Source organism: Vigna unguiculata, chromosome 7, assembly GCF_037176805.1.
Source record: "Vigna unguiculata cultivar grain cowpea cultivar isolate G323 ecotype 2 chromosome 7, ASM3717680v1, whole genome shotgun sequence".
In the NCBI taxonomy this organism is placed as follows: Eukaryota; Viridiplantae; Streptophyta; class Magnoliopsida; order Fabales; family Fabaceae; genus Vigna; species Vigna unguiculata.
Window position 1 is genome coordinate 14,919,132 of NC_140798.1, and position 72,089 is coordinate 14,991,220.

The 72,089-nt window shown below is 36.7% G+C and overlaps 2 protein-coding genes, 1 long non-coding RNA gene and 1 pseudogene across 4 annotated transcripts; 2 read left to right on the forward strand and 2 right to left on the reverse strand.

Moving 5' to 3' along the window:
* Positions 1 to 9,278: 9,278 nt before the first annotated feature.
* LOC114191205 (uncharacterized) lies at positions 9,279 to 9,761 on the reverse strand. Its single transcript, XM_028080384.1, has one exon. The coding sequence runs from the start codon at positions 9,759 to 9,761 to the stop codon at positions 9,279 to 9,281; it is 483 nt and encodes a 160-aa protein (XP_027936185.1).
* Positions 9,762 to 19,968: 10,207 nt separating this feature from the next.
* Positions 19,969 to 21,586, reverse strand: LOC146884655 (uncharacterized). Its single transcript, XR_014996680.1, has 2 exons — positions 21,361 to 21,586; positions 19,969 to 20,900 (listed from the first exon to the last, which is right to left on the reverse strand). It is a non-coding gene; the product is annotated as an uncharacterized LOC146884655 (long non-coding RNA).
* Positions 21,587 to 37,695: 16,109 nt separating this feature from the next.
* Positions 37,696 to 48,818, forward strand: LOC114191941 (protein PHOSPHATE STARVATION RESPONSE 1-like). Of its 2 annotated transcripts, none has more exons than XM_085676109.1 (8): positions 37,696 to 37,751; positions 37,858 to 38,503; positions 38,602 to 38,809; positions 38,910 to 38,986; positions 39,070 to 39,109; positions 45,165 to 45,222; positions 45,742 to 45,811; positions 48,208 to 48,818. In XM_085676109.1, exons 1-8 carry the CDS (start codon positions 37,711 to 37,713, stop codon positions 48,550 to 48,552), a joined length of 1,485 nt encoding a protein of 494 aa, XP_085532235.1. In that variant the 5' UTR covers positions 37,696 to 37,710; the 3' UTR covers positions 48,553 to 48,818. The 2 variants fall into 2 exon arrangements, with proteins under 2 accessions (XP_085532235.1, XP_085532236.1); XM_085676110.1 differs by having other exon boundaries at positions 38,614 to 38,809.
* LOC146884656 (uncharacterized) lies at positions 40,449 to 45,136 on the forward strand (annotated as a pseudogene).
* Positions 48,819 to 72,089: the final 23,271 nt, after the last annotated feature.

Genomic DNA, 72,089 nt, shown 5'->3' on the forward strand with positions numbered 1-72,089 from the left:
ATTCTTAGAGCTTTTGACTTGTGTTTGAAGCTTAGAGAAAGTGGTTTGTGGTAGGCTGGGTTGTGCTACCACTGATGTTTGATCTTTCTCAAGCTTTGTGTGTGTGATTGGTGGTTTTCCAGATCTGCAAGAGGGTTCTTGCTGTGCTGGTGTGATTCTTATGTGATTCAAGAGTCTTGTTTGTGGTTTTTGCATATTTTGAAAGTGTAAGGATGGATACTTTGTAAATCTTTTGAAATAGTGCAAAGTCAAGCTCAAGTTGCCTTAACAAACTGGATGTAGCTCAGATTTGAGTGAACTAGTATAAAAATCTCGTGATCTTATCTCTTCTCTAACCTTTCTCTCTTGCATATTCATTTAAAGTTTAAAGAACTTGTGTTTCAATCATCTTTTTCGTGTGCTTGCATGTTTTCATGACATTTGCAGCATTGAGCATGTTTGCATAATCATTTAGAACCTGTCTTGATCATTCTTGTACATTGTTCCTGGTTTAAAACTCGAATATGCATTTCTGCATTTTCCCGGTATTTTAGCCGACTATTTTTCTGTTTCAATCGGTTGATTATACCAGAATAGAATCTATTTAGTAAAATCAATCAATTAACTCTATTTTTGACCGATTGAAAGTATATTGTCCAGTAGCTTTTGCATCCTAACTTGGTGATCCAATTGATTCAATTAAAGGTGGTTTTTAGCTTTCAAAGATAGGCTAAATTTTTAACTAGCCAATTCAACCTCCTCTTCTTAGCATTTTAACCATTTCAAAACTAACAAGATTGAGTTCTAGTGGGGAACTCTCACTGGTTCGGTAAGCCAACGAGGTTAAAAACCTAATCTAGGGTTAGGGTTGAGCTGAGACGAAAGGGGATAACATCACTCTCATTCATCAAAAGCTAGCTTCGTACATACAAGGGCTTGCCTATATATAAGGTAGGCAACCTTGAAAGTTTAAACCGAAGAGAAGAAGGAACTAACGGTAGGATTGCCGTGTATAATGAACCCTAAGAGAAAACGGGTGAGTGGAAGGAACCCTAGCAGAGAAGTTAAACCCTAACGGCTAGGTGTGTGTTCCTCGTGTGGCAAACACTAGCTAAAGGTGGAAGGAACGCGTGAAGCAGCAAACCCTAGTAGAGTCGTAAGAAGGAACGAGGATTGGCAACGCGTGGGAAGAAAAAGGTTTGGCTATGTGTGAGGAAGGAGGCAACCCTAGCTAGCGACTATGACTGAGAATGGTTGACAACGCTCCATGATATGATGAATATTGGTGTCCCGATTTGTGATGCCTAACTTTGAATTCAATGGGCTGTTGTTACAGGCCCAATATGTTGGCAAAAAGAATGCTGATGGTTGTTTGCTTTTATTTCAATTGTGACCCTCGTGTGAATGAACTAAAGATGTATGAAAGCAAAGAATGTTAATTCAAATCAAGCCCAATGACAACTCGTGCAAAGGAAGAAATTTGATGTCATGAAATGGCTGAAGGCGTGGGCTGCATAGAAAGAACCCAATTAGGATGTAGGAAACATAAAAAAAAATAATGGCCTAAAAGATTTTACGACCCAAAACAATTATTTATTTAAAAACATAGAAATTAAAGCGGGCCAGGCCATTGGCCAAGCTGAAAAGCCCCTTAGGGTGATGTTCATCACTTTTCAATTGTTACCCTTTTTTTCCTTTCTTCTCTAATTTCCCTTCTTTTAGTGTTTCTATGTTGAAAGTGTCGTCTGGGTACACCATATTAGTGCATGCAATGATCCACATATATGGTATTCTTGAAAATTCAGTTTTATGGATTAATATTGTGGGTTGAAAGAAAGGTAACATTTTTTTATTCTTTATAGTTGACTATTTATGCTTTAATATGTTGTTTCAATTTTTAGGCTTTTCATTCTTCTTAAACTTATGGTTTTTCGGAGCTTTTTTATTAATAGATGAGGAGTTTTTATGGTGCAGGATTGAATGCAGAAATTTTTTATTTGGTATTCAATGGTTTTTGACTCTGATTAAGCAAAAGTACTTTTTTTAATCTTTTATGTTTTACATTTATTTTGTGGTTTAATTTGTTGTTTCATAATATTTATACTACTAAAACTGGAATTGGAAGTAATTCAAGTTCTCATTTTAGCCAACATTTCAGGTTCCTTATCCTCCACTTATCCAACATTCCAGGTTCTATCACATTATGAGCTACAATTTTCATGTTTTTTTTTGAATCCGAAGTTGTTGGGGGTAAGTAGGTATGTAGAATAAATATAAGTAGCTAGACATATTGTGAGAGTGATTCATCCCATCTCCGTTTATTGTTGCTACGATCTTTCACTTTTTCATCATCTAAGATCTAATGTTTTCTGAGTACTTTAACATTGACCAAATTTTGATTTTTTTGATAATGAATTTTAAGCAAAGACCCTTTCTATTTGTTGTTTTACTTAACTTTATTACTTTCACGTGGACTTATAGAAATATTGAACTTCATTTCTTTATTATATTTGATTTGGATCATTATAAAATTATAGTTTTCATTCTTTGCTTTTCTAGAATTTGGATTTTTAATTTTCATTGTTGGCAGGCTTTCAACTTTGCTTTTCTCAAGTAGATACCAACCTCCTCTTCCGGTTGATCAAGTAAAACCTTTAAATGAATATGAAAAAGAAAGAGGTGAATTGATTAGATTTTTCTTTTACTATTTTCAAGATTGAATGTTGACTGATATTGATCTGATGTAGAAGCCTTACCAAGGATGCAAGGAAGAAGGCATGGTCATGGAAGGGGTCGGAGTAGAGGTATTGCTAAGTTGTTTGTTTCACTAATTAACTGTAAATATTCGAAATTAAAAAATTCAAGTTGAAAACACTTACACGAGTTTTCTTAAATTACCATTTTTTTTTGTTATGGTATTCTAGCTATTAATTTTAGTCAAGAAATAAATATGGTATGGTGAATAAAAAGAGGCACTTCTATTGTTGTTTCTATTCCCATTAGCTATTATGAGCAATAGAAGCAAGTGACGGTGGTGACAGAGAAAGTAGAAAGAATATGGGAAGATTCTTTGTGATTGGAGCTTAAGGGCAGGTCTTATACAGCTTGAGGGCTTGCCAAAGTTTATATATGATGAGGAAAAGGCTTTAGATGTGACATTTTGTCTTTGAAATCTAAAGATAAGTGTTTAATCTGCTTATTTTCACAATTTAATGGTTCATATATGAATAATTTTATGTATTGCTTTTATTTTCATGGTTTTCATAAGTTATCCTATGACTTTATTTTTGTCTTGAGAGCAACGGATAAAAAATGTGCAATTTGTGCTCTTAAAGTAATTTATGTGCATATTTCAGTTTTGTATCTATCATGTTAATGATGAGATGCTGCAAAAACTTTGTCAAGTGAGTTATTGAATGTGGTATCTTCTATAGTGGAAGCACATGGAAGTGATGGACCCTTGCAAGAATAAATGAATGCAGATGAGTGGGTTATGCTATTTATGGACATCTAATGAAATGAAATGGATCAGGCAAGGATGAAAACGTTCATCTATTGCTGCTGATGTTTGTATAATAGACTAAGAACTCTCATAAGCAAGGCTAGCTATGAAAATATTGCTAAGAAGGTTTGTTTCTTTTCTTTCATATGAAAAATTCAGTCAAAATGATTTTCATTTAAATTAAACTTATTATGATATAAATGATGAAGTTGTTCTTTTTTATTTATTTTGTCAGTGGATCCTGAACTAAGGCATTACGCCCCTGCCCCTTGTGTACCACTAATTCTCATCGAAACCAAGTTATACTAACACAAAAAGTGCCTATAACGTCACCTACTTAAAGTCTTCTAAAGGGAACATAGACGTAAAAAATGACCGGTGGCATTTTTGTAAATAAAATTTCAATTTTCACGTCTATCCATGCAAGCCCCGAAGTTCCTTAATGTTTGTTCTCCATGTGCCCGACGTCACGCCATCTTGACGTTTGTTGGTTACGCACCCAACGTCACGGAATGTCGGTTACCCAACTAATCCGACGTAACTCGACGTCAAGTATTTATAGACCCGATGTCCCCCCTTTTATAGGGCACAACAGCGACGCGAAACGTCATTGTCTCTCTTCTCCGCATTCTGTCGGCCATTGCGACCTCCACAGGTGAGTTTTTCGCCAGAAATCTTGTTGGGTTTTGATTTGTGCACTGATTTAAACATTTTGAACCAATTGGATTTCGTTTTGGTCTCCATTTCACATAAATGTAGGGTTTTCTTCCCCATTGTACCGTGAATTCTTTTCACCGTCCTCCTTCATCTGCATCCTTGTTTTTGCTACAAGAGGTTAATTTCTAATTTTTCTCTAGTTCATGAATGTGTTTATTTTGTATATTTTTTTCGGTGCTTTTTTTTTATTACGAAAATTATGATTTTTTATATGTTCGGAATAAAATTTTTATTTATTATAAGATGGGTTGCATGTTAAAATGATTTTAATTATTTTGTTGATTTTTTTGGCTTTTTTTTATTTGAAATTTTATGATAGTTGATAAATTTGGAATAAAATTTATATTTATTATTAGATTTGTTGCATGTTAAAATAATTGTAATTTTGTTTTTATTTTTTAATATTATTATTGCATTGTTATTTTATATGTGAAGATTTATTATAATTTTAGGTCACAATTTTGAGCGAACCTTAGTTCCCGTTCGAGATCTAGTACAAATAATTAAATTTTTAATCGTTTGTATTAGATCTTGAATTGTCCGATTGGACAGTTTGAAAAAATTATTTTTCATAATTGCCTATAACGTGCATATTGAGGTTTATGCATAAATTTGATAAAATTTCGATTGAGGCAATTTGTGTTGTTCTTTGGATGCATACTTGATTGTGATCATGATTGATCTCTTTCATTTCGTGTTCTTCAGAAACCATTGCGAAATGCTGTCAAAATTTTGTCAAATTTATGATTTTTGACTTCTTTGTATACGTATTAGGAAATTATGAAAAATAATTTTTTAGAGTGGGTAGGGCCTTACCTTGTGAGAATTAAAAATTTAAGATTGATGAAGTCTTTTACGAAAATAGTATGGATCGAAGCTGGATGAATGAGCGTCGCATTAGTGAAAAGTATGAAAAGGGGTTTTCGGACTTTTTGCAATATGCTCAAGAACACACAATATTTGTTAATGGGACATATTTTTGTCCTTATGTTCGTTGTCTTAATCAAATACGTCACGACTTGGGCACAATTTGTGATCATCTTTTCATCTTCGGTATAATGAGAAGTTATACACTTTGGACTTGGCATGGAGAAGTATTAGACAAGCCTATGACGTCGCGAGGAAGAAATTATGTAGACCAATGGATGGGTGATCATTTAGAAGACATGGTACGTGATGTTGGGGAAGAAAACTTTGAAAAAGCTCATTTATTTAATTCTCTTAAGTCTGATTCAGAGGAAGATTTGTACCCTAGATGCGCTAACTTTACACGATTGTTGACAACTTTGAAATTATTCAGTTTAAAAGTAAGGAATGGATGGACCGACAAAAGTTTCACAAAATTGTTGGAGTTGCTAAAGGGGATGCTTCGAGAAAATAATACGTTACCTATCCGTAATTACGAGGCAAAGAAAATTTTATGTCCAATGGGTTTAGAATATCAAAAGATACATGCATGCCCCAATGATTGTGTTCTATACAAAGACGAGTTTGCTTCACTGAAGGTGTGTCCAACACGTGGTTTATTGTAGTTTATATAGAAAATTGATGAAAGTGGTGATCAAGACAAAGATGGTCCACTTGCTAAAGTGATGTGGTATCTGCCTATAATACCTAGATTCAAATGACCCTGACACGCACGCAATCACCATACTATGGACTCCTCGCCCAATAGTAACTGACGGGAACATATCAGTTCCTTGCCCATCGTGCGCCCGACACATGTAATCACCATACTAAGGACTCCTTGCCCATTAGTAGCCGACGGGAACTCAACCAGTTCCATGCCCATCATGTGTCCAACCATCAAGCACATCCCAAACCCCTATTGGACTTAGTCCTTCAAGCCCAAACACCATACCACATGCATATACTTCCTATACTTAGGAAAAAGTGGCCAAATCACACACACAAGCACACACAAACATGAACATTCGCATAAACTCGCTTAAGCCAGGGACTCTCGCCCAAGCTAAGCCCTCAGTCTCACTTAGGCTAGCTCACCTCGCCTGAGCGACCTTAAAACAATAGCATCATCACGTCATCTCGCTTAGGCGAGATCCCCTCGCCTAGGCGAGATCATCTCTCACCCAAACACCTAATTCTATCTCGTCTGGGCTACAATGCAGCAAAACATCACACTTGACCACGACATCTCGCTTAGGCAAGGTCGTCTCACCGGAGCGAGACCTTGGTGCGCTCAAACCCACAAAACTCCTCGCCTGGACGAGATTTCATGCTCAGAACACAAAGGTCACCTCGCGACCTCGCTTAGGCAAGTGTCTCTCGCTTGAGCGAGAGACCAAGTCGCTTAAGTACCAAAACAGTCGCTTGGGCGAGATGCTCGACCCCTAAACCAGTAATGAAACCCTACAACTCTCGCTTAGGCGAGAGTGACCCGCTTGGGCGAGAATTGCAGTATCCCTCTTCTGGTCTTGCGCGAGAACAAACCACAACCATACCAAAATCCAATTTAGGCAATTTTCAAGCATTCTACCCCATCCAGCCATCACAGTAACATGGTTCAGACAGGTTTGCATCAATCAAACTAAAGGTTTGGCCAAAAACCACAACAACAATACCTACAAACCCTTATCCTATTCATATAAACCACCCAAAAGAGGCTTTATACACAACAACCCATCTAGAAAATCTCAATCACATTTACCACAATCATACCATAAAGAATCCAATTGAGCATAACGACGCAGAAACACATGAAAAATTAGTAGAATTAACTCAGCACCCCTAACCTGTGATTTTGGAATGAAATTGGGAAGAAGATGATTCCTTATTCAAATACTTTGCTTCAGCCCTTTGCACACCCAAACTCTCCTCTCCTTCTCTCAATTCGTGCTCCTCTCCAAAAGCCAAATTAACAACTCCAGAAACCCTCCTTCTCTCCTAAAATTTGGCTTTTATAGGTGCCTTAATAATGGGTTTAAAACTAAAACAAAAAATGGGCTTAATTATGTTTTTAATTTCCTATTCATTGTTAACTATGGTTTTTCAGCCCTTTGACTGCTCCTCCCTCTGATTTTTACCTTTGCCCTTTCAACTCCACTCCAAGCTAGAATTAGCAAAAACAAAGCCTACTTTATGTCCAACAAGGTTTGAACCCGTGACCCTCCACTCATGAGGCCAAAGCACTACCACTATGCCAATTCACATTTAGTGTTACACTCCAATCAATGTAAGTTTACAATACCAATTTCATACTCATACATATTATCAAAAATCAATAATAAAACAATCAACACATAATTGGCATACATAGGACTCGAACCCAAGTCCTCTCACACAATAAAGTACTCTCAACCATTTAAGCTAGTACTTTTTCATATCACATCAAACAATAATTAATGCCATAAAGGCGCTTTCTACCCGCATTTATTAATTAATTAATTATTTAATTAACTAATTTTCACGGGTCTTACATTCGTCACCCCAAAATACATCACGACATACTCATAGTGACCGTAACGAGACCTGAATGCTATCTTCTGCACATCCTCTGGTTTGACTAAGATCTGATGATAGTGAGACCTCAAGTTAATTTTAGAGAACATTGCAGCTCCCCTCAGCTGATCCAGCAAGTCATCAATCCTCGACAGCGGGTACTTATTCTTGATTGTTAACTTATTCACCTGTCGGTAGTCAACACACAACCTAGAACTGCCATCCTTCTTTTTCACAAGTAATATCGGTGCTCCCCATGGTGATGCACTCTGATGAAGGATTATCTTGTTCCTTTTTAAGATTATTGAATATGGTGTGAGTTGATTAAGAAAGCTAAGTGAAATCCCCACTGGACATTAAGATAGCATGCTATCTAGATGTGAAGGTTCCTTTCACAAAGCTCAAGAGAAGAACATGATGGAATGATTCAAAAACAAAAAGGAAATAGAAAGCACATAAACCATAGAAACCCAAAAACAATTAAAGGAAGAAGAGAACATAAAATGGAAAGGAAAGGAATGGTAAAAATGTGAGAAGCACGCCACTACAAGGCTAGGCTAGAAGCCATGGCAACCTTGAAGATGACTGGATGTGTGCCGCCACTTGCTATGCAAGATAAGGCTTAAAAGTATTCATTCCCAAGGGGGGAAACTCTCACAAATGGTTGAGACACAAGAGTGTTTTTACTTCAAAATGTTCAACCGTTTTACATGTCTAGGAGCACCCCTTATATAGAAGAGTTTAAGGGCCTCTAAGCAAATAAAAGATACCTAAGGATGTCTCTACAAAAACCTAACCCTAGCTTCTAGAAACTAGGTCAAATAAGGTTACAAAAATGAGCGATAAAAGAGCTAACTATGGTGTGTGCAAGGCTAATTTCGTTCTAGCACAAAAGGAGACAAAGAATGTGTCTCATATGTCTCCAAAAAGTGGCCAAAGTGTGCTAAAAACAAAGGAGACCAAAGGTACATAGGTACACTTACTTCATGCCTTTTACTTTATGCTTTATGCCTTTGCTTTACTCTCTCCTCCACATCATTTATGCTCCCCAATCACCATGCGCCACCTAGCATTGCTTTCTTACTCCTAATTAACCTACAAAGGAAATAAACATAGATTAGCATGTTGGCTTAAGTCAAGTCAACTATAGTCAACAAGTCAAACCTAGTCAAAGGTCAACAAGTCAACTAAAGTTGATTCAACTAAGTTAACTTAGGGAATCAAAAATAACAAACACAAATGAAAGGGATGAAGGATTAGTGAACTTCCTTTCTAAACATGCTTAGTCTTTTTAAGCATGTGTCTCCATCCTTGGTTGGGATCAATCCTTCATCACACTCGGTCGGCTAAACTTCTTCTCAAGCAGATCCTCAATTTGCTTCTTTAACTCTACCAACTCAACTGGTGCCATCCGATATGGTGCCATAGATACTAGGCCAACCCCAAGGATGAGATCAATGGTGAAATCCACATCCCTGCTTGGTGGCAATTCTGGGATTTCATTAGGGAAGACATCTACGTATTCATCTACCACTGGAATCATACTAATCTTCTCTGCAGTACTCTTCTTCTCCGTCTGAGCTACTATCATAAAACATGTAGCTCCCGCTTTAATCTCCTTCTATGCTTGGTTCGATGATATCAATTCCAGTCCTTCTGCATTTGGGAAGACCACCTTGCGTTGCCCGCAATCGATTACCACGTGGTTGCTGGCCAACCAATCCATACCCAGAATCACGTCCAACCCTTCCATTGGTAAGCAGATGAGATTCACCTTGAACCTGCGGCTTGCCACCTCCATAAGGCATCCCACACAAACAGACATGGTGGATACCTCTCTAGACGCTGGTGTCGCAACTATTAACTCGCATGCCAGCTCTCGCATCACTAGACCGAGCCTCCTCACACATTCATTGGATACGAATGAATGGGTAGCTCCTGAGTCATACAACACAACAACCTCGTGATCAAATAACAAAAAAGTGGCATGTACTAAGTTACCTAACTGGGCTGCCTCGGTAGTCGTCAAGGCGAACACACGACCTGGGGCTCTAGGTCGATCTCCGACTAGTTTTTTTGCTGGTGCACCTCCAGCCAGTTTCATATTTGGGTAGTGACGTGCGAAATGGCCCGTCTGGTCACAAACGTAGCACTTGCCAGTGCTACCACCACCACTAGAGTTGCTTGAGGGTTTTGGATAATCCCTCCGAAGATGCTCCCCACCACAGTTGTAGCATTGTAGTTTGTTAACCGAACTTTATGGCCTGTTATACGGCTTCTTATGCTGTCGTGAATCAAAGGTATTCTTCTGAGGTTGAGCCCCTCTACTGGGCCCCATCTCCACCAAGACTAGAAACTCCCTGATCCGTAAAGGTACAATAAAACGGTGCAGCTCGTGTTTCAGCCTGCCCTCATATTTTCTACATCTCCACTCCTCGGTGACGGCGGGCAAGTAGAACCTGGCCAAGTACTCAAATTTGTTTGTGTATGCCTGCACAGTCAGGTTCCCCTGCCGGAATGTGAGGAATTCCGCTTCTCCCTCATGCCTGGCACTGTTTGGAAAATACTTCTCCAAAAATCTCGTCTTGAAGGAAGTCTAGGTAACCTCCTAGTCCTGGGTCTGCATGAGCTGCTGCATGCCTGCCCACCAATATTCTGCGTCAGCTACCATACGGAATGAGACGAATGAGAGCTTCTGAGCATTTGTGCAATCGATGACTCTACAGATTTTCTCACACTCTCTTAGCCATGCATCAGCCATATCCGGAGTGGATTTGCCCGTAAATTTTGAGGGCTTATGCCTCATAAAGTCCTACCATCCGATGTATCGCCTGCGCAATCTCATCAGCCCCAGCATTATTCCTCCTCCGCCTATTTGCCATAGCCTGAGCACACCACATATAACTGTTCACATCAAACAACTTTGGTTAAGACTTTATACCAAAAGTAAGTTAACAAACAATGATCAAAATGATCTCACAAGCATGCACGGTAAGCTCACTCCCCATAGACCCCAAAAATCTTTTGAAAACCGTTGTTACCAAATGTAACATCCCATCAGGATATTACGAACTTTTAATAAAATAAAGAAAAGTAATTAATTACACCACATTTAATAATCCCTCATTTCCCAAAATCACAGGAAATTTAAAATATTTTTATTAATTCCAAATATAACCAAAGTTTATAAATCATAAAAAAAATGAACATAAAATAAAGCCTCTTATCAGAGTTTACAACATATTTCAAAACAAAATCATGTAAAACTCCCAGGCTATCCCCTCTCCGCAGCTAAGCCTCACCAGCTCCACCTGCAATATCATCTGCTCACGTGTACTGCGTACACGATCATCGCCAAACACAAGCAAATAGGGTGAGTTAAAATCATAACACATAAACATACACCAAACATATATGTATATATAATAAAACACATTAAAAACAAATCTCTTCTTTTATTCCGCATGGCCACCACCATGTATGATATCGCTTCATCGTCAAGGAACCTCGTCCTTCTTCATCACATGGCCACAACCATGTAACATCAACACACATCAAGGAAGTCATTGTTACCTCCCTTCTACATGGCCACAACCATGTACTATCAGTGCACATCAAGGAGACTCGTTCCAGTTTTTCCACATGGCCACAACCATGCTAGCAATGTTCTACATCTTCTAGTGAGTATCTCGAGGCGCCTTGCTGCCACACCTATCAGCCACAACTGATAGAGCATGTGCAGAAACCATGCTACGGATCACACACCGTAACGCCAGGTGGAGTTCCCAAATACAAACATAGTCTGCAACGTCCTAGGACTACCAAACTCGTCAGTGAATCACTGAGGAGGGCAATCCATCTGGACCCATCCGTACTGGCCACAACCAGCATATTCACACCGGTAACACTCGCCAACCCGAGTCCCAACTTAAAGGTTCCTCGTGTTCATCCGCTATCCCGAGCCACAACTCAAGGGCAGTCATTCCGGGCTACAACCCATAGAATGCCACGTGCTTAACCCCTATCCTGAGCCACAACTCAAGGATACGTTTCGGACCACAACCCATGGAACACCAGCAAGCTCACCCTCGAGATATCTTAGAAGCCTTATAGATCATGCATCACCATTCAAACTTCAATCAATCCAATGCCGCAAAATTTATTGCCTTTTAACCTATCATCCACCCATCCTTGGCTTAAACTTCCAGGTCTCACCTAAGCATTCCAGTTCATCTCGCTTAGGCTAGGTTACCTCGCCTGAGCAAGCACCATGCACAAATCAAGCCTCAAACCCTCGCTTAGGCGAGTTACACTTGCCTAGGCGAGATCACATTTCGCCAAAGAATCTCATCTCTCGCTTGGGCTGCGAGTTAAGCCACCATCAGAATGTTCTTCGAACTCTCGCTTAGGCGAGAGGCTCTTGCCTGAGCGAGATGCACTTTCGCCCAAATAGCAAATCCCGCCTGCGCGAGATGTGCAACCAAATCACTCAAGACACACACGGGTTTTCGCTTAGGCGAGACACACTCGCCTAAGCGAGATGGTTTGTCGCCCAAGACCAAATCACCTTGCCTGAACGAGATGCTCGAGCAGAAAAAGGTTTATGAGTCCCTGCATATTTCGCCTAGGCGAGCCTGGCTCGCCTAAGCGAGACATGCAGACTGTGGCACTATTTCACGCACACAACAGCAGCAATCGCACCCAAAATACATTCCAAATTCATACCATTCATTCAACACAATCTCATTAGACATATATGCATAATTGGACACGAAAATAGGCCCCCAACAACCCAACCTTGCTTAATCACAGTATATACAGTGCATAACCCCATTATATTCATGCTTTTAGGCCAAAAATTCAATAAAATAGTACCAAAACCTATAACCCCTAATTCCCTCATGTGCAGCACGAAATTCAGAACATAGTTTCATCAAAGATCATGCATGACAATACGATAAACACAGAAATTCAGGCTCAGCTCCCCTAACCTGGATCTTTTGGCTTAGTAGTGGATTACTTTAAGCTTCCAAAAAAACACCAACAGCCCCCTTCTTTTCCTATCCCTCAATTCAGTCCCAAAACCTCCCTCAATCCGCCAATACCCTAAAACTCGTGCTCTCTATTCCGAAAAATAGTTCAGCTTGCCAAAACCCTCAATTTTCCCCCAATTTGCCCTTTTATATGAAGCTTTAATGTGACTAAATAAAAAAAAACGAAAATTGGTTTTTATTTCTATTCAAGGCCCATTACTTGATGGTTTTTCAGCCCCCTTCTGCTAAGGTCTTCTTAAGCTATTCATATTCAAGCCACCCCATTTATTAACAAAAAGTGAGTTTAAAATTAAGTCCACCAAGGCTCGAACCCACCCCATGCTAAAGCAAAATCAATACCAAACCATCAGGCCAACACATGTTTCTTGCTAACACGTACCATTCAAGCATTATAATATACGAGACATGCTCCAGCATAATGCTAAAACAATAGAAATTAAATAACACACAATTCGACACACATAGGACTCGAACCCAAGTCTTCACACACAATAAAGTACTCTTAACCAATTGAGTTAGTACTTTTCCACGTCATACTCATTATAATTTAATGTCATAAATGCACTACCTCCCCGAATTTATTAATTAATTAATTAAATTTCGCGGATCTTACATTCCCCCCACCTTGAAATTTTTCGTCCTCAAAAAAGAGAACTTACCAACAAACAGGTGAGGATACAACTTCCTCATGAGGTCCTCCATCTCCCAAGTCATCTCCTGGGTTGCCTCGTCCCAGAGAACCTTCACAATCCGAATCTCCTTCTCTCTGAGTTGTTTGACTTAAGAATCCAGAATTCTCACCGGTCCAACACCCACAGTCAGATCCTCGCGCACCTGAACATCATCCTTCTCCAGCACATGAGTAGGATCTGCCACGTACTTCCTCAGCTGTGATACATGGAAGACGTTGTGCAAATTTGCTAGGTGAGGTGGCAAGGCAATCTCATAAGCTGCTGGTCCGATCCTCCTCGTAATTTGTTAATTATTTATTTATTTAATTAATTAAATTCCACGGATCTTACAATTACAACCTTGGATGGAATGGATCTACATTCTGATTCAGATTTATTGGGTAATGATGCCACAAATGTTTGATGAACACGTTATTTTGTCTGATAACTTTTTCTCTCTATATATAAGTACTATGAATTTCATATAACCCCGTTGGGGACATGATGTTATCATAATATGATTATGTCTTGGATATGTTAACGATGTTATCAATGGTGACCTTATGATGAGTGTATTTTAGAGGTTAAACTTGAAACTTTGGTCCCTTCGAACTTTAAATGGGGCAATTAGGATAATATCTCCATAAATTTCAGAAAAATACACTTTTTATATTTAAATGGTCTTCAATAATTTTTACCAATTTCTTACTTTTGGTAGTTTTTTTATATTTATTACTTTTTAATAATTTTTATTACATTTTACTGCGATAATTTTGTATTTAATTTTAACACTTTTAATATTTAATTATTGATTCAAATGTTATTTTTTAATCTTAATATTTATCATCTAAAAAAATAATAATATTTTTGATTTCATATATAAATATATCTCAATAGTTTTGTATGTGCTTGTCGATATCTTGATGTGTTTTTATCTATAAATTTTAACATCAATTTGATGTTGTTTTATTTTCTACGGGACCAAATTTCGAGTACGTATAGATTTTTTACATGATCATATTATTTGAATTAATGAATTAATATTAATGGTAGTTTTAGTAACATTATTATTATTAAAATATTATTATTAAGATTATTATTAGTAAGATCATTATTATTAGTGATGTTAGTATTATTATTATTATTATAAGCATTGACAACAACATTATTATTATTATTATTATTACTAGCGAACACACAAGCGTTGTCGCGTTTGTAAGGCCCAGTTTTCTGCCCTAATATTTTAAGGGCTCCCTTAAAAACTGTTAGGCCTAAAGGCTGGCCCAAATGATAAAACTCACTCCTAAGTCTGCCCTAACTCACACTTTCTACTCACTTTCAGAGAACCTTGAGTTGCAGCCGTCAACCCCTCTGCTAGGGTTTGTTTCCTCACCGTTGTCAAGTTCGCTCGAGCTCTTTCCTACTCAACGTAAGTTACCCTTCGTCTCGTACCATCCCTCCCTAGTTATGTTTTCGTATTTTCCCAGTTAGGGTTCTGTAGGGAGCTCATCTTATGTTTTATTCCATTGTTTTTCCAGTTCCCTAAACTGTTATGGAGCTGCTGTGCTCACTCTTGTGGTGTCGAGGTCCCTTGCTAAACCCTTTCCAGGTAAGGGAAGCTAGAACCCTCTTGTTTGTTGGTGTGATTACGGTTGTTTTGCGTTTGTTCCATGATTGGTTGAGTTGTATGCTGCTGTGGATGTATGAGCTGGTTAAAATTTTTGTTTGGGTATGAAATATAAATGTGGCAGGGAGAAATAGTGGTGAGGTTCGATACACTCGCCCAAGCGAGCCTGTCTCGCCTAGGCGAAACTTGTAGGAACAAATCAGAGCTGCACTCCAGCTCTCGCTCAGGCGAAAGCCCTTGTTTTGAGCGAGAAACTATCTCGCTCAGGCGAGAGACGCTTGCCTAAGCGAGGACGCGTGAGAGCTTTGGGCCTGTTGCTCCTATTTTAGCCCAGGCGAGGAACCTCACCTTTGGGCGAGGGGTTGTCTCGCTCAGGCGAGGAGGGCTCGCCTAAGCAACCCATGCGAAAGCCTCCCCATGCCCCTGTCGCGATCTCGCCTAAGCGAGGGAACTCCTCTCGCATGAGCGAGGACTCTTGGCTTGAGCGAGATCTGCTGCAAGTTGTGTTGTTTCCTTCACTTGGCTAAATGAAATGTTTGATTTACGATGTGTGAAGGCTCGAGGGTGAGCAGAGGTATCCACCACAAGTGCAAGCATCTGCTGAATCCGACCAGTTTATATGTATCCAGGTAAGGGAAGCTAAAACCCTCTTGGATGATATATGTATATTGGACTGTGAAGGCATATCTGATTGCATGATAAAATCTTTTTGGCTCTAGCTTACCCTTTGCTTGTTTGATTGTCTTGTATGTGATTCTTCTCTTTTGCGATGATCATCAATTTATTGATGTGAGCAGAGGCGAGAGGTTCTCGCGGTCAATAGAGGAATGGTGACTCCACTGCGTAGCTCGCCTGGGTTGGATCCTGTTTTGTGGATTTTCTTTTAAAGCCACGACCCATGTAGTATCTCTGCCCTTTCAATTCCAATATGTTTACTGTAGAATATTTGTACCTGGTTCAGTTTGACTCCGTTACGCGTTTTGGAGATTTGTATAGAGTTACTTTTAAACTCCGTGACTGCGCTACGATATTATTCTAGTGTGACGTTGATGAGTGCGTATTTTTGCCCTCATTTAATGTTTAATTCGGGGTATTTAATTGAATTTGTGTGCTTAAAGATTGATTTAATTGATAATTCTGATAATTAGGTTGTTTGAGCTTGTGTGATAAAAATGTCTTAAAAAGTGATTTTTAGCTGCATAAGTTATTTTTGGATATTTTAACGTTTGTTGATGCAGCTGAAGTTAAGTTTTAAGCTCATTTAGAGGTGTGGAAATAAATTGATTAAAGCTTCATGACACCTTAAAGATAAATCAAAGAATAAGAAATTATCAAAAGCACAAAAATTCAGGCCAAGCATTGCATGAAGACGACAAGAAAAACTTGGAAAAGTGAAGAAGTTTGGCTAAACCAAGAAGAAAGGAACAAAAAAATTGGACCTTGCGGTTTTCTTTATCTTTATGATAGAAGATAATTTGGGAAAATATATCTTTAGATATTTTATTTGATATATTTAAATAATTATCTTATTTAATTATATCATAGAATATTAAAAGATAATAACTACCAAATCTGTTTAAATATGACAAGATCTTCTTGAATCTTTTTAGTTACACAACAAACAAATATATCTTGAAGATATTGGATTATTTAGAAGATAATTTAAGGAGATTGCAAAGGGTTGATTTGGAAAATTAATACAAATACTAATTGGTGATAATTTATCATATATCTTTAATTAATTAATTAATTTAATTATATTGGATATTGATATTATCAACCAATTATATTTGTCAAATAGTCTATATCTCTCCAAATATTTTTAAATATTTATCTTTATCTTTATTTTAAAAGATATTTGAGAGATTTTAGCAACAAAAAAGCCCAGTCCAATTCCTATATAAAGAGACCAAGGGAAAAGCAGAAAAAAAATAAGCTCGGCACTTCGGAATTTAGGAACCCTTAGGGGGACCTAATTTCTTTCTCTCTCTTTTCTTCTCTTTATTCTTCTTTTATTCTTATTTTGTATTCCATGGATTGCTAAACTTCTTGGGTTGATTCCATTGTAATTTCATTATGGATTCTGAGGTTAGAATGAAATAATTTCTTTGTTCTTTTTATTATTGTTGAGGTTTTAATTCATCTATGTCTTTTATCTTTGAATCACGTAACAAGTAATGATTTTAAATCTATATGCATGTTGATCATATGAGTTCAAGGGTTTTTAAATTTAATTGAGACTTTACTTTGATTTTATTTAGAAACTTTCATATGATTAAATGAGTTTTTACCAATAATTGAGACTTTACTTTGGTTAAAGGTATTTACTCTAACTACAATTAATTGAGACTTTACTTTGATTAATTAAGCTTTTTATTTGGTGAGGAGATAAAAGAATAGACATGATTAGGCATAGTAAATTTGATTGAGACTGTACTTTGGTTGAATTTACTGTGGATAATCTAAAAGTTCTCACTTTTAATTGAGACTGTACTTTGGTTAAAAGTGAGAACACCAACAAATTAATTAAGACTTTACATTGATTAATTTGTAAATCTATAACAATAATTAATTGAGCAATAATCTTTAGATAACCGAGGATGAATCTATTTTGAAAAAGCAATGGAATCAATCTATTTTCTTTACTATTGTTTTTATTTCTTTTTATCTTTTAAATTTTATTTCTATCTTTGTTTATCTTAATCCCTTATATTTTTTAATTTTATTTGACTAACTCTTGTATAGTTTTATAAGAACTAACTTGTTAAAAATCAATTCCGTGTTCGTTGGGAGACGACTTTGGGTTACTTTACCCTTACTATTTTGTTGACTACTTTCTTAACAATACTGAAGTTGTTATAGATAAGTAGTATTAATTTGATCGCGTCAACGACAGCGTTATCAGACGTTTATTTACGTTATTAATTAAATTGGGTGTTACACACGAACGTCTCAAAAGAAAAATTCAAGTCATTATTCTTGATTAGACATTTGACCCTAGAAAAGCGTGACACCCCATTATTCTTTTTTTTTTCAAGAAGTGAATTTGATGATTTGCGAGAAAAACAAATGACTCAAAATGTAACAACCTTTTTTATTTCCTTCCTCTCTTTTGAAGAGTCTGTTTATTCATATGAGGTGAGATGCATGATATGGATTAAAAAAACTATGTACATGCCACTATGACAAAAAACAACAATTGCAACGCGAGTTTGTGCCCAAGAGGCACTTACTCACTTGTATGTCGATGCGATTAAAGAGTACCATGCATGATATGCAACTAATTGAAAAAACCTACATGAGATGTAATGCATGTGCCTCAAGAGGCATTTATTCCCATGATATGATGATGAAATGTGATACAATCATTTGAAAACATCATGCATGATATGCAGAGTGACATAATGAAACGCATGAATGTAGAGTGACATAATGAAATGCATATTTTTGCCTCAAGAGGCGCTTATTTTCATGAGATGTGATGTATGATATAAAAATGCTATGCGTGATTGCGCCTAAATAGGCACTTATTCACATGTACATTATGCACACCACAAGATGATGATTAAAGCAAGCAATCTCCCTTTGTGCTCAATAGAGGTTTGGCGCTTAAGGTCTAGGGTGAAGTACATGCACTCACCGGGATGGTTCCCTAAACTTAAGGATTAAGGTCACTAGAGCTTTGGCCCACTTCATGATATTTCCCACAATACCAACAAAGAGTGAGAGTACCAAGGAAACAAGCAAACTCTAGTTGGGGTTCTCACAATGACCACTTGGGAAGTTCATCCACTGTGGCACTGCTACACAATCCCCTCTAATTCTAAGTTACACAGACCCGGGTATAGGGCCCCACTCATTATATGCACAATGTGTGTGTGAAGGGAGAATAATGCATACCCAAACCCCCACCTGCAAAACAACCAGAAAATTTCCCAGGCAAGTAGAGCAATTCCATATATATCAAAATAAGCAAAGAAATTCACACACAATTAATCCAAAAAGAAAATATATACAAAGACATATAAAGACATGAATACACAAATGAAAGAAATGGGGAAAGAAAACATTAGGAAAATCACATCAAGTTTGCATATCTAATTAAATGGTTTGACTCTCTAGCGTCCCCAGTGAAGTCGCCAACTGTCGCAACCGAAATCACGACGGGAGGGCGAACCGAAAAAAGAAAACGGGTTTAAAAAGAGATTTGGAGTCGCCACCATAGTTATTCTGGAAAACTATGGAAAACCATAAAAATAAGACAAGTCTGCGGAAAAAACCAAAGTTTTGGGTTCGGGAGTCGGTTACGCGTAGGGAAGGTGTTAGCACCCTATAGCGTCCGCCCAAGGGCGGTACCCTTAATTAAACATGCAAAGTTGATGTGGTTTTCGAAATATTAATTTTCCCCAAAAATAATGAGACAAATAATACTAAAAAGAAACAAAAGTATTTTTTGATTTTTGAGCCCGACAAGGATTGACCTTCGTCCTACGTATTCTCATTAAAGATGAGAAATCAGGGTTACGTAGTTCTTGAAAAGCTTGTTTGTTTGGAAATGTTGATGTTTTTATATTTTGAAATTTTATATATATATATTTTTTTTATTTTTGAATTACTCGAAAATACGTGTCACACGACGCGAGCGGTCGGACAAACACAAAAAGAGAAGGAAAATTTTAGTATTTTTTTTGGTTTAGTGGAAGAAAGTGTCACACGACGCGAGTGGCCGGACAGACACAATAAAAATGTAAAAGAACCCTTTTTTCTATTTTTTTTTATATTTTAATCTTTTATAATTTTTAAATATTTTGTTTTCTTTTTAGAAAAGAAATTAAAAAGGGGAAATTTATTTAAAAAGGATAAAAGCGGAAAACAAAATATGAGGATACATGAGTAATGTATGAGGTGCATGAAGCAAATTGGGTGTGTGCAGTAAAAATGTGTGTGCAACAAGTAAAATATAAAACATGCCCAAACTTGACAATAAAAGGAGGTGTGATGCTAGCGAATAACAGGGGTGCAGCAGGTAGTCACGGAATATGGGCTGCACACAGGAAACCGGTCCAAAACCAAAAAGGGAGTGTGATGCTAGCAAATAACAGGGGTGCGCAGAGAAAGAGAAATAAAAAACAGCATAAGAAAGCAGAGGGGTGCAAAGATTGAAAGTGGGGGTGCGCGGAGCAAGAGCGTCTCACCCATCTCCTAAAACCTAAATTCTCTTCGCGCCTCTTTCTTCTCCCAACCGTCATCTTCCACACAGCACAACTCCCCGCCCTAGGTCACGCACCTGCTCAACCTTAGACGCCAGCGACAATGGCAGCCACCGTCGACGGAGCTGCCGGCACTCGCGCCACCACTCCGACTTCGTTCTCGCGCACCACAGAACCAGTCGACTACGGCGTCTTTCGCGGCTCTGACGACCAACCAACGTCGCTGCCACCACCTTCGTTCTACACCGGAGCCGTCGCCGCGGTGGTCATGATCGAGCTTTCACCGGCAGCGACACGTCCTTCTCTCGAGCAACCACCGCTTCCCTCGACCCTCCACCTAGCCGCACCTCTGGAGCTCGCCGCCGCTCATCTCCGGACGGCTGGTGTTGTCGCAAATGCGATGCTCGTGATCGAGACCTTCTCTCTCGTCACTGTTGCACGAAAACCATTGGAACATGTGGCCAAGATGCTTCTCTGCTCCAGCTCTGACCCGCCGGCAGCCTTGCCGCCGACGATACCTTTTCTTCCTCACGCGTGAAGGGTGCGGGTGTTTGGTGTGCTGTGAAAGTAAGGGATGAATTGAACTTGTTTGGTTGTTTTGTGAAGGTGTTCAAGATGAGGGTGATGATAGAGGGAATGCGTGTATGGAGTTGAGGTTCTATTTAGAGGAGAAGGAGGCGTCTGTTGGTCATGTGTTGGGATTGAAAACTTTGGAATAATTATGCACGACTGATGAAAACTTGTTGAGTTAAAAATGATGGTAAAGTGGAGAGGATGGTTGTGTTGGGTCTTTGTTTCTTCCTTTGGACTTTATGCAGGTGAGCGACAAAGATGAAGGTTGGTGAAAACGAAAGCAGATGGCGTGATGTTGACGGGTTGTTTCCGGGTTGTTGGTTTGGCATTCATGTTGGGTGCAGCGGAAGAGAAAATAAAGTGGCGAGGGGATGATGTTGATGGTGACGACATGGATTGTGGGTGAGGAGCTTGGTTCTGTTTATTTTTCATTTGTGCAGTGGTATGGAGACATGGGATGGAGGAAACACAGCGTTTCGTTTTCAAACATCACTCAAATCCAACAGACTACGAGTTATACCAACCCAACATCATGTTCATGCCAAAGTGTCTAAGTATTGGTGCTTACCTCTTGGAGCTCCTGCTGGTGGTCTTGGGTTTGCTCGTTCAAGTCTGCGATCCCTTTCGCCTTCTGCTCTTGTTTCCTCTCCTCCAATTTTCTCCTCCTCTGTTAGGAAGCTCCCCCCTCTTTCTTTCATACCCTCTATTTTTGAAATAACCAAAAACTTCAGCCGTTCCCTCCCAACCACCCTACGTTGCTATCTGCATGCCATTGGCTGATGTCGCAGTGAATAGTTGCCATCTAAACATTTCCTTTTTCATGTCAAGACCCAAAATCAGGGAAAAGTATGCAAGTTGACAATCTTTCTTTGGACGAGAGTGGGTGGGTCAGCGAGAGTGCAGCAGGTGTGGCAGCTTCAGCCCAGTTGACTTCAACATTCATCATTTCATTTTTTTTTATATTATTATTATTTTTTTCTTTTTTTTTTAAAAAAAAGAAAGATAAAACGAAAATAATAATAAAAAAGAAATAAAATAGGATAAGATGAAAATTCAAAATAAGATAAAATAAATGTAAAGAAAAACAAGATAATAATAATAATAATAATAATAATAAATAAATAAATAAACGTGTATATATCTATAAGAAATACAAATAATAATAAGATAAAATTAAGATTAAAGTAAAAAAAAAAAAAACTGTTCATACTCAAATCAATGTTCACCTTTTTTGTATTTTTTTAATTATTTTTTAAATTAAAATTTTTATTTCTTATCTGGACGAAATTGGGTGTTGACAGAGTTCATCTTATGTTTTATTCCATTGTTTTTCCAGTTCCCTAAACTGTTCCAGAGCTGCTGTGCTCACTCTTGTGGTGTCGAGGTCCCTTGCTAAACCCTTTCCAGGTAAGGGAAGCTAGAACCCTCTTGTTTGTTGGTGTGATTACAGTTGTTTTGCGTTTGTTCCATGATTGGTTGAGTTGTATGCTGCTGTGGATGTATGAGCTGGTTAAAATTTTTGTTTGGGTATGAAATATAAATGTGGCAGGGAGAAATAGTGGCGAGGTTCGATACACTCGCCCAAGCGAGCCTGTCTCGCCTAGGCGAAACTTGTAGGAACAAATCAGAGCTGCACTCGAGCTCTCGCTCAGGCGAAAGCCCTTGTTTTGAGCGAGAAATTATCTCGCTCAGGCGAGAGACGCTTGCCTAAGCGAGGACGCGTGAGAGCTCTGGGCCTGTTGCTCCTGTTTTAGCCCAGGCGAGGAACCTCACCTTTGGGCGAGGGGTTGTCTCGCTCAGGCGAGGAGGGCTCGCCTAAGCAACCCATGCGAAAGCCTCTCCATGCCCCTGTCACGATCTCGCCTAAGCGAGGGAACTCCTCTCGCATGAGCGAGGACTCTTGGCTTGAGCGAGATCTGCTGCAAGTTGTGTTGTTTCCTTCACTTGGCTAAATGAAATGTTTGATTTACGATGTGTGAAGGCTCGGGGGTGAGCAGAGGTATCCACCACAAGTGCAAGCATCCGCTGAATCCGACCAGTTTATATGTATCCAGGTAAGGGAAGCTAAAACCCTCTTGGATGATATATGTATATTGGACTGTGAAGGCATATCTGATTGCATGATAAAATCTTTTTGGCTCTAGCTTACCCTTTGCTTGTTTGATTGTCTTGTATGTGATTCTTCTCTTTTGCGATGATCATCAATTTATTGATGTGAGCAGAGGCGAGAGGTTCTCGCGGTCAATAGAGGAATGGTGACTCCAGTGCGTAGCTCGCCTGGGTTGGATCCTGTTTTGTGGATTTTCTTTTAAAGCCACGACCCATGTAGTATCTCTGCCCTTTAAATTCCAATATGTTTACTGTAGAATATTTGTACCTGGTTCAGTTTGACTCCGTTACGCGTTTTGGAGATTTGTATAGAGTTACTTTTAAACTCCGTGACTGCGCTACGATATTATTCTAGTGTGACGTTTATTTACGTTATTAATTAAATTGGGTGTTACATTAATGGTATCAGAGCAGTTTGTCCTTAGGATGACCTGAGGTTTTGGGTTTGTCATGCCTTGTAGGCGTGAGTAGTCATGTCTAGTCAAGTGTGTCAGTAAAACCAAAAGTTTTAAGAACAGAAAAACGCCTTGATAAAGTAATGAGGGTGCACACTCATGACTAGATCAAAGGTTATATTTCCTTTCTTAATTCTAATGGTTTGGGGAAGGAAGGGTGACAGACGAAAGGTTTGATTGTTTGTAGATGATGGAGTGTTGCCTTGTATGTTCTAGTTTGTCCTGTTACGCCTTTGTGTTTTGTGTCTCATGTTTGTAGCGATGAGGAAATGCAGATTCAAGCTCAACTTGACCTACTCACCCTTACTAGGATTGGTGGGGCCTAGGATGAAGTCTCTTGTCTCAAGGGTGCGAAGATGTAAAGGATTGTATATTGATAGATGATGAAAGTTGAGTCTTGGTTTAGAGGGCTGAGAAATGATGTTAAAAGTTAAGAAACAATGCTTTAGGTTGAGAGAGATGATCAAGTTCTAAGATCGTATACCATAAGTTTTACAATAAGAGTTGAGTTCAGAGATTAGTATATGAGAAAATATCAGTGGGTGTTCATGCGGCAATGTTTGAGAAATCAACTTGGTTTTACATCTTGACAATGTCTAAGATTCAAAGTGGAACAGTGTGGGAAGTTTAAGGTTAAGGGTGGAGGCCATGAAGTGTATAGGGAAAGCAGACGTGTAGTTGGAAGCTTTTGGGAGGCAGAGCTTTGAAGATCAGTTAAGTATGATGATGTGATAGGAGAATGAAGTATATTAGGAGTTATATACCAAACCAATTCAGTAAGGAATAGTCAGGTCTTCTCAGCGGTAGCAGTTACCCAAGTTAGGAGGATGAGGGATGTTCTAAGTAAAACGGACTACAAAAGAGAAAGGTTTAACCTTGGATATGAGATGAATGGTTTTAAGTATAAGAAGAAGAAGCACACAGTTAAGTTTGTTTTGGTGGGGAAGGATAGTTAGTAATGTCATGATGCAGGGAAATAGGAAAGGAAAATAAAAGTTTTGAGTAGCTACGAGAGTGTTTGTGATGATTGGTACTAAAGTGGTTAGCACAAATGATCTAATTCAAAAGATACATGTGATGAAGGATTGACCCCAACCAAGGATGGAGGCAAATGCTTAAGAAGACTAAGCATGTTTAGAAAGGAAGTTCACTAATCCTTCATCTCTTTCATTTGTGTTTGTTATTTTTGATTCCCTAAGTTGACTTAGTTGAATCAACTTTAGTTGACTTGTTGACCTTTGACTAGGTTTGACTTGTTGACTATAGTTGACTTGACTTAAGCCAACATGCTAATCTAAGTTTATTTGCTTTGTAGGTTAATTAGGAGTAAGAAAGCAATGCTAGGTGGCGCATGGTGATTGGGGAGCATAAATGATGTGGAGGAGAGAGTAAAGCAAAGGCATAAAGCATAAAGTAAAAGGCATAAAACAAGTGTACCTATGTACCTTTGGTCTCCTTTGTTTTTAGCACACTTTGGCCACTTTTTGGAGACATATGAGACACATTCTTTGTCTCCTTTTGTGCTAGAACGAAATTAGCCTTGCACACACCATAGTTAGCTCTTTTGTCTCTCATTTTTTGTAACCTTATTTGACCTAGTGTCTAGAAGCTAGGGTTAGGTTTTTGTAGAGACATCCTTAGGTATCTTTTATTTGCTTAGAGGCCCCTAAACTCTTCTATATAAGGGGTGCTCCTAGACATGTAAAAGGGTTGAACATTTTGAAGTAAAAACACTCTTGTGTCTCAACCATTTGTGAGAGTTTCCTCCCTTGGGAGTGAAACTTTTAAGCCTTATCTTGCATAGCAAGTGGCGGCACACATCCACTCATCTTCAAGGTTGTCATGGCTTCTAGCCTAGCCTTGTAGTGGCGTGCTTCTCACATTTTTACCATTTCTTTCCTTTCCATTTTATGTTTTCTTCTTCCTTTAATTGTTCTTGGTTTTCTATGGTTTATGTGCTTTCCATTTCCTTGTCATTTTGAATCAATCCATCATCTTCTTCTCTTGAGCTTTGTGAAAGGAACCTTCACATCTAGATAGCTTGCTATCTTAATGTCCAGTGGGGATTTCACTTAGCTTTCTTAATCAACTCACACCATATTCAATATTCTTAAAAAGGAACAAGATAATCCTTCATCATTTGGTATCTAGAGCCTAGGTTATCTTGAATATGGTGTTTTTCGTGTGCTAACCTTGTCTTGTTGTAGCTATCTTGGTATGGTTCAAATCCACTTCCATGACACACAAAAACAGTGCTGGCAGAAAATATGACGATTTTAAAACATTAAACTGCACCAGCTCAGCGCTCCAAAAATTACGTTTTTGGTGTCAAAAGAAAGCTCTTTGAGTCTAGTTTCCAGAAAAAAAAGAACCAACGCATTTGGAGTTCTATGGAGAAAGTTATGATCAAATTAGTGAGCAAAAGTCAGATCTGCCAAGAATACGTGAATCAGCGTTTTCAGGTTTTATTGGGGCAGTTTGACTACGGTTTTTGCACCTCTTTAAGTTCCTAAATGTGGTTGGATAACATGTCTTTGGATGCTTAGTCTTTGAGCCTCAAATCCATGAGTTTAAATGCATGATAGCTACATGTTTGTGTCTTTGTGTATGTCATGTTGAGTCTTTAAATGTGTCTAACTTTTGCTTGAGTCATATGTCATATGCTTCTTTGAGTTTTCTTCTTCTTGTTTCTAAGTATTTGAGCTATTGCATGAGATCTATGCCTTTTGTTGTAGCATGCTCCTTGAGATTGATTTTGACCTAATTTTTAAGGAACTAAGTGTTCAAGACACCTTAAAATATCCTTCTCATCATCTTAAGTACCTAGTTTTGAAAAGAAAAATTATTTTCATGACCAAAAACAGTTTGGCCAAGAGCTAATGTGTTGCTTGGTGAATCCATTTGGCCATTGTTACTAGGTGTTATGCTACCAAATTTTATACTTGGATTTTGGGTGATATTGCCAAATTAGTTCCATGCTTTAACTTGGTTATGATCTTTCTTGGTGTATGCATAATTTGAGGTATAATCTTGGCTTGTTCAAATGCTTTCCATAGAGTCTTTAAAAGTGTTTTTCATTGCTTTAGTCTTGTTCAAGTTTTGTCTTTAAAACAAAATTTCCTTAGAAGTTAAACTTTCTTGTTTTTGTGTTTTTCTTGCTTGTCACTAGGTGTTCTTTGTTGTGTCTTAATAGTTTTCTTTTCTTGAAACTCTTGGGATGTTGTGGCCGAATCACTTGTCTTGCATTTGAAAGGTTTTGAACAAGTTTTTAAAAGTGTTTGCTTCACTCCTTTGGTGGATTTTGAGTGCTAGCCTTGCCTTGTTACTTTGGGAGAGCGATCTAAACACTTGGGGTTACAATTTGGGTTGGATTTAGTCTCGGTTTTCATGTTGTCTAACCTCTAATCCATTTATTTTGTCTCGGATTTGAGTGTTTTTGTTGTAGGAATCATGGCAAGTTCATCAAGTGCACCTACACCAAACAAAAACAATACTTTGATGAGATTGCTTCGGGATTTGGAGTTGTCTAGGAAGGAGACCTTTGAACAATTGAGAAAAGACAAGGAGCAAAGTGACCTAAGAATCCAAGAGCACATTCAAAGGCTTGAAGCTAGGGAGAAAGAAAGAGAGCCTAGGAAAAGAAGGCATTCTAGACGCAACCCATCACAAGAGAAGCAAACTCTAAAGATTCCTAAGTTCTATGGTGGAAGTGATCCCAAAATCTTCCTTGATTGGGAAGCTAAAGTTGATCAAATTTTCAATGAAAATCATGTAAAGGATCAAGCACAAGTTGATCTAGTAGTTTTAGGATTTTTGGAGTATGCCAATACTTGGTGGCATAAAGTTTGTAAGAATTATGACCAAGGGCCACCCGCGGCTTCTTGGATGGACATTAAAACTCTTATGTGCGCTAGATTTGTTCCTCCCTCCTATAGGAAGGAACTTCTTTTGAAGCTCCAAAGGCTTCACCAAGGTTCTATGAGTGTGAGTGAGTACTTTAAAGAATTAGAGTCTCAAATACGTAGGGTTGAAATAAAAGAAACTAACAAAGAGAAAATAAAAAGATTTGTGAGTGATCTTAGGAGAGACATACAAGACCAAGTAGAGTTGTATGAGTACTCCACTCTTGAAAATGTTTTCACACTTGCCCTTGGGATTGAAATTCAATTGAAAAGAAAAAGAAGGGCAAGGAAGAGTTACTCACCCAACCACTACTTTAGTCACTCATGGAAGGGAAAGGATAAAAAGAAACATGATAAGTTCCTTTCTAACTCTCATCAAGAACCACCAAGTAAAAGTAAGTCTCCAAGTGATCACATTCACCATTCCACTTCTTCAAGATCAAGTTCCATTAAATGTTTTAAATGTTTGGGTTATAATCACATTGCTTTCAATTGCCTAACCAAGAGGACCATGATCTTAAAGAAGAGTAATGATGTTGAAAGTGAACACTCATCTCCCATTCTCTTTCAAAAGAATCTTCTTCCTCTAGTAAAACTAAAATTTTTGAGAAAGACCCTATGTTATTAAGGCGCATGATAGGTCAAGATCAAAGTGAGCTTGAGCCAACTCAAAGAGAAAACATTTTTCAATCTAGATGCAAAATTAACAAATGGGTTTGCTCTCTAATTATTGATGGAGGAAGTAGTACCAATGTAGCTAGCACAAGGTTGGTGGAAAAGCTTAACTTAGAGACCATTCCTCATGCTAAGCCCTACAAGCTTGCTTGGATAAGTAAAGAGGGAGAAATAGATGTCAATAAACAAGTCCTAATTAACTTCTCTATAGGAAGCTACAAAGATGAGGTGTTATGTGATGTTGTTCCCATGGAAGTCACACATATCTTACTAGGTAGGCCATGGCAATTTGATAAACAAACTTTACATGATGGTCATACCAACCAATACATTTTCTTCAAAAATGGGAAAAAGACCACTTTACAACCTCTATCACCTCAAGAAGTTAATAAGGATAGAAATAAAATAAGAAAAGATAAAAAAGAAAAAGAAAAGGGGCAAGCTTTCACTAAGGTGTTAGTTGCCTACAAAAAAATTCTTCCAAAGCAAGATGTGCATCACCCTTCCTTCCCTTCCCAAGCCAAAAAGGAAGGCCCAAAGCACAAGAAAGAGAGGAAGAGTAGTCTAGAAAATAAAGATGGTCTAACCAAAGCTAGGGGTAATACCCTTAGAAAGGATGGAACAAGAGCTCATAAAAGGGAGGCGCAAATCCTCCCCCAAATCAAGTCAAGCTCCATCTACAAAGGCTTAAAGAATTTATGGGCAAATTCTCTCTAAGGAGGGGAGGATGATGAAGGATTGACCCCAACCAAGGATGGAGGCAAATGCTTAAGAAGACTAAGCATGTTTAGAAAGGAAGTTCACTAATCCTTCATCTCTTTCATTTGTGTTTGTTATTTTTGATTCCCTAAGTTGACTTAGTTGAATCAACTTTAGTTGACTTGTTGACCTTTGACTAGGTTTGACTTGTTGACTATAGTTGACTTGACTTAAGCCAACATGCTAATCTAAGTTTATTTGCTTTGTAGGTTAATTAGGAGTAAGAAAGCAATGTTAGGTGGCGCATGGTGATTGGGGAGCATAAATGATGTGGAGGAGAGAGTAAAGCAAAGGCATAAAGCATAAAGTAAAAGGCATAAAACAAGTGTACCTATGTACCTTTGGTCTCCTTTGTTTTTAGCACACTTTGGCCACTTTTTGGAGACATATGAGACACATTCTTTGTCTCCTTTTGTGCTAGAACGAAATTAGCCTTGCACACACCATAGTTAGCTCTTTTGTCTCTCATTTTTTGTAACCTTATTTGACCTAGTTTCTAGAAGCTAGGGTTAGGTTTTTGTAGAGACATCCTTAGGTATCTTTTATTTGCTTAGAGGCCCATAAACTCTTCTATATAAGGGGTGCTCCTAGACATGTAAAAGGGTTGAACATTTTGAAGTAAAAACACTCTTGTGTCTCAACCATTTGTGAGAGTTTCCTCCCTTGGGAGTGAAACTTTTAAGCCTTATCTTGCATAGCAAGTGGCGGCACACATCCACTCATCTTCAAGGTTGTCATGGCTTCTAGCCTAGCCTTGTAGTGGCGTGCTTCTCACATTTTTACCATTTCTTTCCTTTCCATTTTATGTTTTCTTCTTCCTTTAATTGTTCTTGGTTTTCTATGGTTTATGTGCTTTCCATTTCCTTGTCATTTTGAATCAATCCATCATCTTCTTCTCTTGAGCTTTGTGAAAGGAACCTTCACATCTAGATAGCTTGCTATCTTAATGTCCAGTGGGGATTTCACTTAGCTTTCTTAATCAACTCACACCATATTCAATATTCTTAAAAAGGAACAAGATAATCCTTCATCAACATGTTACGAAGGCGGTGATTAGATTATGGGTTCTGGTCTCGTTTAAAGTCGTATACTCATTGATGTTGCCAGTATGGTAAAGAAGTCATGGTTATCTCTAAGAATGAGCTAAGGTTGAGATGGTGGTTTTGCTACAAATGCGGCCAAATGGAGATTCACTCGGGTGTGTGGTGCTTTCGTGGGGATCAAAGTATTTAAATTCAAACCCAATTTGAATTGTTTCCTTTGCAAGGTTGGGACATAATCTCAAGGGTGGATTGGTTGCTTTCTCAATCTCATTCCGATGAGTTGGGACAACCAACAAGGTGGTGTTCTTTGATTGGAAGAGATAAGTCAGTGGTTGCATATGAAGTATGGATCAAGCTAAATAGTGGGGGCAGAGTTTCACGTGAATCAAAATCATCTCACAAAGGAAAGTGAATAATAGACGCAAAGGATCTCAATGGTATAAGAGTTTATAGACGTGTTCTGAAGCTAGTATTAGAATTTTGACCTTGGTGGGGTGGAATTCACTTTTGCATTGGTGTCTGAAGAAGAACTTGTGTCAATAGTTCCTAATTGGATGGTTCCTACTAAGAGTTTGAAGTTAATACGGAAGTGGAGGAGATGTTGGAGAAGTAGTGACTTATACTAAGTATAATCACAAAGATGACTGCAAGTTGGTGGATCTTAGGGGAGAGCTAGTGGTAGGATAGACTGTGCAAGGATAAACGTTGGATAAGGGAGGATTGGCTTTTCAAGCCTATGGTTTTAAAGAGTGGAAACATGATGAAGGTAAGGAATTTCAAACAGGTTAATGGTATCATCAAGGTTTAGTGGCAAGTTTTTCAAGTGTGAAGAGAGTCCTTAGAATGTTCAAGAGGAGTATTGACAAAGGTCGGAGTGACTAGTAAGACATATGGTTTAAAAAAGATGGATGTGATGCTGAGAAGATAGGATGTTAAGGCTATAAACAAGGGAGTCCAAAGGGTTTTGCAAGTTTCATAGAAGTTTTGGAAGAAGGTTTCTCAGTGATGATTGATTCCTTGTCATGACAGACATGAAAGGAGCATCATTTTGAGTAAATAAATAAGTGACCTTTTGTGGTGATCAGAGTTGCGTAACGAGATTATGGCAAGTGATACTTATGAAGGGTAAAAGGTGCGTGGAAAGAACTATCTTACTTATGACCTAGTGGTTACTACGACAACTAGTTCTTTATAAACAACAAATGTGTCGTTCTTATGAGTATCAATTAAGGATGTTCAGTGACCAGTTACTCAAAGAAAGTTGTGCTAGAGAAGTAGGAGATGGTTTGAGTTATGATTTCAAGTTAGGGTGCCAACTTGGAAGTGAGAAAGTGGGGGTAGATGTTTAGCCAGAGAAGGGAATTCAAGATCCTTGATTTGACGAGGTAAGAGTGAGAATTGGTTGAGAAACATAAGTGTTTGGGTTGGGAAGAGAATGTGTGAGGAGACTTCATTAGTCTAGTCATTTGACTAGCACTAGTGAGTCTCTCAACAAGGTTGAGAAAAGGCGAATCAAAAAATCTTAGTTTGAGGTGTATCGTGGAGTTGCGTGGTACGAACCGGATTAGAAATTTGAAGTCAATGGAAGTTATGGTTCGTAGGTTTTGTGGAATGTTGCCTATAAGTTAGGGAATTAAAGATGAAGATGTGATGCCAAGACGATATGGTGAAGGAAGCAGTTGAATGTTTAAATGGGAAGTGGAACAACTCAGTAGTGAACTTTGTTGCCTTGGTTGAAGTCAACAAAGGAAGCAAGATGTAGGAGTCTCGTTATACATAAAAGTGGTCAAAAATGTTGATGGTGTGGCAGTAGGCCAGCACTCAAGAGTGATCAAGTCAGTGGAGTGATGCATAAAGGAGTGAACAAGGTGATGTGAAGTGATAACGAACATGCTTTAGTTTGAGACTTAAGGCCATCTGAGACGTTGATAAAAACCTATAGGAGGTAGTGGAGAGCATATGGTAAGTGAGTCAGTATAGCAGATACAAGTTAGTGGGGCATGTATGGAGGAGCATTCCAATTTTAAGGCTGGAGGATTAGGAGTGCTTCGAGAGTAGTGACTAAAGTAATCTACATAGTTGAACACATATCGCTTAGCACAGAGGCAAAGTTTCCAGTGACTATAGGTGTTGGAGTCGTTATATCCGTCGTGTTTGAGTGGTGGTTCTCAGAGGAGATAAGGAGAACATAGTTCCTTACTATCTCATCGATGAATTTTTGAGGACGAAAATTTTTGTTGTTGGGGAGAATGTAAGGCCCAATTTTCTGCCCTAATATTTTAAGGGTTGCCTTAAAAATTGTTAGGCCTAAAGGCTGGCTCAAAGGATAAAACCCACTCCTAAGTCTGCCCTAACTCACACTTTCTACTCACTTTCAGAGAACCTTGAGTTGCTGTCGTCAACCCCTCTGCTAGGGTTTGTTTCCTCACCGTTGTCAAGTTCGCTCGAGCTCTTTCCTACTTAACGTAAATTACCCTTCGTCTCGTACCATCCCTCCCTGGTTATGTTTTCGTATTTTCCCAGTTAGGGTTCTGTAGGGAGCTCATCTTATGTTTTATTCCATTGTTTTTCCAGTTCCCTAAACTGTTCCGGAGCTGCTGTGCTCACTTTTGTGGTGTCGAGGTCCCCTGCTAAACCCTTTCCAGGTAAGGGAAGTTAGAACCCTCTTATTTGTTGATGTGATGACGATTGTTTTGCATTTGTTCCATGATTGGTTGAGTTGTATGTTGTTGTGGATGTATGAGCTGGTTAGCATTTTTGTTTGGGTATGAAATATGAATGTGGCAGGGAGAAACAGTGGCGAGGTTCGATACACTCGCCCAAGTGAGCCTGTCTCGCCTAGGTGAGACATGCAAGAACAGATCAGAGTTGCACTCGAGCTCTCACTAAGGCGGAAGCCCTTGTTTTGAGCGAGACACTATCTCGCTCAGGCGAGAGATGCTCGCATAAGCGAGGACGCATGAGAGCTCTTGGCCTGTTACTCCTGTTTTACCCAAGCGAGGAACCTAACCTTTGGGCGAGGGGTTGTCTCGCTTAGGCGAGGAGGGCTCGCTTAAGCGAGCCATGCGAAAGCCTCCCCATGCCCCTGTCGCGATCTCGCCTAAGCGAGGGCACTCCTCTCGCTTGAGCGAGGACTCTTGGCTTGAGCGAGATCTACTTCGAGTTGTGTTGTTTCCTTCACTTGGCTAAATGAAATGTTTGATTTATGATGTACCCTATATAATGTATGAGACCTGCGAAATGAAATGTATGAGATAAGCTATGGTTATAAATTGGATTGATATGATTTCATGATCTCGGCATGTGAAACACATGAGATGGTTGGTGTTAAAGTGGCATGGTATTGGCATGAGCTGAAATTCCACAACTATAGTTTGAGAGTAATGAAAGGGTATGGAATCACTGGGAAAGAAATGAAAAAGGTGAATTATAAAGAGCTGATATGCGATGTATATGTATATGTGTGATAAACCTTTCTTGATTGGTCTGGTATGCTTAGTCCGTGTCAATGCGTAATTCCTTGGAAATCTCTAGGTGGGATTTCAGGGTCGTGCTTCAGTGGTCGAGACGTAATTCCATGGCCCCTGTTAGTGGGTGTCCATGGTGGTGCCCCATCTATATAACTTGGTAAGGATTCAAGGTAAGGATTGCATCCTGACACTTTAAGGAGTCAGTTAGTCTCACTTAGAGCGGACTAACACTTATGGTGAGAGTAATAGGAGGCCTAAAACTCATTAAGGGCTAACCTTGTGTGTGAGGGAATTGATTCATTATAACACTTGTAACACATAGCTCGGGGATGAGCAGAGGTATCCACCACAAGTGCAAGCATCCGCTGAATCCGACCAGGTTATATGTATCTTGATGAGTCGAATCAAGTCTTAGTGTATTGATTGGAAGGTCATAACATGCTTGGAATGATATATGTATATTGGACTGTGAAGGCATATCTGATTGCATGATAAAATCTTTTTGGCTCTAGCTTACCCTTTACTTATTTGATTGTCTTGTATGTGATTCTTCTCTTTTGCAATGATCATCAATTTATTGATGTGAGCAGAGACGAGAGGTTCTCGCGGTCAACAGAGGAATGGTGACTCCATTACGTAGCCCGCTTGGGCTGGATCCTGTTTTGTGGATTTTCTTTTAGGGCCACGACCCATGTAGTATCACTGCCCTTTAAATTCCAATTTGTTTACTGTAGAATATTTGTACCTGGTTCAGTTTGACTCCGTTACGCGTTTTGAAGATTTGTATGGAGTTACTTTTAAACTCCGTGACTGCGCTACGATATTATTCTAGTGTGACGCTTCCTTTATTTACGTTATTAATTAAATAGGGTGTTACATCGTTTGTGTGTTCGCATTTTTTAATTTTCAAGAAATTTAAGATAAGATGAATAACAAATATATAATTAATTTTTAATATAGTCTTTAAATGTAAAATTAAAAAAATAAGATATGTACAAAAAAATAATTTAAAATAATGGTTTAAGACAAAAGAGATTTTTAGAATAACGATTAAAAGTAAAATATTTATCAAATAATTAAGGGTAAAATTGGTATTATGAAATGTGGACACAAGAAAGAATCCTCTTTATATATTGTTATAGATTATTATTATTATTATTATTATTATTATTATTATTATTATTATTATTATTAGTTTAAGTATTTTTTGTAAGTTGTTACTCTGAGTTGATATGAAAGTAAAATTTTAACTTAAATTTTGTATTTGGCAGTTACTTTTTTAACATTAGTTTTCAATTGTATTTATTTTGTATGAGTCATATTACACAATATGTCTATATTCTACCTTAACAAACAACACGTGCATACAATTTTATTTTAATATAACATACAAACATTTATATCTGCATGTGTTTCTATTTAAAAATTTTAACATCAATTCCATATTTTATTTATTTTGTATGAGACCATATTATACAATAGACCTACATTTTACTTTAACGACAATTTGTACATACGCATCTCATTTTAATATAATATACATTTATTTATTTCTACGTGTGTTTTTATATAAAAATTTTAACATCATCTTGAATTTATTTATTATTTTGTACGTGACCATATTATATAATATACCTATATTTTATTTTAACAACGACCAGTCAAGATTATAATTGTAAATTTTAATAATGTAAAATCTTGTTTTGTTACAGGTTACTTCAATTTTATAATTTAAAAGAAACAAATTTATAATTACTTATTATTTTTTAATTTTATCATTATTATTAATATTATTATTAGTATAATCTATTATTATTATTAATATAATAATAATTATATAATTATATAATAATAAAATATAATTATAAAAATAAATAATTTATTCAAATATAATAATAATAATATTAATTTTTTTAATCTTAATAATTAAAAAAAAAAAAACGACCCGTGCATAGACACGGTCTCATATTAGTTTTGAGTAAAATAAGGAGTATTGGAATTTTGTTGAACAAACTTCTTTATTATATCTTCAAATAAAAAAAATCATAAATTAAAATTAAGTAATTTTGAATAAAAAAAGTCCAGTTGTTTGTTTCTAGCAAGCCCATTTTTGCTCTCTCCAATTCCTTCTTAATTTTTTAACATTGTTAAAAAGAAGACATTGGAACAATCGGAAGTGGTTTAATAACATGGAAAATACCAACTTAATAATTTCTTAAATACAAAGTTGCTTTCCCATCACTCTAATCAGCAATGATCAACTTTCAAAATGAAAGCATAATTCATTTGAGTTAAGTGATTTTGTTTTATTGGAGCTTGTAAACTTTCCATTGAATTGTCACACCAATTGATCTTTTTTCTTAGTGCACCCATTACAAACCAACGGATATTACATAGAATTTCTTCTATCAAAGCGTAATATGCCATTTAAAAAGTCACATCCTTTCTTTCTTTTTTTACCACTGCATATCCTAAATTCAGTTCCAATAAAAAACTAAATTATTTAAAGGGTAAAAATGTCTTTCACTATATATATATTCCAATTACCGTCATGTATACTAAAATGTAAATGTTTTACTGAAGATAATTTCTTTTTCGATGAGAAAAATTTAAATTTATGTTGTACATAAAATTATTTATATATAAAAAGCGAATATTCTTCTTTTAACAGAAAATAAATTCGAATTCTTGAGACGCCGCGTAAGGGTAAAAGTAAAATGATGGCATGGGAAATATGATAATATGATTTTTTTTGTACCTTTTAGAAAAAAACATGCAATAGCAATATCGTTAAAGTAGAAAACAACACAAGATCCAATTCATATAAAAAATATTCGAAACTGCATGGGAATGAATGCAGGTGCAGGAAGCGCAGAGAGTCCACGCTATCGAGATTGTCGATCACGCGAGTGGGTGGCGCGTGTACGAGGCTTGTATTTGTAGCAATAGCACAGTGAGAAGACAAAGCGCACTCGTTTCGTTGATCACCGTTCCCCTGCCGGTGACGGAATTCAAAAACACCCGCCTCTTTCTCTCTCTCTCTCTCTTGCTCTGACCAGAATCTGTTCCATTCATCTTCTCTGGTTTCGATTCCAATTCGCTGGGGTAAGAATTCGATACACCGTTTTCGTAGTAGTGTAGGGGAATTTCGGGGTATCTGATCTCATTATGTTTTGCTTCATTTTCACGTTTTTCGTTGCGTTACTTCACTCCACTTCGCATCGCATTGCCTAACTCCACTTCCCTCGCATTTTCGATCCTACGCTGGTTTTCCTACCGCCTCTGTTTCTCTCTCTCTCTCTCTCTTTCACTCTTGTTTTTTTCTTTTAAATGATTTTCAAACTTTTGAAGTTTGTTGTTGATTTCATCGATTTTGTATATGCTATATCAATTTGCATGTCTATTCGTGCGAGTACGAATTTCTTTCGTCCTTTTTTTATGTGTTGTTTGCTGTGTGAAAGTGTTTGATAATCGGTTTATGTTTTTCCTTTTTATGTATTGGATTGGCATCATCCCTCTCTGAACTCTAAACTTCTTAGAAACAATATAGAAAGAAGCTGAAAACGTTTAGCGGTTAAACACTCATACTCCAGTTATATTTCATCGAGAGAGAGAATAGATGTTCTTCTGCTTGCTAGGGTGTAACCACTCTTCTTCTCATGCTTGGTTTGTAAATCAAAGGTATTGTAAAAAGAGATTCTTATCTTTAAAAATAGATGGATTGACGTGTTTGAAGGAAAGATGGTAATGAATATGGGGAAACTATGCTTGGTCTGTACTTTAGCCTGTGATAGACTTGTGTCACAGAAAGTTTTATGTTAGAAAAATGAAAGATGGGGGATGATAATTTCACTCTGTATTTGCGTTTGTTGTCTGTAGTTGGACTGCATCTCTTTCTTACAGTATGTATTGTGTAAATTGAGAGAAAGGTAGGAATGCTATGGTTGCATAATGATCGCAAGAGGTGGTTCCATATTGGGAGTAGCCTGAGGGCTATTGGTTAATCTTCTGGTATTTAGGCGCCTGAAATCTCTTCGTAGTTTCATTTCTCTAACTGGACAGAACAAATTCAGGTGAGGCAGGAGACAACTTGATTATCAGTTTCTCTTGTTACTGCTGTTGAAAATAAGTACCTGACTAATTAACTTATCAATCAAACAACAGTGGTTTTGAATTGGGAATGGAGAGATAGAGAGAAAATGGTTGTGCTTTATAACTATTACATGAATTAACTTGATCACAGTGGACTATCTACTATTACAGGAATTAACTTAATATCTTGCTTTAGAACTTTGAGGTTTGTGATCAACTGCAATGATGATTTCATCAGTATGTTTCTGGTTTTTACTTGTTTTCAGGATTGGGCATGCTTTTTATCTAGTCTGTCTTTGATGATGAGGTTTTATAATCTTCAGAAGTTCTTACTAGTGAGTTGCTTTCTTTATTGAGTAACTTTTTTATATTACAGACTAGAGTACTTTTTCCTTTCACAGATCTGAAGATTGATGACAAATAGTCTGGTTTGGGTATCAAAAACAAAAATCAAGTTGAGTGGTATTTTGCTGGTGAGCATTATGGGGAAAAATGCAGGGTTTAAAATTTTATAAATTGACTGAAAACTGATATTTTATTCTTTCAATCAAACAATGAAGGAAAATAATGGAAGCACATCCTACTTTCTCCATTGAAAGATCAAAGCAACTCAATAACATGGGGATGTCTGGAGCACTTTCTTCATCTTTGTCAATCCTTCCAATACCCACAGAAGATATGTATCCTAGGCTGCCTGAATCACAGTTGGATATTGTAGAACAAGAGCTTGTGACAAGACCTTATACTAATTCAAGTTATTTGAATTCAAATGGAGTAGTTGGGCATATTTTTTCGTCTTCTTCTGGATATTCAACTGACCTTCATCACTCATCTCTTTCACCTGATGAAAAGCACTCTACTAACGCTCGTTTTATTTCACAATCATCAACCAACATTGCCCAATTTCCATTATCATATTCTTCGAATACTGGACCACCAACTTCAGCAGCACCAAGCCATTTTTCCAAAGAAAACAGTGCTTCCTGGCATACAGAGTCCCTGCCCAGTTTTCTGGATTTTCCTGCACATCACTCAATGGACGATAACAGAGTAGAAAGTAGTGATTGCCCTATAATGGCATCCGAGGAGTATTGCAAGCAAAATGATTGGCAGGAGTGGGCTGAGCGGCTAATCAGTGATGATGACACTTTGACTTCTAATTGGGATGACCTTCTTACTGACAACATTCGAGACATTGAGCCAAAGGTGAACTATTTCATAACTCAAATCAATATTTTCTTTCATAGGAAACTGATACATAATTTATTTAAGGAATATGATCGGATCTCATTTCGTGGCTTTAGGTGCCATTCCAGGTTGCAAAATCACTTTCACAGTTTCCAGGACATCAATCCCAAGGTCTACAACTTCCTGCTTCATATGGAGACAATTGCTCTGGAGCTACCCTCTCCTCCTCATCAAATTCTACTCCTGCCAAGTCACGAATGCGTTGGACACCAGAACTTCACGAGGCGTTTGTGGAGGCTGTCAACCAACTTGGGGGAAGTGAAAGTACAATAATCTATTTTTCTCTGTTTGGTAAGTCTTTATCCTTATTTTGATAAACTTTGTTCTCATTTTTTTTTCCTGTTTTTCTGTCTTCTTTCTGCAGGAGCTACTCCAAAGGGTGTGCTGAAGCTCATGAAAGTTGAAGGATTAACTATATATCATGTGAAAAGCCATTTGCAGGTATGTGCACTTTGCTTTTAACTCCTCTGGTTTGTTTGGTAGCGTGTGTACGTTTACTGAAACAGATTTGGCTTGGGATGAAGAAATACAGGACAGCTAGGTATAGACCGGAGTCATCTGAAGGTACATAAATTATGTCTCGTATAATATTTACCAGCATGCATTAATTATAAATACCTGTTTTGTTTGAGTATTCTTTGATGCTACTGTAATATAAAACCACTCTTCCACTACAACATTTATTGTAGGATTAAAAGTAGATCATTCTTGATTGTGAACAAGGTTTTCTTTAATATGCTTTTCAAACATAAGAAAATGTTTTACTAATTTATTAAATACCTATTAATGCATGGTATCTTGTGCATTCAATGGTTACATTAATGCAAATCACCTTGAGTGACAAACTATTGAATCGTGTAAAGCACTTAAAATCTAAACTGATGTTGATGAGTTTAATCCTTTGCCTGTAAGATCGAGTTAGATACGCACTTGGATTCTTTTCCAATACTATACATATATTAGTTGTGAATGGCTTAACTTAATATTTTTTGAGAATGTAGATACTTCAGAAAATCTAAACGTATTTGAATATATTAAGAAAATTAAATAACCTTTTGGGTCTTTATATTAGGCAAAAAACCCTCACGGATGTTGATCTCACATATAAGCAAAATTTTAATTATTTTCACCCTATTGCAATGAAATTATTCCTAGAAAACCCTTCCTTTAACGGAAATTTTATTTCCAGTGACTCTTGTTTCCTATTGAAATCAAGTTCCAATGAAAAATAGTTTTGGAAAGAAGTTTATTTTTTATTTGGAATTGTTGCAATTAAATAATTCTAACCAACTTTCTTAAGTAGCATAAATTAGTTTTTTGGCTTATTCAAGATTTAAGAAAGTATGATTTTTTTTGTTCGTTTTGATTCTCAGAACTATTTTTTTTTTCCTGTTTTGCATCCTTATGTTAGACCTCTTATAAGTAAACTATAAGAGGAGGAACCAAAAATAAGGAGTCTGCAAGGTCTATAGCAAATAGGACAGTTATTGTAATAGTCTTTGACAGTTCTGTGTTTAGTTTGACAGTTTTCTATATTTTATTAGGGCCAAGCATAACTGCTTTTAGGCAGTTATTAGAACAAGAGAAAAATAGAGAAAGGGAAGGAAAGCGGGGAGATTAGACTAGAGAGAAAATCTGGAAAGGGAGAGACCAAGATCTCGGTAACTTGGAAGATGCAAACTGTCCTGAGTGTTGTTCTTTTTCAATTTATGTATTTTGTTGTGTTTTGTGTAATTTGGTAAATTGCAGACCAAATCTTGTGCCAGTAATTTAATATATTTTCTATACCAGTTGGTTTCTATCAACTGGTATCAGAACGTGTCTGGAGACCCTCATGGTGACAACAAGAAGCATGGAAGCAAAGGTGGAAGCATTGGAGAGGGGGTTAGAGGGCTTGTTGGCAATGCAGTAAACATGGTGAGAAAATGCTGAACAGTTAAACTAAGTTCAAGCATCCATACGTGAAACTCGTGTGAGAAAAGAGGAAGAGAACAATGATGGCATTTAACCATTTCGTGTGGGTTGCACACAAGGGAGCCATACGGGTGGACGATACATAGGTGTAGGAAGTTATAGATACCGAGTTTTGGTGGTGAGGATGGATATGGATGGATAACCCAAGTAGAGCGATATTTTGACTTAAAAGGGATGACAGGAGAGGAGAGGAGAGGAGAGGAGAGAAGAAATTACAAGTAGTGATTGTGGCAATGGAAGGGAAGGCACTGACTTGGTATAAATGGTGGGAGTTTGCAGAACACCAACCAACGTCGGAGGATTTTAGGGCAATAGTGATTAGATGCTTCTAACCCACCATGGTTGAAAATCCTTTTGAACTGTTGTTGAGTCTTAAGCAAACAGGAACAATGGAGGAATATCGGGAGAAGTTTGAACTCTATACTGGTCCATTAAAGAATGCAGAACCAGTATACTTGAAGGGCATATTTTTGAATGGGCTTAATGAATTAATTAAGGCAAAACTTAAACTCTACCCAACGAAGAGTTTGGCTGATTAAATGGATTATGCACAATAGGTTGATGAGAAGAATCAATTGGCGAAGAGAGGGAGCATTACTAGTACTAGTTGGAGTTGGCCAACTCGCACATCTAATAACATTCGCACAATCACGTGGGAACCGAGATGATGGAAACATGACAATGAGCAAGGGCAAGGATCCACTTGAAGAACTTGGAGACCTATGACAAGGGCTAGAGCAAGGAAAGCAAAAATAGCTCTGCAACAAGTGTTGTCCATATTATTTGAATACAAGCCCAAGTTTCAAGGAGAAAAGACCAAGGTTGTGAATTGTGTCATGGCCTAAATGGAGAAGGACTAATATACCAATTTGCTGCAGTTTCTTTTAAGTTATTAGTTTGTTTAAATAAGGGTCCAATGCTTTGTAAAATTGGCTTACCGAATTATGTTTTGGGTTAACCAATTTGGGCTTTAGTTTTGCTTTATTTTCAAGTTGTAATAAGAGCCCATTTGCCAACTTAAGAATCAGCATTTGGGAGACAAACAGGATGCATAGCTGAATGCTTTTGGGGTGATTTTTGGGTTGCCAAATTTGTAGTTACAATCAGCTACAAAGTAGTGGGATCATTAATAGCTTAAGTGGGATGTAAATGTAATTTATGGATCTTTTGTAATTCTGATGGTTAAAGCTTCTATATATGCTAAATCATTTTTATCAATGAAAACAAGTTGAGTTTTGTTCAAAAATTATCTCTTCTAACTTAGTGAGAGTGATTCTCTTGAGTTCTTGAGTGATTCAAGAACCCCTTGGTTGTATCAATGGACTTCCCCATCCTTTGTGTATTGCCTCTCTTGGAAAGAGTGATTCTTTCCTTCCTGGGCTCTCACGAGTTTACGTAAACTCTCAAGTTTGACAACCTTGCTCTCATGAACAAGGTACTCAAGCTGTTTTTGAAGAAATTTGCTCTAGTTTTCTTTGATGATATTTGGATTTATAGTAGCAATGAGGAGGAGCATCATCAACATTTCAGCATTGTGTTAGCATTATTGAAAGAGAATGAATTGTTTGCCAATAAGAAGAAATGTCATTTTTGTCAGTCCCAATTGGAGTATTTGGGTCATATCATTTCCAAACATGGTGTAGTAGCAGACCCAAGTAAAGTTGAACTCATGTTGGATTGGCCACCGCCAAAAGATTTAAAAGCTTTGAGGGGGTTCCTTGGTTTGATAAGTTACTACAGAAGATTTGTTAAAGATTATAGCAAGATAGCCCACCCTTTAACCGAATTGTTAAAGAAGGATAATTTCATTGGACAACAGAATCCCAAACAGCCATGGACAAATTAAAAAAATTGGTGGCAGATTTGCCTATTTTGACAGTTCCAGAATTTTCCAAGACTTTTGTTATAGAGACAAATGCTTCCAATCGAGGACTCGGTGCTGGTTTAATGCAGGAGGGAAGGCCAATGGCTTTTCTCAGCCAAACACTCTCAACCAAGGCCCAATACAAGTAGAGTTAATGGCTATTGTGTTGGCTGTTCAAAAGTGGCGCCACTACTTGCTGGGAAGACACTTTATAATTATTACATATCAGGAAAGGCTGAAGTTTTTGACGACTGAGCAAAGGGTGGTGGGAGAGGAATATTTTAAGTGGACTTCTAAACTCATGGGTTTGGATTTTGAAATATGTTATCATTCAGGCAAGGAGAATGGGTTGGTAGATGCTCTCTCTAGAAAAATGACCTTTTCAGCCTCAATATTCACTTTGACCAATTACCAGACTAGGAATCTGAAATCCATGAAGACCCTCATCTCCATGGCATTATTCATGATTTAATTCAAGACCCAATTTCTCATCCAGATTATAAATTTCAGAATCAAAAGTTGTCCTATAAAGGTCGACTAGTGCTTCCAAAAGGGTCTTCTAGAATGCCCTCATTATTGCATGAATTTCACAACTCAGCTATGGGAGGCTATTCTGGATTTTTTAGAACCTATAAAAGGCTTCCAAAGGTGATATTTTTGGGAAGGCATGAAGAAGGATGTGCAACAGTATGTATCTACATGTGAGACTTGCCAAAGAAACAAGTATCAAGCTTTATCCCTGGCTGGACTACTTTAACCCCTTCCTATTCCAACTCAAGTATGGGCTGATATTTCCATGGATTTCATTGAAGGGCTTTCCAAGGCTCACAGGAAGGATGTCATTTTGGTGGTGGTTGATAGGTGGACTAAGTATGCTCATTTCCTTACACTTAGTCATCTATTCATCCTTTTACAGCCAAGGTGCTTGCTGAACTTTTTGTCAAAGACATTGTAAAACTACTTGGTTTTCCCTCCTCTATTATTTCAGATCATGAGAAAAAATTTCCCAGGCATTTCTGGTCTGAATTATTCAAAGCTGCTGGCACAAAACTCAGGTTCAGTTCAGCCTACCACCCCTAAACTGATGCCTCACTGACACTCAACCCAAGCAGTGGCCTAAGTGGTTGAGTTGGGCTGAGTTTTGGTTCAACAGTAATTACAACAACTTTCTGAAATTAACTCCTTTCAAGGCATTATATGGTCGAGACCCACCCCACCTACTCAATGCTGCCACTGTTCCATCAGTTGTGCAAGATGTGAATGTGCTAACTCAGGATAGGGATCAAATGTCGAGGGATCTCAAGGAGAACTTGGCCAAGGCACAAAATCTAATGAAGAGGTATTTGACCAGTTTTGACGTCCTCTCCAATTAACTGTTGGGGATTGGGTGTATATTAAGTTACAACCCTATCGATTACGGTCCTTAGCTCGGAAGAGTAATGAGAAGTTGAGTCCGTGTTTTTATGGGCCTTACCAGATCACAAAACAGATTGGAGTAGTTGCTTAACAATTAGCTCTTCCACCACAGGGTAAGATTCATCCGATGTTTCATGTCTCTCTATTGAAGAAGGCTCTTTCGCCCTCCATAAGGCCATAACCTCTACCTCCAATGTTATAGAAGAACTAGAATTACAGGTCACCCCAGCTGTGGTGAAAGTGGTGCGCAATTCCCCCAATGGGACTGCAGAGGTACTAATTCAGTGGACAGATCTACCAGAATTTGAAGCTATGTGGGAATCCATGGAGACCATTATGCACCACTTTCCTTCTTTTCACCTTGAGGACAAGGTGACTCTTGGGGGGGAGTATTGTTAGACCTCTTATAAGTAAGCACTATAAGAGGAGAAACCAGAAATCAGGAGTCTGCAAGGTCTATAGTAAATAGGACATTGTAATAGTTTTTGACAGTTCTGTGTTTAGTTTGACCGTTTTCTATATTTGATTAGGGCCAAGCATAACTGCTTTTAGGCAGTTATCAGAACAGAAGAAAAATAGAGAAAGGGGGGGAAAACAGGGAGATTAGACCAGAGAGAAAATCTGGAAAGGGAGGGACCAAGCTCTCAGTAACTTGGAAGATGCAAATTGTCCTAAGTGTTGTTCTATTTCAGTTTGTATTTTGTTGTGTTCTGTGTAATCTGGAAAATTATAGACCAGATTTTGTAACAATATTTAATATAATTTCTATACCAATTGGTTTCTTATCACCTTATTAAAGGAAATGTTTCATTTTAGTCCTTGAAGTTGTGTTCATTAGTGATGATGGTGTGGCTAACACAAATTGAATAAGTAGTTTAACTCATAATGACAAAACGAAAGCCTTCTCATTAGAAGGAACCTATTTCAAAAGTTTATGATTGTACACATACGGGAACCACAAGTTAAGACACTAAAATTGAAAAAAAAAAAATTAATAGGGTCACAAACAGCAAAAAAATAAAGAGGAATAAAATGAAAAGGTGCATAGAAACTTGTATAAGTCTAATATTAGATTTAATACATGACAGTAAGGGGATGAAACAATTCATAACTAATCTAAGCCTTTTGGATATTTCCCAATTCTCTGTTTCTCCATGAACCACCCTCTGTTTCCAGAAACCTATGGTTTCTCAAGAAACTCAAAAATCGCCGATTAATTTGTCTGAGAAATTGACCAAGACCACAGTGATTGTTGTCTTGAAGTGTTGTGTTGTGTTCTGTCTTGAGTCAATTCCTTGAAACTAGAGTCATAATCATCTGTGTTGTGAGCTGATCAACAGTTCGCTCGTTGACTACTGTTGGCAGGAGTAACGGAGAAAAAAGCAGGTTCCATTGAAGATATGGCATCTCTAGATTTAAAAACGTAAGTATATACTATTTACTGCTTTGTAAATAATTTATGTTATGCAGTATTATCATAAATGCTGATACATCAAATCGATAACAGAAGTTCATTCGTTAACATGACTTTTACTGGTGCAAATGTTACATTCTCAGAAGAATTTGAATTGATTGTGTTGCACGTTATGATATATGGAATGCGCTGTTAAGTTTGTTTCTTCAGATGGCAGTTACTATTTTGTATCTTACCACTTAACCTAAGCTGAGTACAAATATCAATTAAGGGCAAGCTCAGGAATGAATATAAGGATTAAAATAGAAGAGGCTTTGTTACTTATCTTTGAATAGAAGCTACGACAAGGTCCAAAAAGTATTAGTCTTTGGATCACCAAGTGGCTTAGAATTTTCACTGACTCAGGATTAAGAGCATAAAGGCCAATATATGGTCTTATATATTAGCCTTGTGGTTTCATGTAAAGTTTTTGGTAATATTTCAGAGGCAGTAATTATTATGCTGAATTTACTATTGTATTACTGACAGTGGTATTGAGATCACTGAAGCTCTACGACTACAAATGGAGGTTCAGAAGCGGTTGCATGAACAGCTAGAGGTATGAACTTGATTCCTCTAGAATTTATTTCGAACATATATCAATGAATTGAATGAATTTGTATACAAAGGGTGGTTCAAAGGTTTGTTCAGCTTGAAAGATTTATTTATATAGCAATCCATATTTTTGAAACTACAATATCGGTCATTGATTATAGGCACAATTAACTAGTCATGAACCGTGGTCAAAACATTCATATGCTTACACAAGATCATGTAAAAAAGTCTCCTATATACTCATGAAAGTTTACTTAATATTAAAAAAGTATTGAAATATTTACATATAACATATATTAATAAATAATACTAATACAATAATAATACTTCTCAACTCGATTGATACTAATACTTCTCAACTTTATTATCTGTTACTTGAAAAAACACACATTGTATTTTAATAGTTCGGTAGACATTTGGCTTAAACCTTAAAATAATGTCATAGAAAAATAAAATCACAAAGGCTTAATGATTTAGTCCTCTAATTTGTTAGTTTATTCATTTTGATCCCTTATTATATTTTGGTTTAATTTAGTTCTCCAATTGCTTAAAAAAGTTCAATTTGGTCCTCCAATTATTTAAAAAGGTTCAATTTTTTAAAAGTTTACAATTTTTCTATTTAAAATTTTGATTCAATTTAATCTTTCTATTTCTTACAATGATTTAATTTTGTCCTCTCCGATTTGAAACTAAATTAGTAATTAAGCTTAATTATAATTTATATATACATGTTAAAATAATCTAAAATAGTAATTAAATTTAATTACAATTTATACATACATATTAAAATAATTTTTTATAATTTATAAATTCCACTTAAATGTTCAAATTTTTTTACATTTAGGTAGAGTGATTTTATATATAAATTATAAATTTTTTTTAAATGTATATAAGTTGAAATTAAACTTAATTATTCATTTAATTTGAAATTAGAGAGGACAAGATTGGATAGATTTAAAAAACAAGGGATTAAATTGAATAAAAATTTTAAATGGTGAGAAACTAAATCGAAATTTTTTTAAAAATTGAATCGTTTAAAACAATTGGAGGAATAAATTGAATCTAAAAATAAAGGAACCAAAATAAATCAAACCAACAAATTAGAAGATCAAATCACTGATTAAACCAATCTCAATATAAAATGAGAATTTGGAAGTCAGGTTCCTCAGGTTACTGAGAGCAAATATTCACTAAATGACAAAATCACAATAGAGAAAATAAAACACAAAATCACAAAAATTAGACTCAAATGGAACTAGGAAGAAGAATGGGTGTCACTGGTTGTTGTCTGGCTGCCTTCAACTGACTGGTCTTGGTGAACACAGTCGGGAAGACCAGATCATTGTCAGAGTCGCGAAGAGGAAAAAAGCAGAGAATACATGAGAGAGGATGAAAATCGGGAGACTATAAAAACAAGTTTGATTGCGAGAATAGAATACAAGAGAAGCCTTGAATATTTGTTTTGAAAAAAAGGACTCAAAATGCCCCTATGCAATGACGCTGTGGAAATAGTCTATAATAGGTCTATTGGGAGATTATATCTTATGCGGATCTTTTTATAGACTCGATGGGTGGTCATGTGCAGAAACTGTTACATACCTTTAAGAAAGCTATTTTCATTCCCTAAATTCTCTCTCTAAATGATTGTTGAGATATCATTAAAATATTCTCTATTTGGGTTATTGAAATCTAATACATCTAATACATACAAAAGAGTTATTGAACGGAGTATCATCATCATAAGCAGAACATCAACTCATACAGCATACACAAAAGCTAAGAAAGGAATACGCCAGTCTTACTTGCATATGCATTTGCCTACAAGCACAAAACATTTTACTGGTAATTATTTTTAACATAAAATTCGAGGTTATCAATTTTTTACTGGCTCAGCTTGTTCTTTGGGAATTCAGTTTTGTTGGTTGATTGGAGGACCAAATATCAGAACAATCACTGGTTTTCCAATCCAACTAGCTGGTTTGGTTTGATATTTTCAACTATGGTTGCAATTGCCATGATTATAGAAGTTCATGTTTTATGGCACATGGGATTTGCGAGAATAATTTTTTACTTGTAATTGAAATAGACTAGAAGTGAAGTCTGTGTGTTTGTAAGTTAGGTGAAAGAAATTGAAGGGATGTAGATGTTCTCTAGAGAAATAATTCAATATTGTTTATTGTTCATCTTGTTTCCTGTATTCTGATTTATATTTTATTAATGTATCGTATAACAAATTATAATTCATTTACTGGTCATTCCCAATCTTATATCTTTGATTTGTTGAAGATACAAATTGTAATTGTAAGATTCAGCACTTTGTCATTAATGTTGTGTTATGTGGTTGTGATATCTGTTTCGTGGTTCTAATATCGTTCTTCTAATCCGCTTGTTTTTTGTCAGATTCAAAGAAATTTGCAGCTGCGAATAGAAGAACAAGGAAGGTACCTCCAGATGATGTTTGAGAAGCAATGTAAATCTGGAAGTGAAGCGTTGAAGGCATCATCATCTACCATTGAGACTCAATCTGGAGTATCTTTGAATGCCACGAGAGACTTCGCGGTCAAAAATGTTTTAGAAGCATCACAAGTAGAGCATTGTAGGTCAGAAGCTGATCATGCTAACCGCAGTACCACAGTTGAGGAAGGCTCGCTGGAAAAGGGTGGGAATGCTGATTCTCCCAAAACTCAACATGTTATTGCTAGTGATGACAGTGCAGAAGCCCCAAAACGTCAAAGAACAGAGTAAGCCATATGATGGGTGGAGGTCGTAAGTTATGAGTTTCTTCTGTCCTATTGTCATGAAAGAGTGCAATGTACATTTAGCAGATGATGTCACCTCAATTGCTTAGGTCAAGTTTTGTTGTTATAAATCCTTTTTGTTAGGTAGTTTGTAAATGTCAGTAACTGTAAGCCATACTTGAGCTTGCGCATACTCTATCCTTGGAATGCAGAACCCTTTATGCGCCCTGGATTACCGTTCCCCACATCAATAAAAAGCAAATAATGAGTCAACTTGATGATGCGCAAACACCTTTTTCCTCTTTCCTGCATCTAAGTAAGGCTTAATACATATTTTGTTTCTATTTTTATTGGGTTTATTTAATTTGGTCCTCAAGAAGATTTAAAGAAGATTTAAGTAAGATTTATAATTGAATTTCAAAAGTAATTAATAAAAATACTAATTTTAGAAAAAATATTAATGTAATAATTAGAAAGGAACAAAATTGATTCATTTTAACAAAAATTATGATTAAAATAAACAAAAATAACGAATATAGAAATTTAATTGAACAAAAATAATGAATATAGGAATAAAATTGAATAAAAAATAATAATATAACCACAAGTTGACATGTGACACTAATATTAATATGTGATACAATTATTAATTACTTGACATGTGGACAATTTTTTTAAAATTAAAAAAAAAATAAAAAAAAATAAAAATTTTAAAATTTTAAAAAAAAATTAAAAAATCATGAGCTTACACATGGTATGCATGGTTAAAAACCGTCAACTATTTATACATCGTTAGTAAAAAAGACCAAATTGACTAAAATTTGACGAAAATGAAATACTAATTAAACACAAAATGAAAATGAGAACCAAATTGAACAAACACAACAAAAACATACATCAAATGTGTATTTAAGTGTAAAAGTAATTACTAATTTAATTTTTATTAGTACAAATACTTTTTAGTTCCTTGTAATTTTTAAACTTTGTGTTATTGTCACATAAACTAAAATTAATATAGAGATTGGAAGTGACAGATTACAAGTAATACATTTTAGTAATAAATTTTAGGATTAAATATTATTTTATCTATTAACTTTCAGTGAATTTTGAAATCAGTCTACTCCGAAATATTGAACCAATTTAATCCTTCATCTTTCGAAATACGTAAATTTAGTCATTTTAATCAAATTTGGTTAAGTTTATTTGATATTTAAAGCGCATTTCATAATATTATTTGACTTAATATTAAAGTAAAAAAGCAAAAATATGTAGTATAAACAACTCAAATATAATCTTGAAATGCGTACGAAACATCAAATAAACCTAACAAAATTTGATTAAAAAGACTAAACCTGTAAGGCCCAGTTTTTTTTTTCTACTACCTTAATTTTAAAGGTTGTCCCAAACTATTGAGCCCAAGGGCTAGGCAAAAAAGGGAAACCAGACCTAACACACTCTTCTCCTTTCATTTCAGAAAAGATAGCCGCCTTGCTCTCCCTTCTCCTCCTACAGAGCTCTGCTAGGGTTTCGGAGTTTAATCAGATTCAAGTTTAGCTTGACCCTGTCTTGCTCACGTAAGTGTCCTTTAACTCCTATCTTCCTCCCTGGTCTAGTTTCATGGTCATTGTTGGGGTTTCCGCAATAACCCCGCTTCTGTTCACTATTTCTAGCTTGCAAGCCTAGTTCTAGAGTTGTTGTGCTCCGTGGTTCAGTGTTGAAGTCTCGTATAAGCCCCTTTCCAGGTAAGGGAAGTTAGGGTTTTGCTAAATCGTTGGTTTCCAAGTTTGCTTTGATAATATTTTCGTGATTTGATGGATTGTTTACTGCTTTGAACTTATGAAATGTGCTATTGCATGGTTTGGATTGGATTTTTGGTCTATTTCGCGAGTGAACAGTGGCGAGAGCTGTTAATCTCGCCCAAGCGACCTTGCCTCGCCTAGGCGAGGTGAGCAGAGACTCGCTCAAGCTTTTTCACGCGAATGGTCGCTCAGGCGATCATCTTAGTTTTGAGCGAGCGAGCGTCTCGCTCAAGCGAGAGGAGTCTCGCCTAAACGAGAACGTGCAGAGGCCACTATTCCTGGATGTCAAGCTCTCGCCTAGGCGAAGGGAGCTCGCTTGAGCGAGAGAACCTCTCGCTTGAGCGAGGCCCTTCAGCCTAAGCGAAGAGCTGGGCGAGGGTGCGCTCTGGTTCTGTGTTTCCTTTCCTGTTCTTGAATGTTTGGCATGTAATTGATTGGATTATTGTATAATGGCATGAGGGGGATGAATATGCATGAGTAGGAGGGTGTATGGGTTATGAATAATGAACATGAGTTGGTTGGTTATGAAAGTGGCATGGTAATGAGATGAGCTAAAACTTTATATTAATGGATGGGGTATGAGGAGTTGGTATGGTTTGACCTGGAATATAAAGGAGGTTGATTATAAAGGGTGACATGAGATGTATATGCGTGATGAATATATTACTTGGGTGTTTAAATATGTTTGGTATATTACTAAGTGAGATTTCAAGGTCGTGCTTCAGTGGTCGGGACGTAATTCCATGATCCATGTTAGTGGGAATTCATGGTGGTGCCCCATTTATATAATTTGGTAAGGATTCAAGGTAAGGTTGCATCCTGACACTCTAAGGAGTTAGTTAGTCTCACTTAGAGCGGACTGACTCTTGTTATGAGAGTAGTAGGAGGCTTGAAACTCATTAAGGGGGATTGAAACATTGCAACACTTGTAACACTTAGCTTGGGGGGTGAGCAGCTGGGGGTGAGCAGAGGTATCCACCACACGTGCAAGCATCCGCTGAATCCGACCAGATTATATGTATCCGGATGAGTCGAGTCAGAGTCTAGTGTATTGTTTGAGAAAGTCATAACATGTTTGGATGATATATATATATATATATATATATATATATATATATATATATATATATATATATATATATATATATATATATATATATATATAATACCGCTTGGATTGGATAATTGCATGTGACTACATGATAATTTGTTTTGTATTCTAGCTTACTCTGTTTGTTTGGTTGGTTGTCTTGTATGTGGCTCTTCTCTTTTTGCGATGATCATCAATTTATTGATGTGAGCAGATGCGAGATGTTCTCGCGGTCAACAGGGAAATGGTGACTCCGCTGCTTAGTCATCTGTGCTGGATTTTACTTCCTTGGGATTTCTTTTTGGGGCTATGGCCCATGTACTAGTCTATCTTTTAATTTCCCATTTTGATTACTGTTGCACTTGTATCTCATTAGTTTTGGCATCGTGGTGTGCCTTGATTAATTGTAAGGAGTTAAGTTTAAACTCCAGGACTACGCTGTTATATTATTTTAGTGTGATGCTTCCTTTAATTATGTTTATTAATTAAATGGAGTGTTACAAAATCCATATAGTTCGAAATATGAAGAATTAAGTTGGTCCAAAGTTTTGAAATAGACTAATTTCAAAATTCACTGAAAGTTAAAGGACCAAAATCATATTTAACCATAAATTCAATGATTAATTATATTTTTATATTTAACCCTAAATTTTAGCAAAATTGTGTAAGGCCCACTTTTCGTGCTGCTTTTTTTTCTTAAGGTTGCCCCTAACCATTGGGCCTTAGGGCTGGCTCAGAAGGGGGAAAACAGACCTAAATCTGCCCAAACCCTAATCCTTGTGCTCATTTTGCGTAAAACAGATTCCCACATTCCTTGAGCTGTTGCCGCCTCTGCTAGGGCTTTACTCTCACCGTTACGTTAAGCTAGGAGGACCAGTTGTTCCAAGTAAGTTAACCGCCCCAAACGTTCTCTCCTCATTCTAGCTTTATTGTCAAGGTTTTGACAGAGGTTCCCTTATTAATCCCATTTCCGCTCTATTTCTCTAATCTCTAGTTCATTAAGATAAACTTGTAGCTGCTGTGCTCGTTATTCGGGGTTGGGAGTCTTGTACTAGCTTATTCCAGGTAAGGAAAGCTAGACTTCATGCTTTTGATTCACTATTTGGTGTGTTTTGGTCCTGTTTTGAATTTTGATGATAGTATGTTGTTTCTGATGGTGCGAAAATGCTTTGGGTGTTGTTGTGAGCGAGTCCATGTTTGAATATGCGTGGTTCAGTGGTGAGTACTGATATACTCGCCCAGGCGAGCTCAGCTCGCTCAGGCGAGAATAACGGGAATTCGCCCAGGTTTTCTGCTCGAGCGCTCGCCTAGGCGAGGGGCTGTATTTTTAGGGACGAACTGTCTCGTCCAAGCGAGACCGCCTTGCCTAAGCGAGAGTTCGCGAAACCTTTCAGGGGAATTGGCGCAATCTCGCCTAAGCGAGAGTCTGCAGCTTGAGCGAGAGCACTCCTCTCGCTTGAGCGAGGACTCCCAGTTTGAGCGAGACCTCGCTGGAGTTTTGGTTATGCTTCATTTCATGAATATTGTTGGTTGTTTGATGGGCTGGATCATTGATTTATTGTATAAAGGTGATGGATATGCATGTGCTATGTATGTTATGGGTGGGAGCTACTTAATTGATGATGAGCTTGGCATGATATATGATTGATGGTTAATCATGTATACTAAATGACATGTTAATGGTATGCATAGGAACTCCATGATTGGTTGATAGTGTTTGGGAAAGGTTTGTATAGGACATAATTCCATGACCCTCGTAGGGGGGCCTGTGGTGGTGCCTCATCTTAAGGACATAATTTCGTGGGCCCTTCTAGGGGGAGTCCACGGTGGTGCCTCAACGATTTGGACTTAATTCCATGAACCTCGAGGTGAGAGTTCACGGTGGTGCCTCGAGATTAGGACGTAATTCCACGAGGGTAACGTGGTGGTGCCTCACGACCAGGACGTAATTCCACGAAGGCTACGTGGTGGTGCCTCTTGCAAGGGTGTAATTCCGCGAAGGCCTCGTGGTGACGCCTCACTACTAGGACATAATTCCACTACCACGTGGTGGTGCCTCATTAAGTTTATCCAGATAGTCAAGTCTTGGTGTTTTACATGGTTTGGTACCTCATATGTGGATGTCTGCTATGTATGTTTGAATATTTAAATTGTATATTTAGTGTATGATATGATGATTTCTTCGCTAGCTTACCCTTTCGCTTGCTTGTGTGTCATGTGTGGTTTCCTCCTTCGCGATGATCATCAACCTTGTTGATGTGAGCAGATGTGAGAACTTCCGGCAGTGGTAATAATAATGGAGATGCTGCGGTTTGATGAATCTTGGACGTCTATCAGGCTCACTTTGGAGACCCATAACCTTTGGGAGTATAGTAGTAGTAGTCATCTCGCACTTGACGAGACCTTGTACCTTGTTTAAGCCGTGTAGGGCCTTTTTCCCTTTTTGGTTATGTTGGGATATTGTGTACTTCATTTTCCAGTTTTCCGCACTCTCTGAATATTGTTATATGTGACGTTTTATTTAAATTGATTTTATCCATTTAATTGAGACGTTACATTTATGGTGTCAGAGCGATCGTTCCTTAGGATCCATGGTCTAGTGTGCCTGCTTAGCTACCGTTGTGTCTTTTGTATTGCTAGCTAAGTTTCTCATCTAACCAAGTTGACTCTTGTTTTCCTGTGTGCCAGTGACATGGCACCTCCACGTAGGACTTCTTAGTCATCTCAGGGCGACGCACCAGATATCGCTAGGGCGATAGAAGCGATGGTGGCCGCCTTAACTCAACAAAGCACTAATATGATGCAACATCATGAGGTGTCGATGCAACGCCAGACAGCCTCTTTAGAGCAGCAACAGATGGTGATGCAGCAGATGGAGGCTACGAGATTGGCCGCTGAGGACGCCCACAAACAACACATGGAGGCCCTCCGCCAGCTGGAGGAGAACATGGTAGCTGCCCCTGTATTCGGACCCGAGCCACGACCTACAGCCAGGGAGTGGAGCTTGGAGGACTTTTTGAAACACCACCCAGTGAAGTTTGGGGGCAAGACCAGTCCGGACGCAGCAGATCAGTGGCTGAAAGATCTGGAGAGAATATTTGATGCCAAGATGTGTCCCGAGGAGAGTAGACTTGCTTTCACGGTGTATATGCTCACGGGTGAGGCTGAGCACTGGTGGGTCAGTTTGAAGTCCATGATGGAGGAGAGGTAGGAAGCAGTTACTTGGGAGGTCTTTAGGAGAAAATTTCTCTTAGAGTACTTCCCCGACAGCGTCAAATATGCCAAAGAGGTGGAGTTCCTACAATTGACCCAAGCGAACAAGTCTGTGGCTGAGTATGCCGAAAAGTTCAAGCATCTCAGTCGTTTTTATACCATGCCACTAGATGAAGAGTGGCGATGCAGGAAGTTTGAGAACGACCTCCGCGGGGATCTTTGTTTGATGGTGGCCCCGCTATCCATCAAGGATTTTGCAGCCTTGGTAGAGAAGGCCAGAGTCATGGAGAAGATGAAGGTGGAAGTGGAAACTCAACACTCTCACCAGCAGCGAGTGGGAGGACCATATGGATCCAGGCATAGGCACGAGGAGAGGAGGAAACCCTATACTAGGCCCCATTCCCAACCTCAGGGGTCTAGGGAGTCTTCTTCCCATCAGGGCAAGATTCAGTGCTACCAGTGTGGGGGACCGCACAAGAGGAATTTTTGCCTCCAGCTTGCAGGCTTTAAGAGGTGCAACAATTGTGGCAAGGAAGGTCACTTTGGCAGAGATTTCCCCACCCTCACGAGGACAGCGACACGTCCCCCAGTTCCAACCCCAACTCAGAACCAACAGAGGAAGGGAGGCAACAGGCCTCAGGCATCGGACAGAGTATACGCCATGACTGGAGCAGAGGCAGCGAGTTCAGGTAACCTTGTTATAGGTCATTATTTGATAGTTGGGAGGACTTGTTGTGTGCTATATGACTCTGGAGCGACACACTCATTTGTGTCAGATGCATGTGTGAAAAAGTTGAGTCTGCTGGTGTGTAAGCTGTAGTGTGAACTTGTGGTGTCTACTCCGACATCGGGTTTGGTCAGGGCGTCATCCTTATGCGCTTGGTGTCCAGTGGAGGTAGAAGGACGGAGGTACAAAGTGAATCTGATCTGCCTACCTCTACAAGAGTTGGAAGTGATCTTGGGGATGGATTGGCTATCTGCCAATCGCATCCTTATAGATTGCTGAGAGAAAAGGTTGTTGTTTGCCAACTCAAAAGAGCCTGAGTTGTTATCATCCCAGGGGGTTGCAAGAGAGATTCAGTTGGGCGCTCAATGCTTCATAATTTTTACTCATCTGGAGCTGGAGAAGGAGGAAGGGACATCGACCATACCAGTAGTACACGAATTCGAGGATGTGTTTCCAGAGGAGGTACCAGGGTTACCACCCAGTAGAGAAGTAGAGTTCTCGATTGACTTGGTACCTGGAACCGGGCCAGTGTCGATGGCTCCATACCGGATGGCCCCAGCAGAGTTAGTGGAGCATAAGAAACAGATTGAGGAGTTATTGAGGAAGCAATTTATCTGGCCCAGCACTTCACCTTGGGGAGCGCCAGTGTTGTTGGTAAAGAAGAAGGATGAGAGTTCGCGTCTGTGTGTGGACTATAGGCAACTGAATAAGATGACGATAAAAAATAAGTACCCCCTCCCCTGAATTGATGACTTGATGGATCAGTTGCACGGATCACCAATATTCTCGAAGATTGATTTGAGGTCGGGATACCATCAAATTCTAGTAAAGGCAGATGATGTACAGAAGACGGCCTTCAGGTCCCAGTATGGACACTATGAGTATGTGGTCATGCCTTTTGGTGTGACCAATGCTCTGGCGGTGTTCATGGACTACATGAACCGGATCTTTGGACCATTCCTAGACTATGAGGTTGTTTTGTTATTAATTGTCTCTTTGCATATTTATATATCTTATATATTTAAGTATATGTTACATTTTTTTAATGTTTATGAATCGTACGATTCACGATACGATACGATTCACGATTCAAAATTTAAGCTCTCCGATACACGATACGATTCACGATTCAACTACCATGGTTTAGAGACAGAGTATTCTACATTGTCTTCTGCATTTCTTAGGTACTATAATTTGATAAATTATAAAAGAACTAAAAGTCCAGCCATAAGCACCAGAAAAAGAAAAAAAAAAAAAAAATATATATATATATATATATATATATATATATATATATATATATATATATATATATATATATATATATATATATATATATATATATATATATATATATATAGCAAGGAAATAGAAATATATCAAATTCAAAGTCCAACTAGATAATGCTAACTAAAGGCCCTAGAATCCATCCATTAGTTTGTATCAAAAGAAAAAAATTCACAAATGAACAACTTTTGTTACAATGTCTATATATACTGCTGCAGAATATCAACCAAGTAAGAGGTCAGTTATAACTGTCCAACAAATGATAGTTATAAATGCCTTTACAGAAAACTGGCAAGGAAAAAATCATTTAACTATTTTCAAGGCTGAAATCAGATTGTATTTCACTATTTGTATGAGAATTCTCTAGCACGAGAAAAAATAGCTTACATTTTGCAGTCTAGGTCTCGCGTTTTATTTTATGTTGAATCAAAGGGCTTATAAAACAACGGAATGAAAAATAGGAACAAACTATGAACCAAATGTGATAAAGATATTTCCATTTTCAACCACTGAAAAGAACAAAAGCTGGTCGAGAAAGGCAGCAGGATAATGACTAGTGATTAGCTCACCGTACCTTGCTAAATGAACCAAGAGTCGTAGAGATAATTCCACTTTCAACCAAAGCAAAAACCATGGAATCATCCAACTTAATCGAACGACCATAAGACTGATGGATGGCCCATAAGCAAAAACAGCACTTCGGGGATCAATCTTCCAGACGATTTAAAAGAAATTCAAGCAAAGTGATATCTTTATAATTTCAGAGCCTAAAATGTTTTTAAATACTTATCCAAAAAGGCCCAAAGCCTAACAAAATTTTCAAATATTTATAAAGAAAAAAATAGGGAATAGCAAATTCAATGAAAGAAAAGAGTGCTGAAAATTACTTCGCACAAATTAGGACATGTAGGATAGCCTCTAAGGGCATATTGAAGACTCTGAACAACTTCACACCATTTCTTTTTATGAACCTGTGAATTAATGAATAAAAATCAATAAATGGTCAGCCTCAGCTTGAGTTAATTAAAGGTGTCAAAACAATCTAAATTTGCAAATTAAATTGTTTAATCTGGTTTAGATAGGAAAAATATGTAGAATGCAGTTGTTAGGCGAATAGAAGAGTGTGAGATACAGAAAAGGCAAAAGCTGCCTGTAAAGTTCTTTTTCCAGGAAAAGACAAGGAACATAATAGTATAAATGGAAGACAATCACAGAAAAGGACAAAATCTTGATTTTTAATGTCTATGTCTTTATATCTTATGTTGCAATTGGATACAATTTATAGTTGCAAGAGGAGAAAAGATAGGAAAAGAAAACTGTAAATGATTAAGGGACAAGTTGCAATACCTGAGAGAAGAAGAAGAAATTCAGAAAGATCCATCAAAGAGAAGAGAAAATAAAGAGAAAAAGTGTAATACCATCATCCCCTCATTTGAGGTGTCGAAGGTGTTTCTTTCTTCTAATGAAATGAGTATACAGAAATCTGTATCATCTGCATTTGTATCTTTTGATACATGTCATTCCCTGGAATATGTTTTTGTTCTGATGGATGAGAAAGGGTAAGTTGCCGAGCAACTGGGCTGTGGACAGGTCACAAGAAAATTGAGGATCATATGTATCAAATGAGAAAACTCAATATGTATCAAATGTCATAAACATGCACGCTAATATTCCAAGCTCGTAATAACATGTCTGAACCACCTCCATGATATGGAGAAACGTGTAAGTTGGAAGTAGAAACAGCCAGAAGAAGCAAGAAACGGAAGAGAGAAACCGTTCCAGAGGGGAGAGAAAGAACAGAAGAATACAAAAAAAGGATCCAATAGTGGATTCCACGTGTTACTGAGATAAGAGACGGAGCATGTACAAGACAAACCTTGGCCTCAAGGTTTGAAAAAAAGGAAACTTTCGCTTTAAATCATAAAAGAATTCCCAAGTAGCCTCTCCAGGCAGCTGGTGCTTTCATTTAACCAGAACCTTTGTTACTAGTATCCCCTTCCTTTTGACAGTAATGCGGTCAAGAATGGCCTCTAGTTCTTTGTGGCTAGATTGATCCTCAGCATTTGAAGGAAGATTAGAAGTCATTGTTGTCATTCCCACATGTTTTTTTAATTGTGAAATATGGAAAACATTATGAATGCGTGAAGATTCAGGTGGTTGTAGTTTGTATGCAACTTGTCCCACTCGATCAACAATGAGGAATGGCCCAAAGAATTTTGGAGACAACTTCATATTAACCCTCTGTGCTACACAAATTTGTGTATTGGGTGTAGGTTAACATAAACTAAATAAATCCCCCATATTATAAGTTCTGTCAGATCTATGCTTATCTGCATTTTGCTTCATTCGATGTTGTGCCCTTCTTAAATGAAATTTAAGAACTTTCAGCATTTCTTCTCTTTTAGTTAAACTTCTATCAACTAGATCCAACTTGGATTCTCCTGGTAAATAGGGAAGGTAAATCGGTGGTGGTTGTCCAAAAACAATCTCATAGGGAGTTGAGTTAGTAGAGGTATGGTAAGTGATACCACCATTCCGCCAATGGCAACCATTTACACCATTGAGGAGAGTTATAGATGAACCCCATGAAATGCCATGAACTCCTTCTAGAATGTACTAATAAACATGGAATCACAATCACTAGTTATGGTATTTGGAAATCCATGCAGCTTGAAAACATTATCCAGAAATGCTTGGGCTACTTCCTTGGCTGTATAAGGATGAGCTAAAGCCATGAAATGAGCAGCTTTGCTCAATTTGTCCACTACAACGAAAAATGACTTGTTTACCTCCTGAATTAGGTAATCCTTCTATGAAGTCCATTGAGATATCTTGCCACACAAGGCCTGGAATGGGTAAAGGTTGTAGCAAGCCGAGAGACGCTATTGTTTCATATTTTGAGCGTTGGCATACCTCACATTGTTTTTACAAACGTTTTTATGTCCTTCGTCATGCCCTTCCAATACAAAATTGACTTAACTCTCTGCAAAGTATCATTTATACCTGAGTGTCCACCCGAGAGTGCGTAATGGAGCCAGTTTAAAAGGCTTTGGCGTAGATCAGCATCATTACCTACAACCAGTCTACCTTTTCTGTGTAATTCATCAATTACCCATCGAAAATGCTTGTGAGAACTAGGCTTAGCAATTAATTCTTGGACCAACAGTTGTAGATGAGGATCATTCAAGTAAGCTTGCTGTATTTTTTGTGATAGGTCTGGATTCAATAGGTGTATAACCAAGGCACTACATTCCAAGGTGTCTTGTCTTGATAAAGCATCGGTGACTACATTTTCCTTTCCCTGCTTATATTCAATGATAAAGTCAAATTCCATTAACTTGACTAACCACTTTTTCTGAAATACAGTGGTAAAGCGTTGGTCCAACAAATATTTGAGATTGTAGTGATTAGTTCGAACCACAAATTGAGTGGTTAATATAAAATTGTATATGTTCTGAATGTATTGTGTGTCTAATGTAAACCATATTGTGTGTCTAATGTAGACCACACAATATGTATTTATACTATTAAATAGAATCAATTACAATAAGGCACATAATAATATGGAATCAATCACCCTAATTTACGAGATTATGGAAATCACCCTCAAGCTGGAGCATATATGTCATATGCACCAAGCTTGTTACAAATGTATTCAATCTGAGGGCCTCTAAGGACTTTGCAAATACGTTGGCCAACTGATTGCTAGAGTTGACAAAATCAGTAGTGATTTCTCCAGAGAGCAGCTTTTCTCTAATGAAGTAACAATCAATTTCAATGTTTGGTTCTTTCATGGAAAACCGGGTTTGATACAATGTGAAGTGCAGCTTGATTGTCACAAATAAGCTTTCTTTCATGGATGTCCCCTATTTTTAGTTGTAGTAGTAGTTGCTTGAGCCATATAAGCTCACAAGTCGCTGCTACCATGGAACGATATTCTACTTTTGCACTAGATCTGGCAACTATATTTTGCTTCTTGCTTCTTTATGAGATAAGGTTTCCTCCGATAAGAACACAATACCCATAAGTGGATCTACTATCTAATGGTGACCCTGCCCAATTCGCATTAGAGTAACAAGTGATCTTAATACTACCTTTGTCTTCGTACAATAATCCTCATCCTGGAGCCTTTTTTATGTATCGAAGAATACGTGTTATAGCATCCCAATGGCTATCACAAGGAGCATTTAGAAAATGGCTTAACACACTAATCGCGAAAGCGATGTTGAATTTGGTAATGGTGAGATAGTTGAGTTTGACTACCAGGAGCCTTTTTTATGTATCGAAGAATACGTGTTATAGCATCCCAATGGCTATCACAAGGAGCATTTAGAAAATGGCTTAACACACTAATCGCGAAAGCGATGTTGAATTTGGTAATGGTGAGATAGTTGAGTTTGACTACCAGGCGACCGGGTCTTTTAGTGGCTCCCCCTGACCGGGAAGAAGCTTAATATTAGGATCCATAGGAGTATCACAAGGACGACAATCAAGCATAGCAGTTACAGTAAGAATATCCAGGGAATACTTACGTTGATTAATGATAATTCCATAAGCAGATTGAGCAACTTCAATGCATAAAAAATATTTTAAAAGGCCCAAATCTTTAGTATGAAATTGTTGTGAAAGGTGCTCTTTGAGTTGTCGAATTCCAGTCTCATCATCACCAGTTATGACAATGTCATCAACGTAAACGACAAGGTAAATGCACTTGCCAAAAGAGGAATGAACGGAGAAGACAAAATGATAAGCCTCACACCTGGTCATGGCAAACTCTATCAAGACAAATGATGCTTGAAGATTAGTAGAGTGAGTCACAATTGGAGTTTGAACCCGTCTGTGGTATTGAAGCAAAGGACGTGGAGGAAAAGCAATTACCTGAGCCAGAACATGCGAGACTTCTAAAGATTCTACTATAAGATCGACATCTAATATAGTGTAATGGTAGAAGGGGTAGTGTCGAAAAATGTGACATCAGCAGAAACTATATAGTATTGAAGTTGAGGACAAAAAAAAACGATAGCCCTTCTGAAGGTGAGTAACCAAGGAAAATACATTTGAGAGATTTGGCAGAAAGTTTATCTTTACCTGGAGTAAGGTCATGGATAAAACATGTACAACCAAAGACACGAAGAGGAATGGAGTAAAGATCTTGTGTGGGATATAAGAGAGAGTGAGAAACCTAATTATTAAGGAGGAGGAAGGCATGTTGTTGATCAAATAACATGTTGTAAGAATGGCATCTCCCCAAAATCGAAGAGGAACATTTTGGTGAAGAAGAAGGGTACGAGCAGTTTCAACCAAGTGTCCATTCTTTCTTTTAGCAACACCATTCTGTTGAGGTCTATGAGAGCAAGATGTTTGATGGAGGATATCCTGTGAACTAAGAAAAGACTGAAATTGGGAAGACATATATTCACAAGCATTGTCAGTGCATAAAACTTTAATAGTGGTGCCAAATTGATTTTGAATTTCAGTCGAGAAACCTTGGAATATAGAAAAAACATCAGAACAATTTTTCATTAAGAATAACCAAGTAACAAAGTAACAAAGTAATAAAAACCCAAAGTAACATTGAGAAAAATGGTCAATGAAAGTAACAAAGTAATAAAAACCCAAAGTAGAACAGACACGACTAAGACCCCAAATATCAAAGTGAACTAAAGTAAAACAAGTGACGAAACGATTTTATTAACTCAAGTACCATAGGTATGACAAGTGTGTTTTCCTAACTGACAAGACTCGCATTGAAAAGACGAATTTTAAGAAAAACTAGGAAGCATAAGGTGCATTTTGGTAGGACTAGGATGACCTAAACATCGATGGTCAAGAGCTTGAGACGCAGTGGAGATACAAGCAACCAATTGTGACAGATAGTATAATCCTCGAGACTCATGTCCTACTCCAATTGTTTGTCCTGTACGCCGATCCTGAACAAGAACAAAATTATTAGCAAAAAGAACAGAGTAATTTTGGGTGCAAGTGAACTTGCTTATGGAGATTAAATTAAAAGGACACTCAGGAATACAAAAGAACACAATTTAAGGTAAGATTAGAAGAAGGTTGTGTTTGACCAATGCCATGAACTTTTATTTGAGAGTCATTTGTCATGGTAACTCAGGGTAAAAAATCCAAATAAGTCAGTTGGGAGAAAAAGAACTTGTTACCAGACATATGGTCAAAGGCACCAAAGTCAAGAATCCAAGGTCCAAGCGAGGAGGACTGAGAAATGCAGGCTATAGGAGTACCAAACTAAGTAATGGCGGTGACAAGTTGTGTAGGTTGCATGACTGCCTTGTATCGGAGAAACTCAATATAGGCATCAACCGAAATTGAAACCTCATCTAATAGTTTTGGAGAAATGACCTGAGCAATATTAGTTGTCGTGTGTTGTTATCGTGCCTTTCTATGACATTTTGCCTCTATGGCCATACCGTTGACTAAAATTACAACAAGGACGTTGACCATGATATCCCCCACGAGTTCCACTTTGTCCACCCCGATAGGAAGATTGGGAGTAAAAAGCAGAGGAATTAGTTGGAGGTACGGGAGAATGACCAAACATGTGAGGAACTAAGAGGCGAAGTAATTGTTCACTAACGATGTCATAAGATGGAACAACCGTGCAAGATAAGATTTGATTGCGAATAGAATCAAACTCAATAGGAAGTCCAGCAAGTGCAAGAACCATAAAAGACTTGCCACATTGTTCAGCATGTTTGACTACATCATTAGTGAAAGGCATGAGCAACTCAAAATCAACAATTAAGTGATCGAACTTACCAAGATATGCTATATATCATTATTTTCCAGCTTCACAGTGATAAGGTTGGAGACAACATTGTAAAGGCAATGAACATCATTGGAGAATACTCTTTTGGCTTTGTTCCAAACATCATAACAGGTAGTAAAAGCGTGGTATTGAGGCTACAATTTGACATCAATAGAGAACCAAAGAATGCTACAAAAGTAGGCATCAATTTGTATCCATTGGGCTTGATCCTTACTTGGAATGTCTTTGGCTTGTTTGGTCAAGTAGTCGGCACAACCTTGACCATGAAACCATAGCACAACCTTGACCATGAAACCATAGCTAAACAGCAGCAGCCCAGTAGCTATTGTTGCTCGTCCCGATCAATTTTTCACATGGAATCAGCGGAACATTGGTAAATGTAACTGTAGAGGGGGTACCTGATTGTGAGCTTTTGGAAGCCATGAGAAAAGTACCTGAAATGGACTATAAAAGGGTCGCCTGGGTGTGCGGAAGAAGGTAGAAAGGGTGTGCCGGCAAGTGGGTCGTGCCAAAATAGTGAGAAAAAAAAAACAAGTGGAGACAGGCACATGAGACGGACACATCAGGAAGAGGCCGTATGTGGTTACCAAAGGAAGACGTTCCTAATCGCAGAAGGGCACCAGAGGAAAAAGGAGCTTGGTGATAGAGCAAATGGGCACACAGTGGCCGCAGGTACTGTTCACCTAAAAAAAATTCTAGATCAGAACCTTAATATATGTTTTGAATGTTTGTGTGTCTAATGCATACCACACTATGTATTTATACTATTAAATAGAATCAATTACAATAATAATATGGAATCAATCACCCTAATTTACGAGATTATGTATTGATTTCCTAAAAATCTGTAACCGCTGATTATATTCTAACAATTAACAAGTAGTGGTGCCCCTTTTGTACTGCCGCAAATAACTCTTTCTCATAATTAGAAAAAGATTGTTGTTGTAAGTTTAGAACCCGGCTTATAAAAGTGACAGGATGTTGTTCCTGCATTGAAACAGACCAATGCCCCTTTCGGATGCATCAACGTCAACTACAATTATTTTCTGAAAATCTGGCAATGCCAACACTGGTGTTGATGTCAAAGCTTGCTTTAACTGATTGAAACCTTGTGTTGTTGCCAGTGTCCAAAGGAAGTTATCTTTTTTTAATAGATCGATTAATGGTTTAGCTATCCATCCAAAACCTTTTACAAATTTGCGGTAATAACTAACTAACTGATAACGCTGTCGTTGACGCGATCAAATTAATACTACTTATCTTATAACAACTTCAGTATTGTTAAGAAAGTAGTCAACAAAATAGTAAGGGTAAAGTAACCCAAAGTCGTCTCCCAACGAACACGGAATTGATTTTTAACAAATTAATTCTTATAAACTATACAAATGAGTTAGTCAAATAAAATAAAAAATATAGGGGATTAAGATAAACAAAGATAGAAATAAAATTTAAATGATAAAAAGAAATAAAAACAATAGTAAAGAAAATAGATTGATTCCATTGCTTTTTCAAAATAGATTCATCATCGGTTATCTAAAGATTATTGCTCAATTAATTATTGTTATAGTTTTACAAATTAATCAATGTAAAGTCTCAATTAATTTGTTGGTGTTCTCACTTTAAACCAAAGTACAGTCTCAATTAAAAGTTAGAACTTTTAGATTATCCATAGTAAATTCAATCAAAGTACAGTCTCAATCAAATTTTACTATGCCTAATCATGTCTATTCTTTTATCTCCTCACCAAATAAAAAGCTTAATTATTCAAAGTAAAGTCTCAATTAATTTTCATTAGAGTAAATACCTTTAATCAAAGTAAAGTCTCAATTATTGGTAAAAACTCATTTAATCACATGAAAGTTTCTAAATAAAATCAAAGTAAAGTCTCAATTAAATTTAAAAACCCTTGAACTCATATGATCAACATGCATATAGATTTAAAATCATTACTTTTTACGAGATTCAAAGATAAAAGACATAGATAAATTAAAACCTCAACAATAATAAAAAGAACAAAGAAATTAATTCATTCTAACCTCAAAATCCATAATGAAATTACAATGGAATCAACTCAAGAAGTTTAGCAATCCATGGAATACAAAATAAGAATAAAAGAAGAATAAAGAGATGAAAAGAGAGAGAAAGAAATTAGGTCCCCCTAAGGGTTCCTAAATTTCGAAGTGTCGAGCTTGTTTTCTACTTCTCCCTTGGTCTCTTTATATAGGAATTGGACTGGGCTTTTCTGTTGCTAAAATCTCTCAAATATCTTTAAAATAAAGATAAATATAAATATTTAAAAATATTTGGAGAGATATAGAGTATTTGACAAATATAGTTGGTTGATAATATCAATATCTAATATAATTAAATAAAGGTAGTTAATATCTTTTAATATTTTATGGTATAATTAAATAAGATAATTATTTAAAAATATCAAATAAAATATCTAAAGATATATTTTCCCAAATTATCTTCTATCATAAAGATAAAGAAAACCGCAAGGTCCAACTTTTTTTGTTCCTCTCTTCTTGGTTTAGCCAAACTTCTTCACTTTTTCAAGTTTTTCTTGCCGTCTTCATGTAATGCTTGACTTGAATTTTTATGCTTTTAATAATTTCTTATTCTTGGATTTATCTTTAAGGTGTCATGAAGCTTTAATCAATTTATTTCCACACCTCCATGAGCTCAACTTAGCTACAGCTGCACTAACACACCTCAAAATATCCAAAGAACATTTATGCAACTAAAAAGCTATTTTTAACATGTTTTTGTATCTCATGCTCAATAAACCCAATTATAGGAAATCCTAATTAAATCAATCTTTAAACACACAAATTTAATTAAACACCCAGAATTAAACACTAAATGAGGGCAAAAATACACACTCATCATACCCACACACTTATCCTTTTGCACTCCTGGGCAAAATTGAGTAATTTCAAAACTTGTTCTGAGGTATTTTATTTCACATCAACATTAGATCAAAGGAATGAACATCATTGGAGACAAATCAATCTTCTAGAAATCAAATTATTATGTATATACAAACGGAAAGGTTCTATTTTTCACACATGAGTTAATCTTTTGAATTCACAAGACAATCAATTATGAAAGAAAGCACTCAAGTTAAATGTGTATTTTCTCACCTAAATTCTCTCAAGTGTTTTGGCTTGTGTTTTCACTCAAAATACTCATGTAAGCTAACTCTCATAATACTTAACAAGACTCTAATATTCACAAACTTTTAGAAAAATATGCATTCAAAGATCATGAGGATTTTTCACAGGTTATAATGGGGCCAAGGCAAAGGTAGAAAAAATTTTAGGATTTTTGGGTTTTTGAAATTAAAATATAGAAAGAATAATGGAGCATAATTTCAAAAACAACTCTTTTTCATTTATTGCTTGTTGCTCTCTCTTTTTCTTTTAGAAAGCAATTATTTCAACATTTTTTTCATCAACAATTTTTCCTTTTGCCATTTTTATTAATTTGTGGGTGAGGTACTCACCCACACACTTTATTCCTCAACCATTCCTAAACACAATCCATTAGCTCCTTCTTTCTTCCTAAAGTAGAATATGGTCTTTTTCTTTTCAAGGTTATGCAATAGGCTTAAAACAAGAAAAAAAGGTTTAAAAGCTCAAAGGGGCTACCAATGGATTAATATCAAGGTGGGCTTATTTGGCCAAGTAGCTAAAAACAAGAAATGCCTCAGTCATATCAAATCATGCATATTCACCTAAGTTGGAAAACAAAAGAATCAAGCTAAATATTTGAATATAAACAAGCATGAGCAAGTCACTCAAGAAAAACAATAGGAGTGGCACATGGCGGTCCATCCTTTACATTAAGGCTCAAGACTCACAAGGTCAAACTCTTTCACAAAAGATTTAATCAAGAAATTCTCAAATCAACTCATTTAGCAAATCATAGAAACAATCCACTCATATCAACATGACTTTTATATCTCAAGAATTATGATCATCCCAATTAGTTAATCAAATCCTAAAAATTCAATGTCAATATGTTTTATTGAAAGCAGGGAAATATTTTTTGTGGATTTCTTATGAGACATATTGTTTAAAAGTTTCACTTAGTAAAAAGTTAATACTTTCACAATTTTCTCAAAAAGAAATCACAATTTTTTTTTCTTTTTAAATGAAAACAAAAACAAGAAATTGAAAAACAGAAAAAAATAAAAGATAAAAAAAAAAATCCTACCTATAGTTTGTCTCCCCCACACTTATTTCAAAAATAAATAAATAAATAAAATAAGAAAATAAAAAATGTCCTTGATGGACTTATTTTGGGGAGAAGACGAAAAATTTATGACTTCTGGCTCAATCTGGCCATATGTCAAAATTTATTTTCTTTAACTTTATAAAGTACAAGTCAGCTTGTACAATTTTATTAAAGAAAACAAAAACACATATTTTTGAAATTTTTTTAATACTTTTAAAATTAAAAACAAAAACAAAAAACAAACATGCATGCAAATTAAATTTTTTATCAACAATGCTTTCAAAAGAATTTGAATCTAACCTGTTTTCTTGTTGCAGCAACCTTTCTTCTTTTTCTGCAGCCATGTCAACAAAGATAACCACTGAAAACTTATTTGCATCATTCATATCAACAAACTTGATGTGTGGATTGTGTGGCTTCAACTCAACTTGAGCATCATCAAGTGCATTCAGATTGTTAACAGGATCATCAGTAATCCTCATAATCTCACCTTGTGAGCAAAAATCTGCACTTGAAGTAGTTGAATTTGCTGCTTCATCATTAACCAAGTCAGTTGCAATAGTAGATGATTCAGCTGCATCTTCGAATAGTGTAGGCTCTTCAACTGCACTTGGTTCCTCCATTGTAATGTTCTCACAACTTTGCTCTTGAAAATGATCATTTGTACTCATATCCTCATCAACGGGTACAACTTTATATTCACATTGAGCAACATCAACATATCCATTAGTAGATATGTTTGTGTGAGAATCTTTAATTTCTTCATCAACTTCAGCAACATCCTTAATATGTCCATCAGTAGATATATCAATGTGATGTGATTCCGCTATTGGTTTTTCAGACTGACTTTGCAAGCTTTGTGTGGCGGCATTCATCATCTCTTTCTGATCTGTGTGATTCATCTTCATCATTTCAGTCATCATATTCATCATATCTTCCAAAGTGACCTTTCTAACTGTATCATTCATTAGCAGACTCAAATCTTCAGACATTTCTTCAGCTCTGATGGCCAACTTCAAAAGCACATCTTTGATTTCATGACGAAGTGCATTAAAATCTGGATTTTCAGGAAATCTCTGATGTGGTTGAGGGGTGGTATTAACAGTTACAAGTAATTCTATGAAGTTGTTCTTACTTGCATCCCTCAACATATCAGACAATATTTGTTTATTTTCGTACCACTCTTGCTCAATATTTCTGCATCTTTGATCAACCCGCAACCTTTCATCCATGGACTCTAATTTCTCTATAACTTCACCCATTAATATCATAACTTCCCTGTAGGATGGTCCATTGGTTGCTTCAACTTGCTGTGGTGGTACATATTGTTGCTGAAAACTATTTGGAATATATGGTTGCTGAGGTGGACACTCAGAATATGGTTGTTGCTCATATCCCAAAAAAGATGATCTAGGATATAGATCATTAAATTGTCGTAAAGTTAACCCACTAATATCAGGTGCAGAAGTAGGTGTGACAATTTGTTGTTGAAAATCATTTGGTTGTTGTGGATAGCAATTATAATCCATTTGAAAACTACAATGTTGATTATTTTCATATGAAAAATTATTTTGCATTTTTGAAAGAGGTTTTCTGAAAAGAAATAATTTGAAAGCTTGTTGAGTAGACTTCCAGGAAAGAGAGGTGTGTCTCAACGGACAACTTAAGTACCTTATCTTTCCTTAGCCAAAGTGTTTTCCAACTAGTTTCAAAAACTTCTCAACAAAATTCCTCAAACAAAAATTATGCTTAAAAAAAATAAGTAAATAAAATAAAATAAAATAACTAAAGAAAATTAAAAAAAAATGTTAGAACAAAAATTGAGAAAAGAAAATGTTAGTGATAAAAAAAATAAAAATCAAAATAAAAAATAAAATCAAAAGAATAAAAATAAAAATAAGAACTAAAATGATAAAAATTCTAACCGTGTTCCCCGGCAACGGCGCCAAATTTGATAACGCTGTCGTTGACGCGATCAAATTAATACTACTTATCTTATAACAACTTCAGTATTGTTAAGAAAGTAGTCAACAAAATAGTAAGGGTAAAGTAACCCAAAGTCGTCTCCCAACGAACACGAAATTGATTTTTAACAAATTAATTCTTATAAACTATACAAATGAGTTAGTCAAATAAAATAAAAAATATAGGGGATTAAGATAAACAAAGATAGAAATAAAATTTAAATGATAAAAAGAAATAAAAACAATAGTAAAGAAAATAGATTGATTCCATTGCTTTTTCAAAATAGATTCATCATCGGTTATCTAAAGATTATTGCTCAATTAATTATTGTTATAGTTTTACAAATTAATCAATGTAAAGTCTCAATTAATTTGTTGGTGTTCTCACTTTAAACCAAAGTACAGTCTCAATTAAAAGTTAGAACTTTTAGATTATCCATAGTAAATTCAATCAAAGTACAGTCTCAATCAAATTTTACTATGCCTAATCATGTCTATTCTTTTATCTCCTCACCAAATAAAAAGCTTAATTAATCAAAGTAAAGTCTCAATTAATTTTCATTAGAGTAAATACCTTTAATCAAAGTAAAGTCTCAATTATTGGTAAAAACTCATTTAATCACATGAAAGTTTCTAAATAAAATCAAAGTAAAGTCTCAATTAAATTTAAAAACCCTTGAACTCATATGATCAACATGCATATAGATTTAAAATCATTACTTTTTACGAGATTCAAAGATAAAAGACATAGATAAATTAAAACCTCAACAATAATAAAAAGAACAAAGAAATTAATTCATTCTAACCTCAAAATCCATAATGAAATTACAATGGAATCAACTCAAGAAGTTTAGAAATCCATGGAATACAAAATAAGAATAAAAGAAGAAAAAAGAGATGAAAAGAGAGAGAAAGAAATTAGGTCCCCCTAAGGGTTCCTAAATTCCGAAGTGTCGAGCTTGTTTTCTACTTCTCCCTTGGTCTCTTTATATAGGAATTGGACTGGACTTTTCTGTTGCTAAAATCTCTCAAATATCTTTAAAATAAAGATAAATATAAATATTTAAAAATATTTGGAGAGATATAGAGTATTTGACAAATATAGTTGGTTGATAATATCAATATCTAATATAATTAAATAAATTAATTACTTAAAGATATATGATAAATTATCACCAATTAATATTTGTATTAACTTTCCAAATCAACCCTTTGCAATCTCCTCAAATTATCTTCTAAATAATCCAATATCTTCAAGATATTTTTGTTTGTTGTGGATCTAAAAAGATTCCAGAAGATCTTGTCATATTTAAAAAGATTTGGTAGTTAATATCTTTTAATATTTTATGATATAATTAAATAAGATAATTATTTAAAAATATCAAATAAAATATCTAAAGATATATTTTCCCAAATTATCTTCTATCATAAAGATAAAGAAAACCGCAAGGTCCAACTTTTTTTGTTCCTCTCTTCTTGGTTTAGCCAAACTTCTTCACTTTTTCAAGTTTTTCTTGCCGTCTTCATGTAATGCTTGACTTGAATTTTTATGCTTTTAATAATTTCTTATTCTTGGATTTATCTTTAAGGTGTCACGAAGCTTTAATCAATTTATTTCCATACCTCCATGAGCTCAACTTAGCTGCAGCTACACTAACACACCTCAAAATATCCAAAGAACATTTATGCAACTAAAAAGCTATTTTTAACATGTTTTTGTATCTCATGCTCAATAAACCCAATTATAGGAAATCCTAATTAAATCAATCTTTAAACACACAAATTTAATTAAACACCCAGAATTAAACACTAAATGAGGGCAAAAATACGCACTCATCACTAACCCCAAGAATCCCCTCAATTGTTTGATTTTTTGAGGTATAGGCCAATTCAGCATAACTTCAATCTTGGCAGGATCCATAGATACTCCATCTTTATATATAAAGTGTCCCAAATATTCCACTCGATTAACAATAAAGAAACATTTGGATTGTTTGGCAAATAATGTATTTGCTTTCAATGTTAAAAAAACTTGCTTCAAGTGATCCTATAAATCTTTATATATAAGGATATCATCGAAGAAAACCAAAAGGAACTTTCTAAGATACAACCGAAAAATAGAATTCATTAACCCTTGAAAAGTGGCAGGCGCATTTGTTAAACCAAAGGGCATAACTATATATTCATAATGGCCTGCATAAGTTTTAAAGGCAGTCTTGTATACATGATCAAGATTCATACGTACTTGATTGTATCCATCTTGCAAGTCAAATTTAGAGAAAATAGTAGAACCGTGTAGCTCATCCAGTAATTCATCCATAAGAGGTATGGGAAATTTATTCTTAGTTGTGTTTTTGTTAAGATCCCTATAATCCACACACAATCTCCAACTGCTATCTTTTTCCCTACTAAAACAATAAGACTAGCAT

Excerpts from the sequence above, each read along its gene's own strand:
- LOC114191205 (XM_028080384.1), bottom strand. The coding sequence starts at position 9,761 with ATGAAACTGGCTGGAGGTGCACCAGCAAAAAAACTAGTCGGAGATCGA.
- LOC114191941 (XM_085676109.1), top strand. The coding sequence starts at position 37,711 with ATGACAAATAGTCTGGTTTGGGTATCAAAAACAAAAATCAA. Across the intron at positions 37,752-37,857 it reads GTATCAAAAACAAAAATCAA|GAAAATAATGGAAGCACATC; the intron begins GTTGAGTGGTAT and ends CAAACAATGAAG. Across the intron at positions 45,223-45,741 it reads GCATCTCTAGATTTAAAAAC|TGGTATTGAGATCACTGAAG; the intron begins GTAAGTATATAC and ends TATTACTGACAG.